The 58,452-nt window shown below is 37.2% G+C and overlaps 5 protein-coding genes across 8 annotated transcripts in view; 4 read left to right on the forward strand and 1 right to left on the reverse strand.

Moving 5' to 3' along the window:
* Window positions 1-92, reverse strand: part of tgfbr2l (transforming growth factor beta receptor-like) — an 11,805-nt gene extending 11,713 nt beyond the window's left edge. The window contains exon 1 of the mRNA XM_082175239.1: window positions 1-92. This exon is cut by the window's left edge and continues 117 nt beyond it. The gene's annotated coding sequence lies outside the window, so the exon portion shown is untranslated.
* Window positions 93-777: 685 nt separating this feature from the next.
* Window positions 778-16,885, forward strand: snx4 (sorting nexin 4). Its single transcript, XM_082175324.1, has 14 exons — window positions 778-903; window positions 1,843-1,967; window positions 7,740-7,878; window positions 7,963-8,112; window positions 8,689-8,736; window positions 9,178-9,233; window positions 9,343-9,415; window positions 9,821-9,882; window positions 10,415-10,480; window positions 11,679-11,768; window positions 13,957-14,056; window positions 14,651-14,796; window positions 15,329-15,443; window positions 15,584-16,885. The coding sequence occupies exons 1-14, from the start codon at window positions 817-819 to the stop codon at window positions 15,629-15,631; spliced, it is 1,305 nt and encodes a 434-aa protein (XP_082031450.1). The 5' UTR covers window positions 778-816; the 3' UTR covers window positions 15,632-16,885.
* Window positions 16,886-18,125: 1,240 nt separating this feature from the next.
* znf148 (zinc finger protein 148) lies at window positions 18,126-27,134 on the forward strand. 2 transcript variants are annotated; one of them, XM_082174557.1, is made up of 7 exons: window positions 18,126-18,284; window positions 19,418-19,885; window positions 20,116-20,241; window positions 20,480-20,603; window positions 20,690-20,773; window positions 21,053-21,171; window positions 21,272-27,134. In XM_082174557.1, the coding sequence occupies exons 2-7, from the start codon at window positions 19,532-19,534 to the stop codon at window positions 22,880-22,882; spliced, it is 2,418 nt and encodes an 805-aa protein (XP_082030683.1). In that variant the 5' UTR covers window positions 18,126-18,284; window positions 19,418-19,531; the 3' UTR covers window positions 22,883-27,134. The 2 variants fall into 2 exon arrangements, with proteins under 2 accessions (XP_082030683.1, XP_082030682.1); XM_082174556.1 differs by having other exon boundaries at window positions 18,148-18,284; window positions 19,510-19,885.
* Window positions 27,135-27,261: 127 nt separating this feature from the next.
* Window positions 27,262-44,382, forward strand: slc12a8 (solute carrier family 12 member 8). Of its 2 annotated transcripts, none has more exons than XM_082174561.1 (14): window positions 27,262-28,248; window positions 28,648-28,736; window positions 28,891-29,037; window positions 29,204-29,395; window positions 29,493-29,724; window positions 37,206-37,319; window positions 38,479-38,566; window positions 39,105-39,192; window positions 39,921-40,067; window positions 41,403-42,048; window positions 42,133-42,224; window positions 42,322-42,439; window positions 42,861-42,921; window positions 43,734-44,382. In XM_082174561.1, the coding sequence occupies exons 3-14, from the start codon at window positions 28,987-28,989 to the stop codon at window positions 43,903-43,905; spliced, it is 2,001 nt and encodes a 666-aa protein (XP_082030687.1). In that variant the 5' UTR covers window positions 27,262-28,248; window positions 28,648-28,736; window positions 28,891-28,986; the 3' UTR covers window positions 43,906-44,382. The 2 variants fall into 2 exon arrangements, with proteins under 2 accessions (XP_082030687.1, XP_082030686.1); XM_082174560.1 differs by having other exon boundaries at window positions 28,648-28,722.
* An 18-nt stretch (window positions 44,383-44,400) lies between these two features.
* heg1 (heart development protein with EGF-like domains 1) lies at window positions 44,401-56,620 on the forward strand. Of its 2 annotated transcripts, XM_082174554.1 has the most exons (14): window positions 44,401-44,956; window positions 47,150-47,358; window positions 47,392-48,685; window positions 50,105-50,218; window positions 51,085-51,207; window positions 51,310-51,401; window positions 51,590-51,645; window positions 52,570-52,730; window positions 52,944-53,075; window positions 53,206-53,248; window positions 53,695-53,732; window positions 54,479-54,566; window positions 54,683-54,860; window positions 55,109-56,620. In XM_082174554.1, exons 1-14 carry the CDS (start codon window positions 44,683-44,685, stop codon window positions 55,250-55,252), a joined length of 2,946 nt encoding a protein of 981 aa, XP_082030680.1. In that variant the 5' UTR covers window positions 44,401-44,682; the 3' UTR covers window positions 55,253-56,620. The 2 variants fall into 2 exon arrangements, with proteins under 2 accessions (XP_082030680.1, XP_082030679.1); XM_082174553.1 differs by having other exon boundaries at window positions 47,150-48,685.
* The last annotated feature ends 1,832 nt before the right edge of the window (window positions 56,621-58,452 follow it).

The following is a 58,452-nucleotide window of genomic DNA, read 5'->3' on the forward strand; positions in this document are numbered from 1 at the left end:
GCTCGTGTCAAAGACACAGATAAGCTCATCTGTAAGAGAGTTCAGGACTGTGTGTGTGTGTGTGTGTGTGTGTGTGTGTGTGACTGAGTTCCGTGTAGGCGGATCCAGATGTTTTTAATCCAGATGTGAGTGAGAGCGGATCCGCCCAGGAACTCACATTTATCAATGCACGATTCACAATATACAGAGGGAACAATGAACTACAGTCCAGCTTGTAGTGAGAAACACTACAATTTAAGTTCTTTCTTTCTTTCTTTCTTTCTTTCTTTCTTTCTTTCTTTCTTTCTTTCTTTCTTTCTTTCTTTCTTTCTTTCTTTCTTTCTTTCTTTCTTTCTTTCTTTCTTCCTTTCCTTCCTTTTTTCTAATAATAATAATAATGATAATAATAGGTCTATGTAAAGCCTATAAGTTTTTTTGTTTTGTTTTTTTCACAAAAGTTAAGCCATACAAAACTGACAGATTCCGCACTTTTGTCGTGACGCTGCAACAAAATGTAAATAGCTATATTCAAATAATTTCGTGATAATGACAGACTTTTGAACACAGTTGGGAAATGCTTATTGAACTGTTTTCTCAGGTAAAGTAGGACAAATAATCCGCTTAAATCATCTTAATAAAGTTAAAGAGACATATTACCCGTACACCATTTAATCAGTTTTTTTTATTATTAATATTAATCATTTCAACAAAAGAATGAATTTTTTAGAACATTCGTGCTATTTTATGAGTATCTGTATGTCACGCGCGCGTGCACGCGCACATACTTGCTGTGAAACAGTGAAAGTGGCCAACGCGCAAGCGCGAGACGGGCAAACCATGGCGGATTCAGGAAGCGAAGAAATAGCGGTGATTGGAAACACAGATCTGACTCCTTCGGAGTCGGAAAACAACTTAAAAAACACGGTAAAGTCCGTTACAGAATCTTTTTATGCGGGGTGGCCGGTAATGTGTGCTGATTTGTAGATGTCGCGCGTGCGAGCGCGTGATATATGCGGGACGGCAGTGTTTTGCTTTGGCTCATGAATGGCGATATATCAATATTGCTAAAATATCACGAGGTTCTGCGAACACATTACATGAGCTAGATGTATGTTGTGGCACTTTTTTTATTACAGTGTATGAATTATGTAAACAATAATTATATAAAGCCACACAAGTAGCTTTACCTTGTTGTCAATGAAGAGCTTTTGCCACGTAGTTTGTAAACACCCAGTATATCATAGTCATCTGATGTGTTAGTCCGCATCCTTGATTCATTTTCAAGTCAGTAGATTTCATACTCGAATTTCTTAATGGGTTGATGCTTGAAATAAGGGACAAAATATGTCCAATATCTTTTATCTTTTTTTTTTTTTGAATAGCATCATTTTAGACTTTAGAATAAGAAATTAATCAAATTATTACTACAGTGTTCTTAACACAAATGTACCTTTTAATTTGGTTTTCTTTTTATGAAACTAAACCTTAGTCTGTCATGGTGCTGAAAGTCAGTTTGAAACCATCCTGTGTAATCCAATCATTCATAAATTCATTGTCTATATTAATAATACTTTATTTTCTTTATTTACTTTATAAATCTGATGGGGATTACCCATACTGAGCAAAACTATAAGTTGAAAAAAGCAGGAGATTTAACCTAAAGATTGTGCATACTGCTGAACAGATTTTTTGAAAAAGGATGAGTGCATTGATGTGTCCAAACTTGTAAAAATATGTAAAAAACATGAGAGAAATCAGCTCATAGAAATACCTGTGCTTTTTTGCATTGAAAATATCATAAGGATTCTGTAGTGGTGTAACATGCATATTAAACATTGTGCTTTTCTGGATCAAATTTTACAGATGGTTGAAAAAGGGACAAGTCTTCTGAAGAAGATGGAGATCAGTGTGGCTGAAGCAGAGAAGAGGACCGGCAAGAATGCTGTCAACATGCAAGAGACTTATACAGTGTATCTTATAGAGACACGGTAAGACACTTCCCTTTCACAGTGCTACGACTCCTCATTAAATCTATTGTCTAAAATTCAGGTTATAGATCTTATTGTGAACGATTAATTTGTGCATGTTTTATTATTTACATTTTATTATTTATTTATTTTGCTCCCGTAATTTTTTATCTCAATGTCATAACTTGATCTTCCAGTGAAATTATAGACTTTATCTCTGGTGACTTATGCCAGACTTCTCCAATCATTTTTTCTGCATAAACTCTGCCCCTTTCTTTCAATCGATTGCAAGCATGCATTAAGATCTGCCTCAATCCAATCATCAACTGATGAATTATAACATGTATATGAAGTTTCTATTGACATATACCATTTATTCTGTGGTTAAGCCAAAACTATAAAAAGTATTAACTAAATACGTGTTCTTTAAAGGAGGCTAGAAGCCATGTAAACCCTACAAGTATTGCATGTATTCCTTTCTTGACATGATAATGAAGATCAGGGGTTTGGATGAAGTTAGTTCAGAGATATGTAAACAAAGTGCCTGTAATGACAGCTGAAAGTATGGAGCTAATGAAACTAATGTTTTTTACCCATTGTGAATATGAATAACCAGCTTGTAGATAAGGTAAGTTTACACATTGACTTTCTGACTGAACTATGCTCACGCTGTACTAGCATGGCGAACTGCAAAACATCAAAGAGTCACAGCACACTATACCAGCTCAGAAACTGTGGAAGCCGGACTGGTGGAGACCATTCGGATTTCCTCTCTTTACTGAAATGTTTACACTAGACCTCTTCTTCCTGTGCCTGGGTCTGTCACTTTAACATGTTCTTTCTACATCAAATAAAACAAAACAGAAGTATCCCACTGGACAGGAAGTGATATGCAGCAACTTTCACCTCTCACTCTGACCCCGTCACCCCGCCAAGCTTTGTGTTGGAAAGAGGGACTTGTCATTTTGGAGAGGGTGATGAGTCAGCGCTTCAGGCAGATGTGCTTTGTCTGTGTTTCCAGCAGGGCCAAACACGCATGCTGGCCAGAGTGCAATAACATATTATCACATGATTCGAAAACAATACTTAGTGGTAAAAATCATAAAATCACTGCCTGCAACCAAGACTTTTTCAAACATGTTTTTTGGTACGTCTAAAAAAAATGGAAAAGCACCCAGAACTAGATTTTTTAGTTTATTTAAATGAGAATGGAGCTTGTTCATGCAAAAAGTTGCTGTTGTGGATGGTTGCCATGGATTTGCTATGCTGTTTCTTAAGCCCCAAATCAGCATATTAGAATGATTTCTGAAGGATCATGTGACACTGAAAGGGTTAGTTCACCCAAAAATGAAAATTCTGTCAGTAATCACTCACCCTCATGTTGTTCCAACCCCGTAAGTCTTTTGTTCATCTTCGGAACACAAATTAAGATATTTTTGATGAAATCTGAGAGCTGTCTCACTCCTTCATAGGCTGCTAGGTAATTGATATCTGCCATCCCAGAAATGTTAGTAAAGATATCGTTAAAATAGTCCAAGTGACTACAGTGGCTCAACCAAAGTTTATCAAGTGACGAGAATACTTTTTGTGCGCAAACCCTCCCCAAAAATAACGACTTTATTCAACCATCTCTTCCCTTCCATCAGTTCCATGTCATTCTCCTGAGCTGTTGGCGTTGTTTAACAGCGCAGCGCTTCTGGGTTGTACGTCAGAATGTAGGCTCACTATTGGCCGACGCTGGTCATGTGTGTGATGCTGGCCAATAGTGAGCCTACGTTCTGACGTACAACCCAGAAGCGCTGCGCTGTTACACTACGCGTGAACTCACTCAGAGGCCCACACAGAAGAAAATTAATAGTTGAATAACTTTTAATGCATTTTTTGCGCACAAAAAGTACTCTCGTCGCTTGATAATCTTAAGGTTGAGCCACTGTAGTCACTTGGACTATTTTAACGATGTCTTTACTAACTTTTCTGGGCTGGCAGATATCAGTTACCTAGCAGCCTATGAAGGAGTGAGACAGCTCTCAGATTTCATCAAAAATATCTTAATTGTGTTCCGAATTTGTGTTTCATTTTTGGGTGAACTAAAAAATTCAGCTTTGCCATCATAGGAATAAATTGCTTTTTAAAATATATGAAAGCAGAAAACAAGTTTCACAATATTACTGTTTTTACTGTGTTTATGTTTGCTCAAATAAATACAGCTTTGGTGTCCATAAGGTGCTCTGAATAGTTTTTACATTTAAATGTATACAGATAAAAATTTGGCAGACGCTTTAATTCATAGTGACTTACAATGCATTGAAGGTTTTTTACAATTGACCAGTATGCATCCTCTGGGAATCGATCCCATGACCTTTGTGTTTCTAGCACCATGCTACAGTTTGTGCTACAGTTTTTAGCATGTTGCTTGTTATGTGTTTGTTTGGGTTTTCTAGGTCGTTGCAAAGATATGACTCAAGTCCCTCCTTCAGGGTTTATTCGACTATTTGACTGTCCCACAAGGAAAATTACAAGTTTGATTGCTTGTAAATGTAAAAGCATACCTCTGCTCAACAGGCTGCATGATTTGAGATATCATTCATATCTGTTGCACAAACGGTACGTGACGAGTTACATGCTCAGGGTTAAAGGGTTTGTTCAAATCCCTAACCTTAACAGTATATAAAGAGTAGTAATCGTGATGCTAACATTAGCATAACATTTTTGGCTTTATTGATTCTTTATACATGGAGATAACTTAACAGTGCTGTACTGTTGCTCGTTTCCATAAAAGGAAGCATGTGTTTTTGTAAGCACCATGTGGAAGGCATACTGCACACACACAGTGGGCTTTAGAGAGCAGTTTGGTGCCACTGATCTTGGAGAAAGTTGTACAGTCTGAGTGGAGAATGCCTGTCAGCCAATCCGCACCTTCCTTGTGCTTTGATTTCATCATGGATTATTAGTGTGGAGCACATTTTGTGCTCCCCTTTCTTCCCTGGAGCCCTTGGGAAGTTAGGATCTTATTTCAAAGTCTACCCTTTTTTCTTCAGCGCCCCCCCCCCCCCCCCCCCATGTATATTTCCTTCTCTGCGTCTCTTAATTTTTTGCATTTTTCTATTTGTATTAGTGAGGGCTCCAACAATCAGAAAAAAATTCTGAAAATATCAGGGAATTTAATTGTTTACACTGTAAATAATGTGTAAAACAGGTGTTTAAGTTGAGCATTTGTGTTCACTATAGTTAAAAAGATTGGGTCAGTATGATTCATGTTTTTGAAAGAAGTCTCTTATCCTCAACAAGGTTTCATTTATTTGATCAAAAATACAGTAAAAACAGTAATATTGTGAAGTATTATTACAATTTTAAATAACTAATATGTTTTACAATGTATTTATTTTCCTGTGAAGGCAAAACTGAATTTTCAGCATTATTACTCCAGTCTTTAGTGTCACATGATTCTTAAAGGGGTGGTATAATGCCCTCTTCACAAGATGTAAAATAAGTCTTTGATGTCCCCAAAGTGTGTATGTGAAGTTTTAGCTCAAAATACCCCACAGATATTTTTATTTAGCATGTTAATATTGTCACTTTTTGAGGTTGAGCAAAAACGCACAGATTTTCTGTCTGTCCCTTTAAATGCAAATGAGCTGCTGCTCCCAGGACAGGGGGCGGAGCTTCGTGTCCTTTTACCTCACGCAGACATGCACTGAAAATTTCAAAAACCTTTAGCCTTTTATGTTCAAACCGGAGTCAGACAAAGATGGAGAGATTCAAGAAGAAATGACAACATGTAGAATGCAACAGGACATTTCTGAATGGTTAGTTGATGAATTTATACAGCTTATGTGTAGTTATCTTCTAGTCATTGATTAGCATATTCTGTCATGATAATCTATAAATCACGTTCCCGGGGGCGGTGTTTATGTAAATTATTGGGTTCATGATGTCACAAACCCGGGAGGAATGTCCCTACCAGCCATTTGTTGTAGTCCTTAAACTATTTCTTTAAAAGCAAATATCTTCCTTTGCTTTGAACTTTGAGCGTTGTAACATTGAAGATGTTGTTTATGCTCAAACAGCAACATCACACACTAACTAAAGTTAGAAAAGTGACATCATAATCAACCACCCCTTTAAGAAATCATTCTAATATGCTGATTTGCTGCTCAAGAAATATTTCTTACTGTTATCAAGGCTGAAAACAGTGGTGCTGCTTAATGTTTTTGTGGAAATTGATGATAAAAATTCAGAGTAGATTAATAGAAAGTTCAAAAGAACAGCATTTATTTGAAATACAAATATTTTGTAACATTATGTCTTTACTGTCACTTGATCAATTAAATGCATCCTTGCTGAATATAAGTATTCATTTCTTAGAACTTAGGCTATATTATATGTATATTTTGACATTATATCGGCTAACCTTTTTATTTTATTTGTCGTCCAATAAAAGAGAACGACTGGAAAAGTCATTGAAATTCATTGATCAAAAAGTAGTGGCATGCCTATATGAACTGCAGTACTGACACTGCAGAGATGTTTAATTAAATTAGGAGAGTTCATAATATAGATGCTCCTACACAGCAGTGTGATTTTAGTGGAGTTCTGCTCCTATATTAACAGCACTCGAGTCATGGATTCATGCACTGGGAACTCTGCAAGTGTACACAGCACTGTTAAACCTTTGGCATGTGTTTGAAAAGGCCCTTAAAATGACTGCTTTCATAAACTAGAACCACAACTTGAAACCTCATAGATCTCTAGTGTGTTTATTGCAGATTAATTTTATTTAGAAATTAGCTTAAACTGTTAACCAACCTCACATTTCATGACAGAAGTGTTTTTAATATTTTTGAAGAGATGTACACCACCGGTCAAAAGTTTGGAGACATTATTATTTGTAATGTTTTTGAAAGAAGTGCTCATCAAGCCTGCATTTATTTGATCAAAAATACAGAAAAAGCAGTAATATTGTGAAATATTATTACAGTTTAAATTAATGCTTTTCTATTTTAATATACTTTAAAATATAATTTATTTCTGTGATGGAAAGCTGAATTTTCATTCGCCATTACTCCAGTCTTCAGTGTCACATGATCCTCCAGAAATCAATGATGGAAACAGTTTTGCTGCTTAGTATTTTTTTTATAACCTGTGATACTTTTTTCAGGATTCTCTGATGAATAAAAAGTTAAAAAAGAACAGCATTTATTTAAAATATAAATATTTTGTAAAAATGAACACTACCATTCAAAAGTTTGGGGTCAGTAATTTTTTTTCTTTCTTTTTTTTTTTTAAAGAAATGAATACTTTTAATTCAGCAAGGATGTATTAAATTGATCAAAAGTGATAGTAAAGACTTCTATTGTTAGAGAAGATTTCGGATTAGAATAAATGCTGTTTCCTACATTGAAAATAACTATCAAATCAGAATAGAATGATTTCTGAAGGATCATGTGACACTGAAGACTAGAGTAATGATACTGAAAATTCAGCTTTGCCATCACAGAAATAAATTATATTTTAAAGTGAAAAACATAATTTTTTAACATTGAATCTTAATAATATTTCACAATATTACTGTTTTTACTGTATTTTTGATCAAATAAATGCAGGTTTGATGAGCATAAAGAGACTTCTTTCAAAAACATTAAAAACAGTAATGTTTCCAAACTTTTGACCGTTACTGTATATATCAAGGTTTATACCAAACCTAACAAATTTTTTATTGAAAGGCTATTTAAAATGAGCATTTCTTTAAGTTTCATTCCACTTCTGACAGTCATTTTTATTCTGTGTTTTTAGGCCTGTGGATGCTGCATCAGAAGGGACCAATCCTGTCCCAGATTCTCTTTGGAGGCGTTATAGCGAATTTGAGCTCCTTCGAAACTATTTGTTAGTTGCCTATCCATTTGTGGTGGTTCCGCCGTTGCCTGAAAAACGGGTATGCAAACAAGATGCTTTGGTTTCTGCTGCTTGTAAATGCAATTTGCCTCCATACACTGTAACTTCATGCTTTGTACAACAGGCTGAATTTGTCTGGCACAAGCTGACAGCAGACAACATGGACCCTGATTTCGTGGAGAGGCGCAGGGTTGGACTAGAGAACTTCCTGCTTCGAGTGGCCTCGCACCCAGTCTTGTCCAATGACAAGATCTTCTATTCATTCCTCACCGAGGTAGAGAGTCTGGACAATAAAGTTCTTCTGATATTTGTCATTAATACATAATGTCTAATTAAATGTTACAGTTAATTAATTTGTAATTAAATGTTTTATTTATTTATTTGTAATCAGTTCATTTCTATTTCTACTAGGCTGTCAAATGTTTTTTTTTTAAGTTAAAATTGATTGACAGCCTAGTAGAAATTGAAATTAATTAATTACATGGTAGCCACATGTACAATACCAATGAAAAATGTTTCAAATGAAGTTTTGTCATTATAAGAAGTGGCTTTAAAAGTCTCTCTATCTATCTCTATCTCTATCTCTATCTCTATCTCTCTCTCTTATCTCTCTATCTATTATTGAACACACACTAACAGAGCGTATTTGAGCATTGAGTACCCTGGCTTACCATCCACAACATTCCATTAGTATTTGTGAATTTTAATAATTGAACTAAATTAATTTGTTATATTGACAGCCCTTTTTTCCGTTGTAAAAAAAAAAAAAAAAAAAATGTTTTAACTGACATTTATTGCTGATAATGCCATTTGTCAGTGTCAGAAATTGCATCCTTTCTCTGCCCCACAGGAAAATGGTTGGAAGGAAACCGTGTTTGAGACAGGATTTCAGGCGAAGGTATATCAGCACTTTCCAGTTCATTAGGTTCTTTCTCTCTTTAACCCTCTAGCCATGACTCTTGTTTATATACAGTATATCGCTTCTCACCATAGGTCACTATTCATATGTTGATATGAAGCTGACTAAATATGTGTTGATATCAAATAAAAATTGTGTGAAGTGACTGAATTGCTACTGCGGTGAGGAATCTGTTATCAGTACGCTGTAGTTTATGTAAACAGGCACAGGAAGTCTGTTGGACCGTTCTGGATCAAACACGAAAGAGCAGCAGTATTTTATGTTAGTGTATATTATTGCCATATTGCAGTGTTTATCTGATCTCAGTCGTTTAAAAAATTGTTGTAAGGAGTGGCTGTAATTCTGCTTTACACCATCTGAACAAACAAAAACCCAAACATCAATCTGTCTGTCAACATTTGGCCTGTGTCCTCCTTACAGGCCGATTCAAGATTAAAGGCTCTAAATGCCACATTCAGAGTGAAGAACCCAGACAAGTAAGTTATTTTTGCAAACCGTGTTACACATCGTCACAAAATGCATGAAGATATGACCGTGCTGTTTGTTAACCCTGAAACTTGACCTGTGTGTGTGTGTGTTTCACAGGAGATTTGCAGAAATGAAACACTACGGTGATGAGCTGCAGTCTGTTATTTCACAGCTGCTGAGAGTTCGGGCGGTGAGTGTCAACACAGCCGAACATGCTGCTCAGTCTATTAGAAAAAGTCCTTTCAGTCCAACAAACATATATATTAGTTTTTAATAGGGATGAGAATTGTAAGGAAAGCGATACTGATGATTTCATTAACAATTCTTTTAGTACATTTTAGAAAGCACCCTTTTTTACTAAAGAAAAACATTAGTATTTTAGGCAATTTTTTAAAAAATGTCCCCAAATGATCTAAAGTATAAATCTTAAATAAATATGTGGTTGCATTTGAATCATAGAATGAATCTAAAGATGAAATTAGCTGTTTTGTTGATTGTTATTATAACTTTTTTTTAAATGTTTCTTAAAATCAGATTCAATTACTAACAGAGTTCAACAATTTTTTTGCTTTCTTTGTTTTTTTTGTTTTTTTAGAGAGCAGCTGATCGCCTATATGGAGTCTACAAAGTGCATGGAAATTATGGAAGAGTCTTTAGGTAATATTTTCTTTTAAAGGAAATAGTTCACTTTTATATTTTACTTTTATGTCAAAACCCATATGGCTTACATTTTTACAACACATAAAGAGTTGTTCTGCAGAATGTACAGGCTCCTTTTTTCCATATAATGACCATGTTTACATGCGTGTCATTATCCGAGGTCCCATAAAAAGACGGTTTAGGTTCCTGACAGCTATTGAAACAGTCCTGTGTACACTACCATTTTTTACTTTTAAAGAAAAAATTTATTAAGCAAGGATTAATTTGATCAACGGTGAAAGTAAAAGCGTTTGTGTTTTTTCATATCTTCTCTATACAGTCATTCTGTGTGATGAATAGACCAGTTTTTATCTCACAATGTTACAATCACAATAATGTACCCTCAATTTGAAAGAGCCAGGCATGTTTTATAATGTGCCTGTGAACTGTTTTTGTGAGAAGCATTTTTGGGGTAAATCTTTTGGGTTGCGATTGTGTAGCTGTGGTCAGCTGCAGTGGTTTAATGTGAGTCTTTGTTTGTTTTGGACAGCGAGTGGAGTGCCATTGAGAAAGAGATGGGAGATGGGCTGCAGAGTGCCGGCCATCACATGGACGCGTAAGTTCACAGCGCACGCAACACAGATGAAGGCTGCTTTATGAGCCATTCTCATGTATCTTTATAGGATTAGTGCAAGATTTTATTGCAGCTGGTTTTGATTGTATTTCTCCTACCTGGGACGATCCCGTTACCCTCCAAGAGCTCATTGAGGGAAGTGCTGTATGATACACCCCAGGACTTTCCTGTGATTCTACATGTGTGTGCTTCTGCTACTGAGCTGTAAAACACATTTGCCAGATTGATCTGAATCCTCTCATATTTCCATTCACGACCCCCCCCCCCCCATAACAAGTAGCCAGAAAGATGAGCCCTTGGGAGGCTCGGGTTTTGATTTTGCTGGCAGACCGTGCTGTGAATCTCTGGGAGCCATGGCCAAAATATTTAGCTGTATAATTATTTTTTCAACGTTATGATGAGGATGTTGTAAAAGGGACTCTTTTGCAGTAATGTCCTCAGTGAGTCTTTAACCAGTCCCTTTCGTTTCTATACTGGTTTTGTATTGCTGCATGTTCTGATGGATTCCAGATTGCTATACTTAGCAGAAAGGTCAAAGGTCAGAGCCCAATGCGCTGCTTGTCTGTCTCAGCATTGAAAGAAACAACCTGTCCATCATCAGCCCACATTTGGCAGCTGCCAGACTGTTTTATGGATCATGTCGCTCACCTATTCCTAAAAATTCCTCTAAATACCCCAAACTGGCTCTGCTGCGGGTTTGGCATTAGTTCCACAGGCTCTACGTCTGATTTAGAGAGGATAATACATGTAGTTTTACCAGAATGCCAGTTTGTGATGTTAGGTTGTGGGCAGTATGACCAAAATATTATATCATGGTCACAGTATATATAAAACATATAGTTATTTTTCCTGGAAACTCAACGGAAAGTGGTTTATTAAATAAGACCCAGTAATACCTATTTCGGGTAATTCCGTTATTTTAAATGAAAAGTACATCATTTTATTTGATTTATTTGATCTTTTTAGTTGGAATTTAAGGGAAAAAAAAAACTAAAAACAAGATTATTTATAACAAAAGATCAAGCCTGGCATCAGTGCAAAACACACAATACCAGCAACAAAAAACTTGAGCCCATTCGTTTGAATGGTAGTGTACACACATCTGTGACATTATGATGTCAAGTTGATGGACATGTTATATGCCAACTACCCTTTTATCGGGCACTTTTGTTTGTTACAGGTATGCTGCTTCTGTAGATGATATTCTAGAGGAAGAGGAGCATTACGCTGACCAGCTGAAGGAGTACCTTTTCTATGCAGACGCAGTAAGGTACAGTATTAATTTTGTGTTGCCTGAATGTCCTTATCTTCACCCAAAATGAGAATTGTAAACATTTAATGCCAACTTCAAAATCAAGCATAATTGGTCTTATTTAAAGTTTTTGGAGTCTACTAGAATAGGTTTTCATGTTTGAATGTAAAAAAAAAAAAAAACTAAACAAAAGTTTGCCCCAAACAGCAATAAAAATAATTATTTGACACATATTTTACATTGTTGTAGCACCTCTCTTGCCAGACTGTCAGTAACTCCTTGAAGCCCCTCCTCCTTCACAATGAGCTCTGATTTGGTTGGCTGGAACAGTGTGTTGTGGTCAGTCGCTTTGACCATGTTTTGGAAATGAGACACTACTAATAACACACTACTAATGCAACTCAACCAGGCCTCTGCCCTTTTTATTGTGTATGCCTTGGGCGGGAAATATTTAAATGAGATATACTGTGACTTGAACGTTCCTGGAAGAAAACTCAAGACTACAATCGAATCGAGGAATTTCAGGGAATTCAGAAACAGTGCTTACTGATAACTCACTTTGGAGGGAACTTTGGGCTTTGTAACTTTGCAGAACTTTTTCATGCTCAGACAGCAACATTACACACCAAAAAAAGCATTGTAGGACCCCTTTAAACGTGAACTGAAGTATACTAAACAAAAGCTGTTATAACATTGAGGTTGATTAGAAATGTGCATTTTGTTCAAACTGCACCAGTTCCCAGAACTCCTTGGAGCCGATAGCCTCCACTGGCTGATAAAGTTACACATATGCAACTTTCTTACACTATTTACACAATCCCCCATCAGTGCCCGGTTTTTCTGAAAGCGATCAGGCTGCCGGTCAGCTAGGCTTTCAGTTTAACAATTTCCATAAGAAACAAGTAGATTGTCTGCTTTTATGGTTCATTTTGGGGGTGGTGGTGACGCAATTGATAAGACACATGCCTTTGGTGTGAGAGACCCGGGTTCGAATCCACTGTGAGACACCAATGTGTCCCTGAGCAAGACACTTAACCCCTAGTTGATCCAGAGGCGTGCGACCTCTGACATATATAGCAATTGTAAGTCGCTTTGGATAAAAGCGTCAGCTAAATGAATAAATGTAAATTTTGTATATCAGGGTATATTCAGAAATTCTTAAGCTGAATTTAATACCTTCACAATATTTTTTTGAAGCAGTGTAAAGTGAAAAGTAAAGGGTTTTTTGTTGTTTTTTTAAGCTGTGATTTTACCACTTGATTTCATAGCTTTGTAAGATAAAATCCTTCTTTGCTAGACCTGATAATTATTTTGGTCTATAATCATATCAATATCAAAAAGTAGAATAAAGTAGCATTAAAAAGTTTATTTTAACTAATAGTCTAATTAATAGTCTTACCCATCATCCCTCACCGGTTTTCCCTCAAAACTTTTTTTTATTTTTTATATTACTCCAAGAAATGTATACTGTACACTAACGTTCAAAAGTTTGGGGTCAGTTGGATTTTTAAAGGTTTTTGAAATAAGTCTCTTATGCTCACCCAGCCTGCATTTATTTGATCAAAAATACAGTATAAACAACAGTATTGTGATATATTATTACAATTTTAAATAACAGTTTCTATTTGGACATATATTAAAAGTTTTTTTTTTTTTTTTCTGTGATGCAAAGATACATTTTCAGCATCATTACTCCAGTCTTGGATGCTGACTTGCTGCTCAAGAAACAATAATAATTATTATTATTATTATCAATGTTGAAATCAGTTGTGCTGCTTAATATTTTTGGGGAAACTGTGATAATTTTTTTAAGGATTCTTTGAACAGAAAGTTCATATTCATATAGATTTTTTTAAATAGAATTTTTTTGTAACAATGTTAAAGTCTTTACTGTCAATTTTGATAAATGTAATGCTTCCTTGTTGAATGAAAGTATTAATTTGTTTTGAAAAACTGACCCCATACTTTTGAATGGTACTTTGTTTCATTACTTCATTTACACTACATTTATTCATTTAACATACACTTTATTGACTTAGAAATTAAGAAAATGACAGGCAATTTATGTTATATGAATTTATGTTTCAATATGTGGTATCGTCAGGTTTTTATACCTCAAATTAAAACCCAGTGATGTCCGCAGATCTAATGGTAACAAAATAAAAACGAAACTAAGATATGTTGTGGTTAATGTGTGTTTTCACAGGGCAGTGTGTAGGAAGCATGAACTGACACAGTTTGAACTGGAGATGGCCGCCCAGGATCTGATCTCTAAGAAACAGCAGCGGGAGGAACTCGCCACTGGGGTCAGTGTCCATTCAATCACATGACAGCTCTCAAATACAGAACTCCACATCATCCTTCTTGCGTCTGGAATGAGGGACTTTCCAGCAAGTCTTAATGGTTTTATTCCAACTCAGGCCCATGTCATGTCACAAGAGGAAGGGAAAAAATAGAGACCATTATAAAACGCATTTGGTTTATTTTCTGCTTTGAAATGTATAGGATAAAACAAATCTAAATTTAGATTAGTTAGTTAGTTAGTTAGATTTCTGGCCCTTTGTAGTACAAAGTTTGGCCACCTCTGCTTTAGAAGGATTCGGGTTTACTAGTGAGGGTTTTTAACAGTTTTATGCAATAAAAATTGTGCGCCTTGCCGTTTGGGCTAAGAATTACCTCAATGGCACATTTAACATGTAAACATTTGAGCTGCGCAAAAAGCCAACGACATGCATAACACATTCTGACCTGATTGGCTGTTATGGATAATTACCAAGCCCACTTGGCTAAAAAAAAAAGTGAGGAAACAATCCATATTTCAGCTTTCTGCAAAAAACATGGGAGGAAGAGTGTGGCTTACTGCGGGCCAATAGGTGTCATTGACTTCTTTTCCTGTGTAGACGGTACGGACCTTCTCTCTGAAGGGGATGACCAGTAAACTCTTTGGACAAGAGACCCCAGAGCAGAGAGAGGCCAAGCTGAAAATGCTGGAGACACAGATTGAAGAAGGAGAGGAACTGGTCAAAGAAAGAAAAACAGAATGCGAGTAAGCAGTGCTCTATTACCACACGACTGAATTAAACCCTCTGATCATGGCACAACACCGATTCAGGGTTTTCTGTTGCTGTCTTCAGGTCACGTCAGAATTATTGTACTTTCGAGATCACCCTTGAGAAACTTGACTTTATGCTCTTCAGTTTCAGAATATTGCAGATAATTGATACTAATCATAAGTTTTTAAATGTGCTTGATTACTGTACAGTTCACTTTATATGCATTTTATGTTCTTTTGATGACAAAAAGCTATAAATGTTGTCAGAAAATATGATTATTATACTTAAATTCAGGGTTTATGAGGCTGTCTTTTCATTCTGTGGCAGCACAAAAATTATGAAATGGACAGATATGTTCCAAATGCACATACTTTGCTCATATTGTTGCAGCCTCTGTGAATGAGAGGTGAACCCAAAGCCAGCCTAATTATACAACTGAGTTGATCTGAGGATATAACCACTCATGTCAAGCTTCATTCCATTTCATGGCAAGAATGTTTCAAAATAGCTTTGTCTTTTTTGTAGCGAATATGTGAAAAGTGCATGGGTGGACATTGAAAGGTTCAAAGAGCAGAAAGACCATGATCTCAGAGAGGCTCTCATCAGCTATGCCATCATGCAGATCAGCATGTGCAAGAAGGTTAGTATGGTCCGTGCCAAAAAAATAAATAAATAATTGTTTTTGCAAAACAAGCAAAACCCCTGTCTCTATACTCATCAGACTATTTATTAGGCAGAAGTAGAATAGTTGCATTAAACACAAGCATGTTTTGTTTTAAGGGAATACAAGTGTGGAACAACGCTAAAGAGTGCTTCAGTAAGATGTGAGGGTTCCAGCCATGACAACCAGAACACCAGGAGGCCTTGGAGATGTCAATCCAGAGAAGCACACACTCCTAGAGACTGACCTTGGGGACTAAAGTCTTCCTCTCAATCCTAAACTTTTGTCAACCTCTTGCACCAGATGCTCTGGTGTAAAAAGGTATTGAATAATATTGACATACACTAGTTTCAGTTTCAGTCCAAATAATGAATGAATGTGGTGCTGTTTTATTTATTTCCATGTTCATCAGCCAGATTTTAGATCTGGTTACTTTTGTGACTGCACTATTTTGACCTACACAAGAGTTTGTGAAGGTTGCATACAATTAATGACTTAACACTTCAGACAGAAACAGAAGAACAACTTACTTAATTAAGATCGATTCATCTTGAACTATGGAATGATTTCTTAATAATTTGTCTTTTTATTTTATTTCTTCTTATCTTTATGCTTTTTGATGCCAATATGTTTGCTAAAATCATTCCTTTTTTCTTTTCCATTATCTTTTTACTTCTTTAGTTAACCATAAAACACAAAAGCACAGATTAAAATTGTCAAGGCAAAATATGAGGGTGGGTTTTGGGAGGAAAAAAAAATCTCAGCGAATCCAGCAGTTCCATTTTTATCATAGCCCACACCCCTCCCCATAATGGTGGTCTCCCACATCTGGAACATGTCCAGTTTCTGTGGAACAAGCGAAATGATCTTTATCACCTGGCGCGGAGGACACCAAGAGTCAAATTTCCTACGAAAATAAAAGTAACTGGTCTTATTCACATGCAAACTAAATTTACCCTAACGCCCATACAGCAAACAAAGTCCCATAAATTCATCATAATATGCTGGTCTGTAACTTTCTGCACATTCTGCCATAAAAACTAAGCTGTTTATAACCACTGACCCCCTCCCTTTATATGGTTCAGTTCATCTGAGAAATATTAATATGCTGTTTATGCCTTATTCAAAACTTAACTCTGCATATTTTCTTTGTCCACTATGAATGCCATATTTGTCATCTGTTATGATGAGTGGGTGGGTCTATGTTTTGATAGAAATCTGGCTAAAGGAATATGAAGGTCACAGGAAAGGCTGGATATAATAATTTCCCCTTTTTTAGAGTTGCATGTGTAACTCAGCCTTACCCCTGGTCATTTGGTTCATTTTTTGGTTTATGGGGTGTAGAGTTAACCATTTGTATATACTGTTAAAATCATTGATTGTGTAACACTAATGGTAATAATAAAAAATTCCCATTATCATTTGGCTTGTGTTTTCATATGTCTTGAGTGTCATATTTACTGTCTTGTCTTTTGTCCCCTTTAATTAAAATGTAAAATGTAACCATGTTATGCCTCAAACTCATAATTACTGCTTATTGATAGTTAGTAATGTAGTTAAGTTTAGGTATTGGGTAGGATTGTGGAATGTAGAATATGGTCATGCAGAATAAAGCATAAATATGTGCTTTATAAGTACTAATAAGCAGCCATTATCCTAGTAATATGCATGCTAATAGGCAACTAGTTAATAGTTAATAACTAAAGTGTTACCGTATTTAAAAAATAAGACAACACCTTTAACTTAAGATGTCAGCAGAGTGTACTGCTGAAAATGGTAAAAATAATCATTTAAACGGACAAAATTCCAGTAATGCTGCCTCAGCCATTTTCTCAGGAGGAATCTGCTTCTCTATTTGTTTCTGGGTTGTAATGCTTCCCTCTAGTGGTGTGTTATAGCCTAAAAACTTGACCTCACAGACCTATCTGAATACAAGTGACATGGTCAGACGCTTGGTTTTGTTTGAATTTGCAAGACATGACGGTTTGACACAAGCTAAACAAGTGAACACTATCTGTCTTCTGTCTTTATCAAGTGTCTTGTTTACAAATTGAGTCAATACCACAAATAAAAATTTTTTTACCTCTTCAAGATGATTTTAGGGCAATGGTTCCCATCTTTTTTCACTCAAAGGTCCCCCATTGTCCTTTACAATATTCATTTTTTCCCCCTATTATATGATATTTCCTATGGCATTTCTAATTATTACAGTACTGGCAGTTTTCAGACTTTGTAATAACAGAAACTGGGAGTGTTGATATTAAATTAAAAAAATTTTTTTATTTTTTTATTAAGGTTGAATAGTTCGTTAAAGTTTGTTTATGCTATAAAATGCGTTACATAGGCCTTAAATAAAGTGAATATGAAATTGAACAGATGTTACAAAATAAATAGAGGAATTAATTTTATGTCTGAACAGTTGAAAGTTCAGGAAGGTTTTTTTTCTTCTTCTCAATCTTACTCTAGTAGCTACAGTAGAGAGTTAATAACTTAGTTTTAGACACTAGGGCGAGAGAAATGTTGATGCGATTATAAATACATACATTTATATATTAACATAAACCTTTATTATTAGCTACATGTATTACATTGCGTTAAATATATTTCAAACAGTTTTGCTTACTGTAACAGTAAGCAAACCCGGACCCGTCAGTCTCATTAGAGCGGGTCCGCTGCTATCCCACAATGCACCGCTGCGCAGCTGCAGATGGAATGTAGCTCGCTAGCCTTTCATGCTAGCCGCAGCATCGCAGTAAAGTTTGACAAACACGTCATGAGCGTCTCGAACCCGCCGCCAGCGCTTCACTGACAACACATGCGGTACGTATACTCTTCATTCGCGAGGGTCTGCGTGACAATCAGCCGTGAAAATGTTTGCAGTCCGGTCTCTGTGTGCGTGATGAAATGGCAGCATAGAGATGGAGATAAGGCCGATTTTAAACGCTACATTAATATAATGAAATACATTAAGCCATTATTACAATTCAGTAGTCTTATTAACCTCATGCCAAATGAAATTCGGCTGTATCTGTGACATTGCCTGCCAACAGGCAACCCCGTGTTGTGCTTGAGTGTCACTGTAAACAGTCATACTTTCAGTTAATTTTGTAGTTTTTACATATCAGAATAAGTTTGTATGCACAAAGCTTAAACTCATTTTGGACCATTTAAATCATACGTTGATCCAGTTCCTATTTCTAATTTATTTAGTCTAGGTTGATGATTGACATGCCAGATGCATATTTAGCTACTATTCTGTTTTTTCCTTCTTCGCGTTAAACATCTAATAATAAACTTCAATTTCAGCTATAAAGCAGCTCTTCACTGCAGAAGAACATAGTGTCATTCATTATTCAGCTCAATTCAGTTCAATAACAGTGTCAATGTTGTAAAGTTCTTCAATTATTAAGAAACAACTTCAATTTATCTATAAAAGAGCTCTACAGAATAAGATTATTCAGCTACATTTAGTTCAAGTTTTTGTTTTCATCCGATAGTGTCAGTACAGTTAGATCGATAATATTTTCTGTTTCTTAATTGTTCTTAAATCAAAATGTGAATCTGACATAAAATGCAAGAATGCTTCCTATTAAATTAGTTTATGCTCCAGTGAAAATTCTGACAATGACTGTTCACGACATGTCAAGTCAGATTGGGTTTATTATCATTTCTTCTCTGCCTAGCAGGCGATAAAAATGTTTTTTGCTTGATTGTGCATACAAGTTAGACCAACATTGGGGACCAAAAGTTTAAGACCACATTAAAAAATATCCATTCTTTTTTTCACTTAAACCTGAAAAAAAAATATATATTTTGAAAAGGTCACATATTTCTATTTTCTCAAAACATGCTGGAGAACGTGGACCATCAGGTTTTGCTGCTGCTTGTCAACAGGGGGACATTTTTTGCAATTTTTTCCCCCCCTTAAAACTTAAGCTTGTTGTTTCTCTCAGTCCGGTCGACGGAGGGGAAGTGCTGTGAACACAACTGTGTTGACTGCTGATTGGAATCCCTATGTTGGTCCTGTCTCTTCCTGTTGCTTCAGCTCAACTGCTCAGCGTTCAGCGATGAACATTGATGACAAGCTGGAGGGGATGCTTATGAAATGTGGCCCTGTGGGACTTCACCACTCATCCAGAGGTTTGGGACCCTCAAGGGTGGATGGAAGCGGAAGAAGAGGCAGTTTGGATATGACACTTGGGGAACGGAGCTTGGCTAATCATCCCCTTTTGGCAGAGGATGATGACGACGACGATGATGATGATGATGAAGACCTGGCAGGTGGAGGCCTGACCTCACATGATCTGATATCCCATGATGACCTGATGGTGCATGAGGAGACAGTGAAAAATGATGGACAGGATGAACCAGCTTTCTCACAGCGAATCTCCCATAAACTACATTATACACTCAACATGCCAGTAAGTGTACAGCCGTTCAAGCTTTGTCTGTCTGTCTCTATCTATCTATCTATCTATCTATCTATCTATCTATCTATCTATCTATCTATCTATCTATCTATCTATCTATCTATCTATCTATCTATCTATCTATCTATCTATCTATCTATCTATCTAATTTTTTACTTTTATTTTTTTAAGAGCACTTAAATTAAATTAATGATTTTTGTTGTTGCTGCTTCTTTTGTTAGGTTAATATAAAGCAGGAGATGAAAGTACCTGACTCACTGATTCTGAATAAAAAGGAGAAGAAACCGGGGAGGGACCCATCCGACTGTCACAAAAAAAAGAAGAGAAAGCAGCGCTCGCCTGCAAAGGTTTAATATAATGCATCTGAGATGCAACTGATAAAGAAACAATATGCTATTAGTACTTTAAGTGTGGGATATGTTACAGTACAAAACAGTGGTGCAGAACTAATTTAAAGGCTAATGTTATTTTTTTTATGGTATTGGTTAGCCATACAGTGTAATGGACATATGAGGACACCTGATGCTCCAAAGGAGCACAGGCATGAAAGATAAAGTAGTTTTGAACTGTATTCCATCTTGATAGATTCTCACTATTAATGAAGATGGCTCCCTTGGGCACCAGAACCCAAAAACTCATGTCTGTGAGCACTGCAATGCTGTTTTTCGGACAAACTACCATTTACAAAGACATGTCTTCATTCACACTGGTAAGTGGTGTAATGTCTTGGTCCTGTGGGAATAATTGACATATAAAAGAACAAAACGGTGTACAAAAATATACTTTTTTTTGCAGGTGAAAAGCCTTTCCAGTGCAATCAATGTGACATGCGCTTTATTCAGAAGTACCTGCTTCAGAGACATGAGAAAATCCACACAGGTAAGCAGAAAGGGATTAAAAACATTACACCAGTGGCAAAAAAGAAATGCCATTTATATTTATCTCCAAGGTATTGTTAGACATGTAGAGTGAAATCTTCAGAGTCGATGATCTATTTATAAATGTGGTCCATTGCACATCCCTATTTTGTGGTACATCTTTATACACTGAGAAAACAAGTCTAGGCATACTTTGACAGGGGGAAAAATAGACCTACTTGACTTGCCTAAATTGTTCTTTTATATTGTGTATAAAAAGCCTGATATGTCTCCCCTTTAGGAGAAAAACCATTTCGCTGTGATGAGTGTGGAATGAAATTTATTCAGAAATACCACATGGAGAGACATAAGAGGACACACAGTGGGGAGAAACCTTACCAGTGTGACTACTGCCATCAGGTAAGGGCAGTCCAAGACAAATCAGATTCTATACTAGGCAATTAAAATGTTAGCATGCATTATACAGACTGAAAAATATGTTATATATTTTTCCTAACAGTTTTTCTCCAGAACTGACAGAGTACTGAAGCACAGACGAATGTGCCATGAGAATAAGGACAGGAAGGTGCAGAAAGCAGCTGCCAAAGATGGCCCTCTTCGCACCCCAGAGAGCTTGGGCTTCTCTTTTCCTGCCAAGGAATGTACCCTTCCCAAGAAGAAACGTCAGAAGACATCTGATAAAAGTCGGGTCTTGCTCACAAGTCCCACTATTGACAAAGGGGTTGAAGCTGATAACGAGGAGAAGACGGAAGACCAACTTGCCAAAAGTGAGTGTCTTCCTCTTTACGCTGTAGCCACCAAGGTGAAGGACGAGTATGTAGTTACAGATTATTCCGTTGAGCTCCCTGATTCCCCGCCTGGTAACAGGCATCTTGCAGGGGAGGAGTCTAATGATGAGATAATTAGTCCTCCGAAACTAGTGCTGAAGAAAATCGCCAGCAGGAGAGGTTTGAAACAACAGGCTCTAGAACCGTCCCAGAGTCTCTCTCCCTTGTCCTCATTCGAAGAGAGCAAAGTAACGAGATACACGTTTGAGATTGTGGACAACAAAGGCCTATTAGATGTCGAGACAAATCCTGACATGGAGTCGGTTGACACTCTACAAGGAGGACAGGCAAAACCAACCGGGAGCAGCACAAACTATGACGACGCCATGCAGTTTCTTAAGAAGAAACGATACCTCCAGGCGGCCATGGCCAACACTAGTCGAGACTATGCTCTTAACGTGAGCAGCATCGTGTCGCAGCCCTCCGTCACTCAGGCAGCTGCGAGCGTCGTTGATGAGACCGTACCCGCCACAATCCTCTCTGAGACTCAGACACTGAACGTGGAAATCAAGTCCAATAGCGAGAAGAATGTCCTTCCAGACGAGGTCCTGCAGACGCTTCTCGATCACTACTCCAATAAGGCCAATGGGCAAGCAGAGATTTCCTTCAGTGTGGCGGACACCGAGGTCACATCCAGCATCTCTATCAACTCTTCTGATGAAAGCAGTCCCAACGAGGCTTTGGGAACCAGCTCACAAGCGCCTCCGGCTGAGAAGGCCAGCCTTCTGCATGAGTATTCCAAGTTTCTCCAGCAAGCTCTGGAAAGGACCAGTCAGAATGACACATACCTGAACAACCAGAGTCTTACGTTTGTAAATGACAGTGCCAGTCTCGCTGGCCAGCCTTTGTTTTCCACAGAGAAGCAGTTCACTTCCCCATCCCGGTTCAGACCAAGCATGAACTCTCCATTGAGATCCACATTGGAGAAACCTAACTTTAGCCTTTTAGTAGATTCCCAACACTCCTTTTCCTTTTCAGGTGACGAGACAAACCCTTCCTCAGTTTCACCGACGGAGGACTTCCTCGACCAAGTAACCTCTCCCAAAAAGACAGACGCGCAAAGCATCAGTCAGACATTTCAAATTGCTACTTTCGACCAGAACTTTCGATCTCAATTCCCGAGCTCACGATCTGGAATATCCTCACAGTTTAGCATTGCAAGTGGACAAGTTAGCTTGAGAGGTCATGGAGGAACAGACTTTCCAGAGTTCTCTCTTGTTAATGAAACAAGAACTCAACTAACTTCATCTCCGGATGCTACAAGCAGCCAAACCTTTGGCTAAACGAGCTTTTAATGATTTGAAGCATTTTAAAGGCACTTTATAATTCTGTCAGTGAGGGCAATGTGATCTCTGTGCAAATACTTATGATTTTCCATCTTTAAGCAATCATGCATGTGTGAGAATTAAAGTAGTGATACACATGTTCGATTTCATTATCAGCACTTCTATTGGAGACTATGGAATACTTTTTTATGTGTCATTGCATTATTTGTGTATAACAGCCATGGTCAAACGAATTGGCAGTGACAAATCTCGTGTTTTGCAAAGTTTGCTGCTTCAGTATTTTGTAATAATTTTTTCACGTTTCTATGGTTTACTGGAAAAGCATTTCATAAGTTTTAAAGGCTTTAATTGGTAAAAACATTCAATATATGCAAAGAGTCATTATTTCCAGTGATGACCCTTCTTTATAACTTCTGGAATTCGCTCTGGCCAAATCCTGACTGATGGTTATCCATTCTTGCCTTATTAGTGCTCAGAGCTGATAACAATGTGGGCCTTTGCTTGTCCACTTGCCTTTTGAGGATTGACCACAGGTTCTCTATGGGATTAAGATCTGAGGAGTTGCCTGGCCACAGATCCAAAATTTCAATCTAATGATCTCTGAGCCACTTCATTATCACTCTTGCCTTGTGACATTGTGCTCCATCATACAAGAAAATGCACGGATCATCAACAAATAGCTCCTTGGTTGTTGGGAGTAGTTGCTCTTGCAGGATGTTTTAATACCGATGTTTATTCCTGGCAGTGTTTTTGGCCATAATTATGAGAGAGCCCACTCCCTTGGATGAAAAGCTACCCCACACATGGATGCTTCACTGTTGGCATGACACAGGACTCACAGTAGTGTTTACCTTTTCTTTTCCGAACAATCGATTTACAAAATGTCCCAAACAGTCGGAAGGGGGCTTCACCTGAGAAAACAACTTTGCACCAATCTTCTGCGGTCCAATCCTTGTACTGCCTGCAGAATTTCAGTCTGTCATTGATGGTTTTCGTGGAGAGAAGTGAATTCATTGCTGCCCTTCTTGACACCAGGCCTTTGTCCAAAAGTCTTCGCCTCACTGTGCATGCAGATTCACTCACACCCACTTGTTGCCAATACTGAGCAAGCTCTGCACTAGTAATGAGATGATTCGTAGCTGACACCTAAGGAGGAGACTGTCCTGACGCTTGCTGGACTCTCTGGGACATCCTGAAGCCTTCCTAACTGCAGTTGAACCTCTCTCCTTGAAGGTCTTGATGATCCGGTAAGTGGTTCTTTCTGGTGCAATGTTCTTTGCAGAAATGTAAGGCCATTTTGATGCAAAGCGATGATGGCGGCACGTCTTTCTTTGGAGGTAACTATTGCTAACACAAGAACACAATGATTTGATGCACTTTTATCCTCCTTTTATAACAATCAGTCTGCTCTTATAATCCAGTCAGAATGATAGAGCGATTTTACCTCACTAGTTTTTGTTCACACTTTCCCATGTGCTGATATGATTAGTGAAACAATGTTAGCTGGTCATTTTGTGCCAAGACCAAAAAAAAACAGTGAAGTTTGGCTTAAGGTTCTTATCCTTTGGCCAATAAAGCCTTTTGTAATAATTTTTAAATGCATCTGATCGCAATAATCTAGAAACAATGTGTATCAACACCACAACAACTGAAGCAGAAAACTTTGCGAAACACAACATTTATATCACTGACACAACTTTTGACCATGACTGTACAAATGTAGTGCTCGATAATGCACTTTGGCTTGCCAAATTAGTTAGCCTGTGCATTCTAAAATCAAGCATCCAAGTCCAAATTATTGGGTTAATGTGGCTTCCCCAAGAGAATATTTTACAAAAATCAATTCTGATTTGGCCTCTTGTTAGTGTTCAGCTGTTCTGCTGGAGCAACAGACTCAAAGGACTGACCTAATAATATAGGTCTATAGAAACTACCTTAACCTAGCATTACAATCAGTTTGTTTTGTTTTCAATTAGTTTTGTAACATGTTGCCTGGAGAGGTACTGAAAAGGACCTTACTTTGATGCCCTTGACTTGAGTAAGGCACTTACCTCTGGGTTGTTCCTCTTTGTGATTTAATGTACTATTACATTAATTACAAGTAACATTGCTTGCCCCTGTCGCTGTAAGCTAAATGTATTTAATCTTTTTGTACATTTAATTATGTTGAAATGTTTTTTTAAATATATATATATATATAATTTTTTTCGCATTCACTGCTCCCTGAAAGATTCTCTCCAAGACACAGTCTATTTTGTTTAGAGCAATCTGCAGGTATAGTCATATGGACCTAGCCCATATTTAATAAGATTATATAATCACGAAAAGAAAAAATGTTTGTGCACATTTCTCCTAAGGTTATTGGATCAAAACAATAGATTGAACCGTTAGAGACGGTCTTGCTAATCAGATTTGAGGTGGACATGGAGAACAAGGCATTTGTAGAGGTGTTTTCACATATCCCACATTTTGGGGATGCCGTTTTAGCAATTGTCCAGGGCAACAGCACTAACAGATATGCACTTTTTCATTTGTTATCATTGTGAATGATTTAGTTCTTGACTCAACGGTTAGTGCATTTCATCACTTTGATTTCATTTGTTCACAATCTGTTTTCTTGAGATTCTAGATTTACTCATGATCTGATAAATATTACCCATTAAATAGGATGTTGAGCTCATTGGCCGTTTTTTTTTATTGTTTTAAAGCACTTTTCAATTCCCACCTTCCCTCTTTATAATGTACAAATCTGATATAATCTATATCAGTCTTGAGTGAAATCAAGAAAGATGATTTAAGAATGTATGGCCTGAGATCATATTTCTATGCTTTTTCTTGGTCTCAAAACACCTATTCATTAGCAAATATGTCTTTGCATCACTCGCTGTTACTTATTAGAATAATATAGAACAAAAAATAAAGTGTAATGTTTGGTACAATTGAACTAATATGTATATGTACACATAACATTTGTTTATTGCACATATCTCTATGTTATCTTAACTAATCATGTAAATTAAAAGCTTTGTTTCTGTTTTCTCAGATTGTTTATGAAAATGTACCTGCTTTCCCCCATAACTGTATCTTGATTAATCTTAGGTTTATGATTTATAATAGTAGTATCATGCCAAGCTGTACACTCATTGGTTTTCTTTGTAAATCATTTAAAAACAAAAAACAAAAAAAACATTCTTATGTAAATTGTTGAATGGTTGTATGAACAATTTACACAGATTTGTTCTGCTCATGTTTTGTGAATGAGGCCCATTAAGAGTCCTGTGTGTTTTTTCATTGTCAGCATGTTCTGGGTGTCAAAGAGATTTTCTGTGCTTTTGATTAGTTTATTTTATGTGCCTAAACATTCCTGTAATGTTCCTTTGTTTTTACATGTTGTAAATAGTTTGTATATTTTAAGTTGTGCATTTTGCCGTGCACATTTCTTGGAGTGTAGTACGTATATAGAGAGAGTGCAACACGATTTAAGAATATTTGCTGCCATTTCGGTTTACTCATTCCTATGGTCCCTGATGACTATCAGCACAACTTTTGTGACAGAATCATGTTTGTGTTCTTGTTTGTAAAATTACAAATGTACTGTCCTTTCTATGAATTGCCTCTGAATGCAGTTTTAAAGATTACAAACTGATTAAAAGACCTTGTATGGATCTCATACTCCCTCAGAGGATTTTTAGGATGTTATTTATCATTCAAATATCACGTGATACCTGCATTATAAATATTTAATCAATAATTACTGCTCCAGAAATTGAAAAAAAAAAAGTGAAATGATAATTTGAGGGAAGAACTTAATGCTTTATTTTCTTTTAGTAAATTGTGTGATGTTTTCTGTAAGATTAATTGCTTTTGGTAAAAGATCATATCCATATCCTTACACATGACTGTTTTTCTTAATTGATTAGGTATTTTGAGCATCAAAGTCTGATGGTGTTACAGATGGTGGATGATTGTTTTCTTTCAAGTTTAATTCGACTGGAAAACTGAATGGTTTCATTTAGTAAGAGAGCTCTTCTAAATAGTTTAGACATTTAATTTTATTGGGGAGTGCATGTACTCTGACTGTCTTTGTACACTGGTTATATTTTTTATATGTATCCATTTTATTGTAGCCGAATTATTTCCATAGAATATACTTTAATGCAGTACTTTGCCTAAGACATGGAGAAAAAGTTCTGATTGGATGTTTTTGATTGCGTGCCTCTTGTTGTGTAATATTAAATTTCCAAATACATCAAGTTGTTGAGTGCTATTTCTTTGAGTGCGTCTTAATCCACATCGCATTGTGTCAGTTTCATGACTTTAAGCACATTTCCAAATGGAGGCTGGGTTTTAAAATGGTTTTAGCCAAATGATACATGGCTAAAATTAAGAGTAGGCTACCTTAAAGTGATTTTAATAGGCCGACTTGATATGTCTACTAGCTGGTTATAGAAATGTTCACAGAAAATGTCGATATGGAAATGCCTGCTCCATTAGAGCAGTCGAAAACACTGAGGTACACTGACAGCACACACCTGAGGTGGCGCTGATAGAACAGCATATTTGTTTAATGACGTTTATTGCACACGTAGCATTTTCCAATAATAACAGTGGCACACAGACAGCTGTTAGGTTACTCAACTTTACTGGCATAGGCCTATATTAAATAATTAGACATATCTGTTAAAGGAATAATTAATTAAATGATTTTAAATGCTAAAACACTGTCTGTGAAAAATACATTTAAACTCAATTTAAAGTAATTAACTTTAATCAATTTAAGAAACCTGTGATATCCCAGTATTCCTATAGGCTACTATCTGTATTCCCTCAACAGAACGGTGATATAGGCTACTTCTTCCCGACATCAAGTTACTCTAGTGTCTATATGTGTTAACGTATCGTTCTTTTGAGTAGGCTAGCGTGTGAACCACTTGAAACCACTGAAAAAAACTATTTTGAATTAATCTTTCAAGAATCTGACAGAAACGGTCCTAGTGGTGCTCAATTTTCGACTCGTTGTACCAAGAACCGATCTTTTGGTTCGAGTCGTAATGAGCCGACAGACGAGAAGAACCATGAATGAGCTGATACCAATGGACTAAACCGAGGTTTTAATTAATAGGGCAAAATTAAGTAAGTTACCTCAATAACCAAAAAGCAAAACTTTTCAAAATAAATCGTATTGGAAGTAAGGAAGTTTACGTAAAATAATAGTGGATCCACGCGAAACCGTCGTTCTAAATGAACTGTTCAAAAGAACCGATTCACGGAAATGAGTTGGACCACCCAACTGCTCAGGTGTGCTCGTGCCTCTCTCGCATTCTCCACCTGTTGTTGCATCCGGGAGCATTGCACCATTGCAGGTATGTGTGCGTTATTGTCTTTATCATTAACCAAGAAATTTACAATTCAACAATGTCACAAAACAGCGTATTATCCGTTTACTTAGGGCCGTTAGTCTCTGGCGTTTCTTGTAGACTTTATAAGAACTAACGTAAGGCCACATAAGTTTGTCACGGAAACTTCAGTGAACTTAACATACTTTGTTTGCCTTTTATTTTAATGTATTTTAATGTTGTTTAAATGCTGAATATGAATTGCCTGTCGATTATTTATAGTTCCCAAGGTGTCACTTATTAACAGACAGCTTTTGTTGGCTTAAATTTATCTAACCTACGTGGCCATCGCCTAGTTGGCAAATGTTGTTAAATTGCCTTTGTATTTACAGTACTAAAGTCTTTACTTTACTTCACTTTCTTCAGATCCAGCCACTCTAATCTTGCCAAAGAGGGACAATGAGTCCTCAAGTTCAAGAATTATTCCATGAAGACGTACAGGTAATGTCCAATCTGTAAGTTTTGCTTTAAAAAGTGATTAAATGGAAAAGTTTAGCTATAAATGGAAAGCCATATGTTTTGGGACCTACTATTTTTTTTTTTACACTGGGTGGTGGAATTGACATTAATGGTGACTTATTTAGATTTGAGTGACACTGGTTTGTGTAGGGTTCACAGAGTAATGCTCAACCTTGGTGGAAGGTGCAGCTCTTCGTCTGGGAACCTGTTCTTTTCGGCACCTGGGATGGAGTCTTCACTACCTGCATGATCAACATTTTTGGAGTGGTGCTCTTTTTACGGACTGGCTGGCTTGTGGTAAGTTATGTTTTATTACAGATTTTGGGATGATTGTTATGTGTGTTTTAGAGAATCTATTTTAAAGGATATTCCAGTCTTTTGGAACATATCTCATGTTTTTGCTGCTATTAAATTAGCATCCAATGGAAATTTTACTTGTCTTTTCCCATATGATCATATTTAGGGTAACACGGGTGTGTTGCTGGGCATGCTTCTGGTGTCCATGGTGGTATTGGTCGCTGTGGTTACGGTGATGTCAGGTATCGGGGTGTGTGACTGTTGCAGTGTGGGTAACGGTGGGGTCTACTCCATGATCTCCACTGTGCTAGGAGGGAGAGTTGGAGGAACTGTGGGACTCTTGTATGTGTTTGGGCAGGTGAGCAGCTCATGTCTACAATCATTATATTGCATATACAGTGCGTGATCAGTTTACTGTTTTTAGGTTTGGTGACAGTCATGTGTCTTGTTGGCAGTGTGTGGCTGGAGCGATGTACATCACTGGTTTTGCAGAGTCCATAGCGCAGGTGCTGAGCTTACATAGCGTGTGGGCAGTGAGGGGCATCTCTGTGGCCGTTCTGGTTGGCCTGCTTGGGATTAACCTGGCTGGGGTGAAATGGATAATACGCCTTCAATTGGTTCTGCTGGGGATATTAGCTATGTCCACTCTGGATTTTATCATCGGGACATTTAGTCATCTAGATCAAGGTAAGCTTTTGTGCAATGAGATAAACCAAGAGTATTGAGTTTAACACCTGCTAAATATCTTAAGGTATGGTTAGGTTTTGTGTTTAACCAACACCATAGATCCCCCATTGAGTCTAAGAAAATTAGTCACCAATAAAAAAAATTAAAAAAGAATCTGCTTATATTAAGCTAAATTAAATAATCTGCTTCTAGAACAGTTGTATAAGTTCATGTATATGTTAAAATGCTAAATAAAACCATAAATCTAATTTTAACAGGCATTTTGACTACCACAGGTTTCCATTTAATAAAGTAGTGCTTTAAGAAGAGATTCTTGCCCTGCAGTGTTTCTTTCACAGACCCTACTAAACAGTGCCCGCCTTTCTTATATTGACATTTCTTTCTTTTCGCATTTCCTGGCAAACCTGCCAGACGAGGATATACAACTTCAAGCCATTTCATGCTGGACCAAATCTGGAGTGTCCAAAATGCTTTTTTCTTTTACCAGCATACATTTATCTTATTTCTATTATTCTCTGTTAATAATACGTTCTTTATTTCTATCTTTTTATGTATGTTATATGCATTTATTGGGGTAGCTGAAAAGTAGTTGAATGTCAGCTCGCAAGTGACAGAATATATACACTACTGTTCAAAAGTTTGGGGTCAGTAAGATTTTTATTTTTATTTTTTTTAAAGAAACCAATACTTTTATTCAGCAATCTTTTAAACTGATCAAACGTGACTGAATAATTTTAGATTGTTTCTATACATTTCTGTTTTAAATAGAAACTTTTTCGGGATTTTTTTTTTTATCACAGTTTCATATTAAGCAGCACAACTGTTTTTAACATTTAGAATAAAAATAAATGGTTCTTGAGGACCAAATGAACATGATTAGAATGATTTCTGAAGGATCATGTGCCACTGAAGACTGGAGTAATGGCTCCTGAAAATTCAGCTTTGCCGTCACAGGAATAAATTACATTTTAAAATATATAAAATATTTTTATATTTAAATTTGTAATATTACACAATAATACTGTTTTACTGTATCTTTTTATGCAGCCTTGGTGCGCATAAGAGGCTTCTTAAAAAACATTTAAAATATCTTACCAAGCAAGCTTTTGAGCAATAGTGTATTTCTATTTAAATATTATATGTGACAGTAGATATTGCTCATATGTTCTCACCTCAAAGCTCTTTCTTATTCAAAATGGTAATTGGTAGTGATAGACTACCTCAGCCAGTATTTGGCCATTTTGAGATTAATACTTTAGCCGACTAAACGTGTGTACATCTTTAATTAAATTAAATTGTGTTAACCCAACAATATTTTTGTTCAATAATGCATATAATAATAATAATAACAATGCATATACTGTATATTATTGAGTTGATCATACAGAACTCAAATTATGAGTTCACATGTCCTTGCAACAACTGTCCAGTAGGTGTCAGGGTAACATAAATGTGGCCATTTGTCCCAAGACCCAAACAATGCTATAATGTGTTTAAAAAAAGCATTTGTATTATAATAATGGCAATATACATTTATTAATTATTTTTAGGTTAATAATTTCCATAAAACCAATTAGTCTTGACAAACAGTGCAAGATTGTTCATACCAGATGTGATCTGCCATTGCCAGTATACGCAGTAGGCCTAAGCTAGTTAGACCTCCAACAGCCCTGGATATTCTGGGAGGTGTACACAAGGCCACTATGGAGTGCAAGGTCTCTTCCTAAAATAAACACAATAATAGAACTCCAATACCAATCATAATATGGAAGTTTAAGGAACAAGAAAAGTAAAATGATTTGTTTTCCCATTATATACTGTCATCTAGTCATCTTTGACCTGGACCCCACAAGGCTAAAATATTTATATATGCTATAAAACTAAATGTGTGTGTGTAATATTTTAAGTAACATTGTTTTTTTATGTTTTCAACTAAAAGCATGTCTTTTAATGAAATGGAGAATGCTTATACTCTAACAAGAATTAGTTGTGTTAGATGTGTTGCCAAGTTCCCGTTTCTAAAGCTCTCCCAAGCTATAGTACAATCATAGAAATTCCAGCTCTCTCACACATTTCATATATGTAGGGCATTTAAATCTGCTTGTACTTAAAGTTTCATTGCATGAAGTGAGCACATATATGTAAATCGTAAGAGCGGTTAAAATCTCTTTTATAAGACAATCTTGGGGGTATACTTAGTTCAATTTAATATAGGTTTATAATAGCAACTCATCATCCTGCAACAATTTATGTAAGATATCTAATAGTCACTTGCTCTAAGGACAAGTGTGCAGGCATTCTTAGTCCATTGTCATTTTTTTTTTTTTTTTTGGCTGCCCACTTCAGACGAGGTCAGTATGTACTTTCACACTGAGTTTGCAGGAAATCCATCCCAACTCTTCCTGTTCTCCTGATTACTGACTTCCTGTCCAGAGAGGAGGCAAGACTCTCGGAAAGATGGTGTTCTCACTCTCTCTCTCTACAGAGAAAGTTAGACGTTGTGGTGTAATGGACTGAAATGAGGCATTACCCCTTAACTGCTGCTTCTGCGGCTGCCATCTTGCTCTGATCTCTTTTAGGAACTGGACTTGGGGTGCAGTGGGATAAGGAGGTGCTGGTTCCTCCATGTTTTTCCAATTAAGCTTTGTGGTTATAAAGTGACCTCACCGCTGGCACGACTCCAGGGGGTTGCACGGTTTAGGCCGGGCGCTGTATGGGCGGGTTACCTGCCATTGGCAGGCAAAAGAGCTGCTGTGCAGATGTGTTTACAGTTTGATAATGCTGTTAATCACGTAGTCAAGGCCAGGTGGTCAGCACAAGGAAAGCTTCATAACCGTGATGATAAAGAGATCCCAGCGCGTCCATATTTTTGGCATCCTATGACAACAAACAGATTTACTCATTCTACACAAAAATGAGAAAATAAGACAAATAAAATGAGAAAATATGACCCCCCCCAACTCTGCCTATGCAGGTAATCACTGCGATGAAAACTCAAGTTAAACTCAAGAACCAGATCAGTTGATTTGTGAATGAATCATTCAGATCAGTTTTGTGAACGTTATTAAATGATTCATTGAAAAGATCTGACTCTCTTTGTTCATGATTTTTCCATGAATAATGACATTTTTATTATTATTTAGGCCTATTTTTACTGACACAAATGTATTGTATGACTTCAGAGAACTCATAATGCACGAGTCATATGGACATCATTTATAATACATTTATGGTGCTTTTTGATGTTTAGGAGCCTGAAAGTCCCAATTCTCATGTGCTTTTGAAAAGAATGGCTAGGATATTTGAAGGATAAAGAAGGAGGTCACATAGTTTTTTTAGGTGGTGAACTATTCCTTTAAGGACTGAAAGGCTGAAGAAAGCTTAGGGGCTGAGCACATATCTTGGTTGTGAAATAATTCTTGGTCAAAGATATGTTTGAATTACACACCCAGTCTACCATTGGGCACCAGTGTGCCTTGGCTCATATAGCCAGAATGGGAGAAGAGTGATGATTTTTTAATACCGCTACCTACTCTTCAATGTTTTGTCAAATCATTTGAAAATGTTATTGCTGGAAAAGATGAAGAAAATGTGAGCACAATCCTCTAGAGTGTTCATACCATTGCGGTGAAAGCATTTGTGCTAGATTAAAAAAATGAGCACCTCCTAGTTCTGTCCCTCTCCTCCTGCCTGTTACCACACAAGAGGAGATTTCCTACCGAAGACTTGTAGACAGTGTTATTGTTGCAAATTCTGTTGGTGGGAAGATATTGCTGGAATATAACAATTATATTTCATATGAAAAAATGAAATCCTGCAAGAACTGAATCCTTTAACTTATTTATCTCTTTATGGTCATCAGAATTGGCTTGATTTTCACTCGCATAATTAGTTTTATGAAGATTTGATTTTTGTGTTTTGTAGGATTCGCTCTGTTTTCCTCAGCTCTAAACTCAAAGACACTCTATTTAAGCGCTCAGTGTTGGACAGGAAACTGACATGCGCTCATAGTTTTGGGTTAAGGGTGTTGACCGGGCTCACCCACATTTTTGGCCTGAGACAAAAGAGCAGGCAGGAAGCAGATCCGAGTTCTTCACTAGCAGCGTCCACATCATCACTTCCTCTTCCAAATCTTTAGATCAGAAGGACTCTCACTATAAATATCCAAACTGCAATCAAATTGCTTAGAAAGGTGGCAGGGAGGACAACAGTAACGCCCCTGCTCTTATCCCACTGCACGGCCTGTTCTTCATGCGTATATGAAGTAGTATGTTTTTATCTCTGGCTTTTATCTTTAGCATGCATGAGTCACAATATATGCGATTTCATTTTTTGGGGTGTTTGACACCACACTGTTACATGTACTACTGTTAAAAAATTGGGGGTTGTTTTTGAAAGTCTCATGGTCACCAAGGCTGCATTTATTTGATCAAAAATGCAGTAAAAAAAAGTCGTTACTCTCACTTTTGAACAATTTAGTGCAATATTGTTGAATAGTAGTATTCATTAAAAAATAACTTTTGAATGGTATTGTAACTGAAGGTTGTTTAGTTAAAGAGATTTGTTTAGTTAAACTACGTCAAAGCTTTTATTTTTGCACTTGCTATTCCAAAAACAGCTTAACAGCTTAGCAAAGTTCATAAATTAAGGTACTTATGTCAAGATAATTAATATGATGTGATTGTAAGTAGGATGTGTTGTTTTTTTCCTACTTGTATGTTATAATTGGGGTACTTTATGCCGCTGGTTTCACAGACGAGGCTTAAGACTAGTTCCAGAATAAAATGCATGTTTGAGCTGTTTTAACTGAAAGCAACTTGCACTGACATATCTTAAAATGTCAATGCCGTTGTTTTGTCTCAAGATGCACACCAGTAATGTTTTAAGGCATGTTTATAAAAGCTACTTGCATGTCCTAACTGTACCAATGCCTAATCCTGGCTTAACCTAAGCCCTGTCTGTGAAACCGGGCCTATATCTGTTATTTCTAAGGCTGCAATGCATATACCTAAACTTTCTTTATGCACTTATAGAGGCACAATAGAGATGATCAGGAGAAAGACCTCTTTCTCCTGATCATTTCTGTTGTGTCTTACTCTCTTTCTAGCTCCCTCTCTTTGTAGCCAAGAAACTGTGAAGAGTAGGAACAGGCAGGGCTTCTGAAAGGGTGGTGACTTCCTTTTGGATAAACATGTCATTAATCCAAGAGAACACATTCTTTCCCATCACAAGATAACCAAGAGGGAAATGGCTCATGCTCTTGCATAGCTAGGGCCCTGTAGATCTCTCTCTGGATCGGCCTTGTCTCCGCAGAGGTGACACCTGCCCCCTCCCCAACCCACCACCACCTTTCTTTCTCCTGTACTCTATTGTTAACTTTTGACTCTCTAATTGACAATGTTATAATCAGCTTCTAAGGCCAGATACACGGTTGCATTGTGTTTTGCCTTGTGCATCCCTGTTGATGTTTGTCCATAGGTCATCTATAATTATTTATTTTTTTTAAAATAAAGAGAGAGATTCAAGTGTAGGTCCGGCCCCCTGTTCCAAACGAATGACTTTCTTTCGTTACTTGAACACAAAAATAGATGTTTTGAAGAATGCATGAGCTGCTTTTTTACACACGAAAGTGGAAAGAGATTGTTGTTGTTGTTACTGGTACTGCCAAGCTCCAAAAAGGAATGCACCATAAAAGTATCCTAAAAGTAGTCCATGTTCACTATAATCAACATTTTCAAAAGCATTGGTTTTAAATCGGGGGTCTGAGGCCCACTAAGGGGCCTCAAGATTATTTAAAATAAGACAAACCTAGCATTAAAATAAGCCAAAAGGACTAAAAATCAAGATTTTTTTTTTCTTTTCACCTCATGAGCACAATTTTTATTTTATTTAGGAACCAAGGTTCACATGGACTAAGTGTGTTAATTTGTGTTGTAATAGTTAAAATATTTTATCTTTGTCATGTAAATAACTAACAACTGTTAAAAATAACATGGCCTTTGAATACTGTTGTGGGCAGTGGGGGGGGGCTTGGAGTCAAAAAGGTTGAGAACCATTGTTCTGAAGTCATATATTAGCTTTGTGTAAGGAACAGAAGACAACATTCTTTGCATTATTTGCTGAAAAAAAATACCCTCTGCTGTATCTTCGTTAAATATCCAGATGTGAGAGCTGGAGCAAAGGAAAAGATTATTAGTGTAAAATTACTTGTATTTTATCCTTACACAAAATATTGTATGACTCTAGTCATGGAATATATAGCCAATGAATCCTACGGACTGCGATTATGGTGCTGTTTTTGTCCTTTTTGGAGGACCTTTTTTAGGTGGAATACAGCAACTTGAACATTTAAACATCTACTTTTATCTTTTGAGTTCAATCAAAAAAGAAAGAGATAGTGATTTGGAATGACGTGAGGATGAGTAAATGGTGACAGGATTTTTTTTGGGGTGAACTAACCTATTAAGAGCCATCTACTGTATCTGTTATTTACTATATAGTATGTACTGTACGGTATGGAATGAAAGTTGAGTGTAGTTGTGTACAGTTACTTGCATTCCATACTTATATTTTGTATTACAAACCTTCTGAAATATACAGAGAATATACAGCGTCAGTGCTATCCAGACTTTAATAACTGAGTGAAAATCCCACTCTTGTGTGACGGTTCAGCAGAATAGTGATATCTCTCAGTACTGTTTACGTAAATGTTCTGCGGCGCCTGTTCTTGGATTGTTTTGTTTGCCTGTGAACACGCCCAGAGCTTAGTCCAGCATTCCCTCCATCATGTCCTCGGCGCAGAACTATTGAACTTGGCATGTATTCCCAAGAAAAAGGCCAACCCTAGGTTTGCACGCATCTTGGCGGGGCGTCTGTCCCCCCGGGTTGTTACATAAAGGGTGGTGACGGTCAGCCGCAGACACCTGGGGCTCTGCCTGAGCATGGCTGTGGAGTCTAAAACTGTAATATTTCAAACCAGATGTCTGTCCCACAGTACCCCATGGAACCACTCTCTTTGATTTCAGGGTGAAAAGGGTTATTGTATCGGTGTGCGATAAATCAATATTGTATGTCATGGATTGCAGTTTGCGGTCTTGCACAGGGGAATGTTTTCTTGTAAATGTCGTCACCACATGATTCAATCTTGTGTTTTAAGCAGATGCGGAAACAGGATGGTTGAGTTTTCTGAAATTGGTTTTAATGCTATGAAATATTTAGACTAGATCGGTCTGATTTTTCAAAAAGGCCAAAATATTTCTTTTTGGTTTTCAAAACAGATTCTAATTTACAGGAAAGCATTTGTGTGTAATGTCTGTTATGTATACTCAGTGGAGACTATGGCATTTCAGAGATGAATCTGATTCTTATCATTGTGTCATTGCAGACTTTTTCCATAAAGCCCTCAGTTATGCTTTAGGCAGACTGAAGGTCGTAATAAACAGTCTTTCCTAACATTGTTTTGTGCTGAATGTTTATTGCAGAGCATGGATTCATTGGTTATTCGGAGGAACTACTGCGTAAGAACACCTTTCCAGACTACACAGCTGGAGAGACTTTCTTCACCGTGTTTGGGGTTTTCTTTCCTGCGGCGACAGGTGACTTTACACACGTAAACAAGAAAAGCATAACTGTGATATAACAACCACTGATTAAACGATAATATGCTTATATGAGAATCTATTTTTGAAATTAGTGAAGTTTAAGCATGTATAAATTACTTGAGTAGCCTCAAATACTTGCAGCTGTACGTTAATGACTGTGGTTTGATTTAGGATGCAGACTTCCCAGAAATCTCTTTTTCATGTCAGAAAATTTCATAGTTAACACATTTTTGTTGCATTGCATAATGAGGTTTCAATCTGAGCCTGCATGGTGTCACTGGATGTTTTTTTTTTTTTTTGGGTGCCAGCAAGCCGCACCCAAAGTCTGCTTGAAAAGATAGTCTGGGACGGGATTTCAAACCCTCTTCCTAAAATATAAAGGCAGAATATATATTTTTCTAAAATATTTATATTTAAAAAAAATTTAAAACCCATTTATATTGTGTGAGAAATACGAAGCGTGATCATACAAAGACAACACGATTAAAAAATTGTTTACAAAATTTGATAATTGGCTTTTATTTAAACAAATTGCTAAAAAAAATCTAGAAAATATCAGGGTTTAAAACTATATGCAGATGTTATTTCCTACTGTTAATAGAATAAATAGAATAAAATAATTCCAATTATTATCTTGATTTCTGACCAAACTTTAGAAAGCAGAATAATATAGAAATAGTATCAAATGTGGTGAATGTTTAGCATAATAATTGTTTATCATTTACATAATTTGTTAATAAGTGCAAGTTGCATTGTCGTGATCCCAACCTACAGTAAAACACTTTCATGACACTTATGACTTTCCTATTTTCAGAGGCAAAAAAGACTGTAAATATAAACAGACAATTTAAAAATGGAAATGAGATAATGATCTTAAGAAATGCACGAAACCCATATTTCCCACTCCATTCATCTTGTTTTGCTTCACACAATGCAAACCTGCCTCATGCAAAAGACTGAAAGATTGATTAAGGCCTTGTGTTGCTCAAATGAATTGTTCATTCGTGATCAAAAGTTTCCTTTTCGCTCCTTTTAGAAGTCAGGAAGGTGTTTCAAGTGAGCTCTGATATGTACATCTATCTGCTGTTCAGGTTTTTAGCAGCCCCTTGTCTCCAGTCTTGTTTTCACAGTAACCCTCTGTGTGTGTGTGTAGGTGTGATGGCGGGATTCAACATGAGCTCAGATCTCCAGAGGCCCGAGCACAACATCCCCGTGGGAACTCTCGCCGCAGTCTGCATCTCGTATGTGTCCGTCAGCCACAGAAATAATCTTTAATTCTTCCTTTGTTTATCTTTAGCCTCGATAGTATTGACTGTACACATTAGAGCGGGCTCTAGAATGAAAATATGAGAAACAGAATCACAATGAGCCTTCTTCATGCACTGCATAAACAGTATGTGATCCTTTGATGTGATATATACTTTTGGGGTTGGTAAGATTAATGTTTTTTAAACGAAGTCTCTTATGCTCAAGGCTGCATTTAATTGATAAAAAATACAGTAAAAACAGTAATATTGTGAAACATTATTACAAATTTAAAAATGATGTTATTTAAATGTTATTTAATCCTGTGATTGCTAAGCTGAATTTTCTGCATCATTACTCCAGTCTTCAGTGTCACATGATCCTTCAGAAATCATTCTAATATGATGATTTGCTGCTTAAGAAATACTTATCAATGTTGAAAACAGTTGCGCTGCTTAATATTTTAGGTGTAAATAAATCTAGGTCTATAAATAGAATGCAACTCTGACTCTAGTGTATTGTGGGAATCTGCAGGTGGTTCCTGTATCTCGTCTTTGTGTTCTTACTGGGAGCCATTTGCACCAGAGAGGCGCTGCGCTATGATTTCTTAATAGCGGAAAAGGTAATCTGATGTTATTGCAGGCTTCAAAGGATGGCCATCTTCCATGGGTTTTTCCACTTATTTAGACTCATTGTCTCAGCTGAATGTGAGACTTGAGATTAACACATTAGTCACAGATAAAATGTTATATTTGCATTTATTGTCATGCTAATGTCATTCCTCTCATGTGCAGGCCCTCTTAACAGAGGCATTTGAGGTCATCCTAAATGCTACAGCTGGTGTAAATGTTTAAATGAGAATGAAGCCCAGTTGCGCACTGACCTTGCACATACCCTGTCGTTTGGCCTGATAGCCACACAGCTGCCAGTCAACATAGATTACAGTGGACTGCTGAGCTAAGCTACATAGTTTATGAATGTGTAAGCCTGAAGCCTGGTTGTGGCTGACCCACAGCTGTTCCTTAATTAGGGCTGTGGTGTGAGGGTTAACACTTTACCACAACTACTATCATTACATGCAATACAATGCATATTAAATCTTATATTAAATCTACAAAAAGGTGCATTCGTACAGTATAATATTGTGTTAGAGAGGCTGTGGTTTCATACACATAATCATACTGTATTATTGTAATTGCCCACTCTCTCATTATGGCTTCTGTCAGATTACACATGATTTCTTTGATTTACTTTCAACACATTATAAGCACTTTTCAGTCTGGCCAAGCGGAACAGAGCTGGGTGGAGCCCCCTTTACTCTCTTCCCCTCTGTGTTTGTTTTTTTCCCAGGTCTCCTTGGTTGGTTTCCTGTTTTTGCTGGGCCTCTACATCTCCTCACTCGCCTCCTGCATGGGCGGCCTGTACGGTGCACCCAGGATCCTCCAATGTATCGCTCAGGAGAGAGTCATCCCAGCTCTTGGATTTCTTGGAAAAGGGGTGGGTGCTTGTAAGGAGATAACCATATTAATGTGGTTATAATGTGCTTATTTTCAGCATGGGGAATGTGAATCAGTGTGGTTTTATGCTAAACAATGGTTCATTCTGTAGATTACTCTTATTTAAATGCTAATCAATCTGTTCTGTGAATATAAAAACAATTGAAAATCAGAGATGTTCATATAGTGAGTTCTTTCAGATACTAATAAATTATCAAAATGATTAACTATGCACTTTGGATAATGAGTGAAATTAAACATTTGTTTTTCATGCCACTTTAACGAATTGTTTACTTTTTTACGCTCAATGAGCAGCTTCACAGACAGGATAAGTTCCTAATTATAGTGTGCCCGAATACGCTCCAAAAATGCGAAGGAATCAATTGTAACAATTGTGGCTTTCAAAAGCACAGCACACCCTTTCCCTCACCTAAGCTCTGTCTGACCCCTCTCTATGGGCTACAAGTTTTTCCGAGACATCTAGCCCTGAATCAAAGTCCCAGAACAAACGCAGGAAGCACAGAGAAGACCAACCCTGGTGGATCTGGAGCTGTGCCAGCCAGTAGCAGTAGCACCCTGATCCCAGAGACTTATGGGATCTGGGTAATGACTGGTCTGAGGTGACATGAGAGATGTTGTCTTTTTTTGGGATGCTTCCACTCACTTATTACATAACCTGAAGAGTGTGAATGAAATGAGAGTAATGAAGCCAAACTAATAAAGCCCATAATGCACCCTTGCAATTTATTTATTAAAGCTTTAATTAAGAAAAAAACAAAACAATAATGTGAATTAGATGTGATGTTTTAATAGACGTGAACAAAATGTAATTTTTCAACAAAGGTCATTGACTCTATTTCCTCTATTACACTAAATAAAATACACTTTTTTAAAAATATATATCCACACTCTGTTCTGAAACCTAGTTATCAGATTGATACATTCTGTAGATTAATACTGCCTATGCAGATGGCATTTTAAGGTTATATAGAAATGCTGCTAACACAAAGGCTGTTGCATATGGTAGACTGCATGATTAGGCTCCCATCTAAGCCCATAATGCATTGCGATTAAAAATGGCGGACATACTTACAAATCATTCAATATAAAATTGATATTTTAACTCAAAATATTTTTTTATTTTGTTACAGTATTGCATTCTTAGCTTAGCAACATGTTAACACCAAAATCTATTGTAATCAATTGAGTTTCCTATGCTTTTCACATAGGGAGCTACCTTCTAACTTCCTATGTATGCTGTAGACATTTAACATAGCTCACTAGGTTTTGGAATAGCCATAGATTTACCTTTCTCCCATTTCTTTATGTATTACAGCGAGGGCCCAATAAGACACCTGTGGCTGCCATCTGTCTGACCAGTTTGATGTCCATGGCCTTCATCTTCATTGGCCAGGTCAATGAACTGGCTCCCATTGTCACCATCAACTTCATGCTAACCTACAGCATAATTGATTATTGCTATTTCTGTGTGGTGAAAACCTACGAGCTGCAGGTCCAGCAAAGGAAGACACTGATTAGGAGGTCGAGCTCCAGAAGATCACTTGTGTCCAGCACTCACCCCCATTATGGCAGCAGTGGAGCCATCAGTGACCCTGTGAACGGCACACTGCTGGAGTTTACCAAAGACATGGACCAAATATTTCCATTGCCCAGCACAGACACCACTGAAGAACAGAGAGTGTCTATTCCTGCCTCCAAGGCCCGGGGCAGGAAGTCAAAGATTCCAGCTAAAGAAACGCTGATGAACAGTTTTGGGTTGGACTTAAACAGCAATGGACCATTAGATAAAGGAAAAGATGAGAGGGAGCTGGAACAAGCTATTGGATTAGATGATGATGGCAGTAGCCAGATAGGACTTATGGACTCTGACCTTACAGCAGGAGCCAAGAGGAAACAGTCTTTGCCTAATTCTGGTCCAGTTGAACTTGAACAGCTCCCAAGAGAGCAGATAGAGAGGAATGGTAAGTAACTCTACAAAACCTTACATAACTCTTCAATATAGTGATCAAAATCTGTATTTCTCCTTAAGTACCTTTTATTCACAGGTTCAGAAACAATTCTTGAAGGATCAGAAATCAGATCAATCCAAGGTTCAGTCTATGCAAGATTTTGCAATCACTGGGTTGCATTAATTGGTGTAAGTTCGGCCAAAAATATCCAGTGCTTACTGAAAGCAGTTCTTTAAATATATAAATATTCAATTGTTTTTTAAAGATGTTTTTCTTTTTCTTTAGGCATTGTGCTCTTTTTTAATTATGTTTGTCATCCAGTGGATGTACGCCTTGATCAACATTACAGTCGCCCTTATCCTCTTTCTCTACATTGGGACTACAAGCCCAGGTTTGCCAACAGGTAACTGTACCTAACTTTTATTTGATTTGAGTAATCTTTGGAACATTTGAGAAGTAACCCTACTTTCTCATAATAAACTGCAAGTTGTCTAAACACTTTGGCTGCTACACATGGCTTATTTCAGCCAAATATGTGCATTTGGGTCTAAGAGTAAGAGCTTAAAAGGCATTTGTCCATTGGGAATTCATTGCATCGTTGTCATTTGCTATTGCTGCAATCTCATGTGAGTGACAGGTTGTCCCGCCCTCGCACCTGCAAACATCATCAGAGAAGAGAAATAATTTGATGACAGATTATGAGGGCACAAAAAAATGTGCATGGATGAATCATTTGTATTAAACACTGCAATATTTAGATTTTTTTGGTGACTTTAAATTATTTTTCTTGTCAGAAAATATAAAGTTACATTCTCTGCCTACAGGTGCAGCAGCTCGCTTCAGTTTCTTCAGGTGGCTCAAGACCTCACTACATAATTTGGGGAGGTATGATGTTACATACTCTTGTGTAGGAACATAGGAAGACTTAATTTTCAACTACGTGTGGTCCTTATTTCAGTTTTGTGTGACCAAGAACCACCCACTTAGACAGGAAAAGACAGTCTGATCGACATGTTTTTTCATAATGTTTAAGGTCAGGTTTACCGGATACCACAATAATGGCGTGGCATTTCCACTAATGGTTTTATAGAAAACGCTGAACACCAGGAAATAGAAAATGTGTATAGACTTTAAGATCAGAATTTCTGTCCATCCAAAAGAAATAAGTACTGATTATTTCAGACACCCCAGAACACCAATCAGAGTATACAGTTTTGCTTATGGATATCTTGTTAACTTGATACTAGGTGCCTTGAAAAAAATATTTCAAATATGTTACTATTTTAATGCCACTGTCCTGGAAAACTTTGGCAAATCCAGTGATTAATTCTTCCTTAAAAGTGCTCATGTGCATATTTCATATGGAATTGTAAAAAAAGCCCTGTGTCCCCTTACTTCCGGAAGTTGTGAGGAGCCAGCCACTCATTACTTTTGGGTTGTTTCTTTGTTTGCGATATGCATCATGTGGTCAGTGAATAAACTTTTTTTGCCGGTCCGTGGTTATGACATCTGAGGCTGACACTAAGAGTAGGTGTTACAACAAGATAAATTCAGAGCTATTGTGTTCTTGCTAAATAAATTACTGTTACGTGGGTATGTGGCAAGAATTCAGTGTGGATGATGCGATTAGAAGAACTATGGTTATATTATACACAAAACTGAACCTCACTTCACCAATCATTGTCTTCTCTTCTTAGGCGAGATGGGGCCCTTCAGGACCAGATTGTGATGACACCCTCTTTGTCAGCTGTTGGCATGGAGACCAGGCAGCTGACAGAGGAAAATGCAGACTTTGCCCTCCGTGATCGTTACCATCACTCCTCCTTTATCACCACCACAGACAAGATGGTCCATCCTCAGTCCAACTGAGCACGTAACAACTGTGCCCTGCTAACCAGCTGGACTGAAACAGTGGACACATGGGACTAAATAATCTTGACTGATCACTGAACTGGGCATCACTTGAAATACATATTTTCATTTACAGCATTTGTCAGATAGTACTTGGGTCAGATAGTACTTGGAAGACTTGGAAGTTTTATTTTCCTGGAATATCCGGAAGGAAGCTAATAATGTTTGTTTGAAAATTGGGAATGTGCAATCAAAGTTTAAGGTTTAATATGCACCATAGGCACTCAACTTCATTGAATTCATAAGAGAGTAGCAGATAGAAGCATCATGTCCTCCCAAACTGGAACGTGCACTCTCCAATTTTTGGGCCGTCCAAATTAATTTTGAATGCAACTTAAAATAAATAAAAAATAAAAATAAAACTTTGATAAAAGAAATGTAAAAATTTTATAGGTAAAAAAAGAAAAGAAAAAAGAAATCACCCATGTCGCCAGAAAATGCGGGGGGGGGGGGGGGGGAAGAAGAATCGCACCTGAATGTCTGAACCGAATCGAGCACACATTTGTGAGTGCGTTCATCCAGGAATGGGGTGGAAACCGCTCTAGCCTTCCCGGGGGGAGGAGTCACCCACTGCTCCGGTTTCCCACTCTCGCTGTCTGAAATAAAACCCTTCTAAACCTTCATCTCCAACTTTAAAACCAACATAAGGAATTTACTAATGGGAAACTGTTAAACGGACTCACTTTCCGATGGTGACCCGGACCACTTTGGCGTTTTATTTATTAGGAATTCTTTATGATGGAAACGTGTGTGGCGAGAAGCGCTCACCGTGTGGTTTTCACGGTCTTTATGCTTGTCCTAAATACTGTGATTGCCGAAACTTTCTCTACAGACGCGGACACCGATAACCCATTGAGTACCGAAACTTATTTTACCCGAACAACTGGTTCAAAACAAACGTCCCCCTGGCCGGGGAGAGAGGCCACTGCTACAGCTGTGGATCTACCGAGTGGACCGGGGGAGATGACGGACATTCCCGCCAGTGTGTCCATCACTGGGACGCGAGCGGGTGAGACTTCCACGCGCCTGTGGATGCCCAAAAGTGTTGTCTAGGCAGCTCACTAGTTTCTGCAACAGCCTCAGTCTACAGTCTGTGTAAAGTAGATATGACTAAGTTTGTTTTCAGGTGTAAAGCAGTATTGTGTTGAAACAACTTTTGCAGTTATAAGAAAGATTATAAAGATTCCACCTCCACTCAGACGTTGCTTATGTCATCAAGATTGAAATGTGTAAAACACAGGAAAACCAAATTATATTTTATATTTATACAATAAATGATTGTCTCAATGCAATGCATTATAATTATTATTATTGAAGTTGCAATAGCCCAGTAGTAAAAATAACGGTTTTTATTATGCAGCTGAAGCATCAGTATGAAGTAAAATGAATAAGATTACTTGCACTCTGTTTCCTCAGTTTTTGGAAGAGAATCTATTTTAATGAATGACCTCCTTGGCTCATGAACATCTTGGTTCATAAACTGTTCCACTTTCTTGAGCCAATGAATTCTATTCAGTCTGCAGTTGTTGTTTTTTTGGGTGATTTAATTTATAATATTTCTGTTCCATGTAATTTTGGCATCAAATGTGCAATTAAGTGAATTTAAATAAATGCATTGAATTGACTCAGATATAATCCACTCCACAAACATTTTGTATTGAATGTTGAGTAAATATGTTAAGATTGGTATTTAAAAAAGTTTTTGCTATCATTAGGGATTTGCATTATAGTGGCCGTCGGCCACACAGCTTTCTACAATAGGTATCAGTTTCAGAATTGCCCTTAAAAAACCCCATATGGATTTAACAGTACTTTCCAATGAGCTTTGTAGCCTCAGATCGCATTGAAGACATCAGAGGATTTGCTACCATTATTTCTGTTAATAATCATTCATGTGCGGCACATTATTCTAGCTTTATTTTCACATGCATAATTAGGACATGTTCTGTGAAAAATTTACCTCTTTTAAAACATCTTTAAAAAATAAAGGGAAGTATAAAATAGTGAGAGTTTGTATTTTGTTTAGCAAGCCAAAAATAACCAGACTTACAACTGTGATTGAGCCCAATCTTTCTTATTTTGCATCATTCTGCACTGGGTTTGACTAAAAATAACAACAACCTGTATTTCATGTCTTTTTTTGATCTCTTGCAATATTTAGGGCTGGGTTTCCCAAAAGCATCATGAAATTGATGGTAGAGACCATTGGTGGCAATTGTTCTACGCTCAACTTAGGCTTACGATGCTTTTGGGAAAGCAGATCATGTTAATCTACTTTCTGTAAAACAGCTTGTTCTTAGGCCTGTCTCCATCCCCATCAGTTAGAGTTGACTGGATGTCCCTGAACATAATGCAAGTTGAAAGATCTTATGTTGAAACATCTCTGTAATGCAAGGTGAAAGAAAAAATTTTCAGCAAGTGAGTACATTTTTAGAATGTGAAATGACCCAAAATCATGGCTTTCCACACTACAATCAACTTTGAATCTATCTCGGTCTTCAACAGAAGTATTAATTTCACAATAGCTCATTTAGATTCAAATGGATTTCAACAGACCAGAAGTATAATGATTTTATTTTGTAGCCATGTACGACAGAGCCATGATTCCATTACTAAGAAACAAAGCTACAAAAGTATGTCTTACTGTACTTAATTAAACTGATTTACATATTTTAAAAGATCAAATCTAAATGTAAGTGAAAATTTATATTAGAGTATCCAGGTCTGATTTGTTAACCATAAAGGTAATGCTAGGTTAAAAAGGTCACCCTTTTTAAATATGTGTTCATCGAAAAGCATCCTGCTCCAGTCAGCGGTTCACTTGATTATAGTTTTGCCTGTGTATGAACTCAGTACAGGCAGTGACAACGCTGTAATATGGACTTTGCTAGGTCAGCTGAAGGAAGGAAACAGTAGGTCCCAATGGGTCAGATCCCCTCCATTTTTAGGGCTCAATCTTTTGTTAGGTTAGACGAGCTTGGCTGCCAATTGTTCTCCACCCAAAATCATTACATCCGCAGTCACTTCTGAAAACATCTCACATAGTTCATAAAGTTTCCCAAGGCTCACACCACATGAAGCGCACCCTTGTGGCCATGCTTCTCAAATTTCCCCATCCTGAATTTCATTATTATTAAATGTTTTGATATTTTTAAATACATAGTTTCCCATATTTTATTGTTCTTTATTTTTTCCAAACTAGGACATTCAGAAAAACCTTTATTCATCTCTACCAATACAGCAGACTGGGCGACTAGTATGGTATCAGATGAGTCCACTGAACATCTGCGGTCTGACAAAGAGCTTACCCATAATGCCACAGCCCAATGGGAGGGTTCATCAGTAGCATCGCACAGCATCACCAGCCACCAGCCAGTGACAGAGACCCGAACAGTGCGAGACATTTCCGTGAGAGATGTGGACACCACCGACTCTTTCTCTCGCAGAGATGTGGACACCACCGACTCTTTCTCTCGCACTGATTTCACCTTCACTTCCACCACCAACCGAGTCGGAGAACGCACACTGCTTTCGGTGATCTCCAACAGCACCTCTGCGTACACGGAAGACTCCAACTCCTCTGTTACTGGGAGCTTGGAGCAGAGGACATCAGGAGTCACCCAAGAAAAGGAGGAAACAGAAGATGTATCTACAGTGTCTGATAAGACTGAGCCCACTTTTGAAGATCATAATGCCACCAGTGCAACTCAAGGCCACTCTTTGGAGACCGAACGGCCAACGTTGTCCCAAGGCACTGAGTCACAGACAGGACAGCCTAGTGTCACAGGACAGACCTTTGAGCAGGTGTCTGATAATGACAATCTAAATTCAACAACCCCTCTCACAGTGATCAATAGAGATGTAGAGGAAACGGATGTCACATCTGTAAGCAGTGGGACATCTTATACAGAAACCGGTGACTCTGTTTCATCTATCCCACCCTTTACCTCTGGCGAACACACCAATGCCACTAGCACATCCCAACAGAGCCGTGATTCCACAGTAACTTATTCAGTGGATACTGGTGCTTCCACTGAGTTTTCAACCAGATCTGTCAGCTCCACTGGCCGTGGGGAATCCGAAGGGTCTCCAACCCATACAGTGGAGGAGACGACCATTCAGGACCTGACTACTGCACCCCCAGCGCTTGACGATGTAGCCACCACAGTTGATGACTTGGATTTCAAGTTCCTTACTAGCCAACCGCCCTTCGTCTCCAAAACCGATGATCAGACAAACACGGAAGTCGTGCCAACATCTGCCACACCAGCAACTCAGAGGACACAGGTTACAGAGGAAGCCACTACAAAGGCATCTACCGTCTACAGTTCTACCAACGCATTCACTACCATGCCTCCTCTCGTCACCACCCGTCAGCTTCAACCAAGCACCACACAGCAAGCACAATCAGAACACTCTACCATAGTTACCACTGATATCGTTCAGGTGCTGCGGACGACACCCTCCACAACCCAGCGCCCGCCCACCTCCAGTACTGGTGTACCACAGGCACCCAGCACATCTGATTCTGCTGACGCCACCACCTTGCATATAGAAACTAGCACGGCCACGCCAGGGAACACTACTGCTCATGGTGGACGTGCAACAACCCCTTACAGCAAGAGCACCCCGACCAGGACCACTGTGGCGGTAACCACCAGGAATCACACAGACAGAAGCACCACAGAGATGGGAACCACAACCATGCAGATGCCTTTTAGGTCAACAGCGTCAACAGGTATGTTCGACTTTTGGTATTTACACAGTGATGTGCAACATTCAAATCACCATTTTTGTTGGTAATATCAATGGTGCTTATTGCACCGATGCACAGATATTAGAACTCTGTCCCATTACCGATAAATGTTCGATATAAAATGTATATACGGTACAATTCAAAGGTTTGGTGCTTTTTATATATATATATATATATATATATATATATATATATATATATATATATATATATATATATATATATATATATATATATATATATAATAAAGTGTTATAACATGCATTAAATTGATATAAAGTGTCAGCAAAGACATTTATAATGTTGCAAAAGATTTCTATCTCAAATAAATGTTGTTTTAAACTTTCTATTCATTAAAGAATCATGAAAAAATGTTTCATGATTTTCACAAAAATTATTAAGCAGCACACCATTTTCAACATTGATAAAAATGAGAAATGTTTCTTGAGCACCAAATCAGAATATTTGAATGATTTCTGAAGGATCATTTAATACTGAAGACTGGAGTTATGGCTAATAGAAAATAGTTATTTTAAACTGAAATAATATTTCATATTTATTACATTAATCATTTTGTTACTGTTTTTTTTTTACTGCTTTTTCAGCCTTGGCGAACATAAGATACTTCTTTTAAAAAACATAAAAAAATCTAACCGGCCCCAAAACTTTAACAGTTGTGTGCATTTGTCTAAATAAAAAAAATAAAAAACACTAAATGCTTCATTTGAATTTAGGCATTACATCATCACAATGTACTGTGTTGAGTAGTGACAGAGATTACATTTAAGTTTGAATAAATTATTAGTGTTTTTAAAAGATTCAGCGTCAGATAAATGAACGAAAAACAGGAATCTACAATACTGGCTGATATACATCCAAATATGCATAATTTATCACATATTGTTTGTGCAACGGACATTAATAATACCTTAAATCATGTTGCTTATCAAGGATAGCTGTGCTATAGATTTTTTCGAAATGATTAGATTTAAAGGTATAGTGCACCCAAAAATGAAACTTCTGTCTTCATTTGCTCATCCTCATGTCGTACCAATCCTGTATGACTTTCTGCTGTAAAAAAAAAGAAGATATTTAAAAGAACATTAGAGGCCAAAGACAAAAAAACTGCAACATTTCTCAAATGATCTTCTTTCATGTTCCACAGGTAAAGTAAATGATGACATAATTTTCACTTTTGTGTGGATTATCCCTAAAATCTTCACTTAACAGGCAATCAAATTGACAAAGTCCCATAGACTTACATTGAAAGAGAGAATTGGGTTGGCTCTTTTGACTCAGACTAGTAATTGTATATTAAGTGATAATATACAATGTTTGTGTCTTCACCTGTTCATTTGAATTACTTCAGAACAATTCTAACAATCTCTTTCTCCTCTGTAGGTCATGTGTGTGAGCCTAAAACCTGTGCAAATGGAGGCCACTGTGTTCGATCAGCCGAGGGAAGTTACCACTGTCAATGTCTCCCTGCGTGGACCGGACCCTTCTGCACTAAAGGTAAGAAGCCCACTTTAATGGACACTAACAACTAAATTGGGCCATTGTTGTCAAGCTACAAGTCTTAATGGTGTAACTTAAAGGAGCCGTATGTAAGATTGTGGCCAAAACTGGTACTGCAATCACTTTCAAATTACTATAGAGCGGTGTATCCCCTCCCCCTCCCCCTTGACTCGAGGTTGCCAGATAGGCTGCAGGATCCAGCAGGAACGTAGGCTGCTACGTAGCTGTGGTAACTAGAGCAGAGCTGGCAACCCGGATGCCGAAACACTACTGACTTCGTGATTGGTAGATAGGTGGAGGGTGGAGCTTCAGGCCAAAACACAAGATGACAACATCAACATCAGTTGAGGGCTGCAACTTCACTTTTTAAATGACAATATCCTGGTCGTACTACTGTTGCCAGTGATATAAGTATTTGAAATGAACATGATTTCTTAATGTCTAGTGACATATCAGGGCCATTTTATGATTAATTGAAATACATTTCTTACATACAGCTCCTTTAAGAGGGCAGTGACAAACAGGAACAGGAATTGACTTAGGGATCACTAATGCTGTAATATCAAATTAAAGGTTTTATTCATGCTAGTCCCAGGCACTTTTCAAATCACAGTTGAACTAGGTTTAGGATAGATAGAGGTTTTCTGACAAATATATATTAACACGGAATGTAGTACAATGTTACATTATAAATTACATTATTTTAGTTTTCTATGTAGTCAATATTTCCAATTTCTTATTTTTTTTAAACAAGTGACCACATGCCACAATATGTACAGTATATTAGTAATGTGATACATGTTACCATTAGAGTTGGTGACAAAAATGAACATTGATCGATTAGGTGTTATGTTTTTCTGTAGATGTGGATGAGTGTGTGAATAGTCCGTGCCCCCTGGGTTCAGTGTGTGTCAACACAAGTGGCTCTTTCAGCTGTAAATGTGCCCTGGGCTTTGACCTGGAGGATGGCCGCAGTTGTACGCAAGGTAGGTGGTCAGTTGTCCACACGAAAATAATATCCAGAATATATAAAGGCATTTCAGTGATAACTGAACCCTCACTTTATTTGCTTTGGCTTTACCCTGCAGTGAAGACATTTTTGGGCAACTTCACCGTCAACAACTCCATGCATCTCGGAAGTTCAGGTCTGCATGAGCTCCACAGAGAGATCCTACAACTGGTACGCAACAATATGCTGCATTTCACACCTGACCTCTCCTCCTTACAACCACACAGCCAAATCAATGCAGCTAATGTTATATAGCAACCATTATGGAAATAGAGAGGTAATTGGTTGAACATGATACACTGATGTATTGAACATGGAGTTGAGGTTTATTTGATACATTTGTGAATTGTTTTTTTCAGCTCAATGCCTCTCTCTCCACCTTCCATGGTTACAGACGCTCCACTTTGGGTAAAATGTGAGTTCCTACTAATCTTCCAGAGACCCAGCAGGAAAATTAGGCCATACGAGGCACACAAATCAATTTAGTTGGTCATATGCAACTACTGATGTGTCAATCCAGTGTCAATATCTTTTTTCTGTACCATTTATACAGCGGTAGATATATTTGTGCAGCCATCAGTAGGCAGGACTGTTTTATGTTATGTACATGTGAGGAGAAATAAACAATAAATAAAAATAGTGTTGGACGTGTCCCAAACAAGGAAAAACTTGGATTTAAGGGATGTAACAGAAAGCAGAGTTTGGTTGTTTACAGTTGCTGAACAGCATTCAGTGGATTCAATTAATTTGATACATTTTTAATGTTTTAAATATTACATTTTTTTTTTTCCAATTCAATGGATTTTCCAAAAAACGGCATTACTGCATTATTAAATACATTACTACATTGCTGTTCAAATGTATTTTTTAAAATGTTTTTGAAAGGTCTTATGCTCACCCAGTGGTTCATTTATTCGAACAAAAATACAATAAAATAGTAATTATAATTTAACTGATTTCGATTATAATATATTGCCTGTTACGGCAATTTTTTTGTAACATTACAAATGTCTTTACTGTCACGTTTGATCAATTTAATGCTGAAAAAATAAAATAAAATAATAATTTGTATTTTTAATAAACCATATGCGTTCACTCCTATAAATACTGTATATCCATTCTATAATTTATAAAGCATTTAATTTAACCTTTAACCGGCTAAAAATTATTATAGTGTGTGTGATACTGTTATGAATAGAGATTTTGGTCATACCAGTTGCAATGTTTCAGTAATTCATATTCCTATCATCTATAAATTCATAATTTCATTTCTGACATGAATTCAGGGTGTGATTTTTCTTTGTTCTCACATGTATGTGAATACATTTGCCCTGTGCAGAGATGGAGAAGGTGTGCAGATCTCAGTGGTGAGCATGTTTTCACTCTCCTCCAATGTGACCAGCGCGGATGTCAACAACAGCATCCAGATGTCCCTGAGCAACTGCAGCCGGACGTACTCGCACTGCACCATTAAGCTTCAGCACCAGCTCTCATATCACGGTACCATTCAGCATCATACTCTTATCTCAAATCCATTCCCTCTGTTCTTATCCTCCACTCTACTCCACCACTTCAGAGATATGATAATCACGCAATACACACAGATAACACAGTCTTGAGGGGGCTTTTTCATTTGGCCTCTACAATAATATTTTGGAAAGCTCTTTGTGGCACTGTTTATCTCTTTGTTCTGAAGCACTTCTTTCTGTTTAGTGGGGAGCCTGTGCTTGGCCCAGAAGAAGTGTGATTTGCAGTACTCCGTGTGCACAGACACTAGCGGGATCCCATTCTGTCAGTGCCACCCCGGGTACTTTAAGAAGAACCCAGGGGACATGACCTGCAGAGGTACAACATACTTTTGTCCCTTTTCAGTTCTTTGAAGAATTAAACTGTGGGATTTTGTGTAGTGCCACTGTACAAATGAATGTCAAGTTTCTCATTTTATATATCTTTAAATGTACATGTTTTCTTTTAGACTGTGGAGATGGACGCAAGCTGGTTAATGGCAGCTGTGTTGAGTAAGTATGTGGTTTATTAATGCGTTAAGCAAATATCACTGTAAACAATCAGTCAAAAGTTTGGACATACTAATTTGTTCTATATTATGGAAGTATGGGAATTATGTTAAAATTAGCTTCTTCATTATAGCCCTCTTTGGTTAGATTGCAGCTCTGAACACCCTGGGCATTCTCTAAACTTCATGAGGTGCCACCTGAGAAGCTTTTTAAACAGTTTTGAAGGAGTTCCCATTTATTCTTGGCATGCTTGTTACCTGTTGGCTGCTTTTCCTTCACTATCCGGTCCAACTCATCCATTTCCAATTTCAGATCAAGAGCTTTTTAAGATCATGGGAAACAAATTCAGCCAATAGAGTCCAAACTTTTCACTGGCAGTCTGAAAAGTTTGTTTTGTACATATGTATTTTTTTGTGTGCAAAAAATAAACTTATTTTTAACTTCTTCAGGTGCATGTTTGGATTTGGAGGTTTCAACTGCAATAATTGTAAGATCTTATTTTAATTTATATTATTTTTGTATTTATAAATGCTTTAAGAGTAAAAGATTTAAAAATAACTTGAAGGGTTAGTGAAAATTATCCCATAATTTACTCATCCTCAAGCCATCCTAGGTGTATATGACTTCCTTTTTTCAGCAAAACATAATCGGAGTTATATTAAAAACATATATCCTGGCTTTTCCAAGCTTTATAATGAGAGTGAATGGTAAAAAAAATGTGAAGCCCAAAAAAACATTTCTCTTTAAAAACTCTTGTTTTAGACCTCTAATTTGTGACCGGTATTTAGTTTTTTTCTATCCTCTGCTCTCCCGCGTTTGTCAAGACGTCATGCGTCAGATCAGAGGTCATTCTTCAGCCAGAACTCGACTCACGGCCGTTACCAAAAGCCAGTTATTATAGTTTATAAAGTTATAATAAATAGGTATATTTTTCTTTCAAAAACGCATCGCTTTTATCAACCCCCTGAAGCCGTATGGATTTCTTTTATGATGGATGAATGCGCTTTTTTGGGCTTCGAAAAAATAAAATGGCACCATTCATTCCCATTATAAAGCTTGGAAGAGCAAGGATATTTTTTAATATAACTCCGACTGTGTTTGGCTGAAAGAAGAATGTCATATACACCCAGGATGGCTTGAGGGTGAGTAAATTGTTTTAGTTCCAGACTTATGTGTTTCAGTGCCAATAAATATAATTTTTTTATGTCGCTAAAATAATCTTGTGTTTAACAGTCTATAAGCTGATAGCCTTGGTGGTCTCTCCTGCTGGAGGAGCTCTTCTATTGATTGTCGTCATTGCTCTTATAGTCACCTGCTGCAAGTAAGATCATAATAAAAAATGGCAATTTCCTCCTCAAGTTACACACAAATAGCTTTTTTTATATATTTTAAATGACAATAATGTCTAAAAAGTATTTTTTTACACTGCATCCTCAGAAAGGACAAAAATGACATCAACAAAATCATCTTCAAAAGTGGAGACCTTCAGATGTCGCCCTACGCAGAGTTCCCTAAGAGTAATCGTGTGTCAATGGAGTGGGGCAGAGAGACTATTGAGATGCAGGAGAACGGCAGTACTAAAAATCTCCTGCAAATGACAGACATTTATTACTCGGTATGTGTTCATATGCACTTATCTTTTTAACTTTTATGTTTGACCTCCAGAGATTTCATTGATCATTTATACTGTATTGTAAAACCAGAGCTGAGCCAAGGCACTGCGAGTTTGAGTCTGTCTCGTGATGTTTGGTTAAAAATAAATAAAACCAGGAAAGAAAAAACACTTCAGATGACCATGCACATCCTGAATTGGTGGATTTTCCACATGATTAACTAATTTATGACTGATATTATCTCTTTTAGCCTGCACTGAGGAATGCTGACCTGGAGCGTAATGGTCTGTATCCGTTCTCCGGCCTCCCCGGTTCAAGGCATTCCTGTATCTACCCAGCTCAGTGGAACCCTTCCTTCATAAGCGATGATTCACGGCGAAGGGACTACTTCTGACGGCCTTAGCCAGCAGGCGTTTCATTTTTAATGCTGCATATAAGCTCTCTTGCCGTGGTTGGACCTGTCGCAGATTCTGGAGCTGGATACTTACCACTAAAGGCCTTTGAATGTGAAAATGAGCTGGCAGGAAAAGACCATTATCTGTGAGACTGGAAGAGAGCCGCAGAGCCCTGTCAGGTCAATTTAGCATTTGAACACAGTGCCACAATAAGATTTTAGTTTCTGGTGTGGAGTTGATGAGCTGATGTTGTCAGCTCGCCACAGAGTGTTTATTCTTAAGTGGATTCAGTGAATTTAAACTAGACAAATGAAGAATAACACGTAAGATGCCTGAAGTACAGTAGAACTTTTATATCATAAAAGTTTGCACTATGAACTTGTCACACAGATATTATCTCAAATGGAAAAAGCCATAAATGTATCATATTTATACTTGGAATAATGTATCCAACTGGTTTGTACTGTGTTAAGTTTTGGTGAGTGATGGAGTATCTTGGAAGTCTGTTTGAGTATGTTCATCAAAAGTTAATGGGATAGTTCACCTCAAAATGAAAAATTCTGTCACCATTTTCTCACCCACAACACACTAAAGGAGTTATTTGTAACATAATTTCCAAACTGCTTTTGACTAAAAAATTATTTCAGATTCAGAAGACTTTGAATATAGTGCATGACTTATTGACAGTTATCATGAATTATGGTGCTTTTTTGGAGCTTGACAGCCCCTGGTCCACATTCACTTGAGATTGTATGGAATAGAGCTGTGAGAACACATTAGAAAGATAGTCATATGGGTTTGGAACAACATGAGGGTGAGTTTATGATGACATTATTACATCTTTTGGGTTAACAATCTCTTTAATGCTTTGTAGTGGTTTAGTTTTATAGAAACATTGTGAGATTTACGCTGGAGAATTAAACCTGTGCACATGCTGGTAGGATTTTGAAACAATATTACTGGATGCAGCATTTGTGTGAAATGTAGCAAATATTGCCACAAGGTATTACCGTTTGTTTGAACAACAGTAATAATCATAAAATGCTGTGCTGCCTTGTTTGTTTTCTAATTTATTTTATTTAAGTTTTCTGATTCAGATAAAGATACTGTAGTATTATCTGAGGACCTCCCATGTGTTTGTATGGATGCTTAGTGATGCATGAGAGGATGGACTTCACCTGGTGCCAGGTGTCCATTTTATTTGAACTAATGTGTGTTCTTGTGAGATGTGCTTTATTTGTAATCTTTAATATCAGAGACTGCTTTCCTAACTCATTAGTATTTTCCCCTCTGTGGATGGTCAAATTAATCTGGCGTTGTAGTCAGAATTGTATTGTAGAAAGGAGAAATAAAGTTCGATTTCTTGAGCTTGTTTTACCTGTTGAACTCTTTAATATTAAAGAATAGTTCACCCAAAAGTGATATTTGACCCTTCACTAAGCCTGACCTTAAAAACGGACCGATCCTACCGTAGGAACTGTGGTCATTTGCGTTTTCTTAGATAACTTTTTGCCCTTTTAAAATGTAAGAAGAAGGATCTTTAGATTTGGATAATTGTTTTAAGATTGTAAATTGTTCTCTTTTTTTTCCCTTCTGTAGAAATTCCAAAATGAACTGCAAACGACCAAAACGCCATTTGCCATTTTAATTACGGCCTTCCATAAAACGTAATCGTTCTCTCACGACTCGCCTCTCGTGACCAAACGTCTTTGACGTTTGAGAGCAGCAACGCACAAGTCTTGGAATAAACTGCACTAATATGTAGCCTAATATGGTCACTTTTATGTCACTTTCTTTTTTTATTTGTCCAGGAGTATGCTATAAAAATAAATAAATAAAGTCATACGTTTTTGAACGGCATGAGGGTGAGTAGGCCTACATGAAAATAACAATTCTGGCATTCTAGTTTTTGTACCAGTGTCCATAGTCATGTGGTGTCCTTTAATTTTTTGAAATACAAATAAAAGATGGATGAAGTAATGGCTCAAAAGACTTTCCACTGAGCTGTGGACGCAACAAGGAAGCATTAATATATTGACCACAATGAGTCATTCAAAAAGGTGGAAATGATTTAGATAAAAACTAATTTCCGTCTCAAATAAAGATATAATTTCTGTAGTTTTTTATTTTGTGCATTGAAATTACAGAAGTACTGAACTTTTACTGCTCCATAGTTTAAAGATATTTACGTATTTAAATTAGGGGTGGAACCTTTCTTCACTTCTTCCTCTTTGTGGCTAGTGGTAAAATGGTTTTGTTCATTGTTAACATGAACTTTTGTTTTTATTGCCGCTATTCTGATGTTATTTGTCTACTGTATGTTTTCTTCAAAGAAAGGACCAGTAAATCCACTGCTTATGACTGGGGTCATTAGAATGCAATCCTATTCTTAACATTTGTAATCTTTTTTTTTCTCTCTCTGACATTGTTTTTTTTTCAGAAACTGCTACAGTATACTCTTTGCAATAAGGACTGGATTGTTCCTGCCCAGCAGCCTATTTTGATATGGATGACGCACATTAGACTCTTTGTAGGCCTACTTGTTTTTTGACAGACTCTTCTTTCTATTTGAATCCATGTTATCTGGAAGTTGAGGTTTCTGCAATGAACTGAATTCAACCAGCATTTATCTGAACATCACCAGCAAAACAACAGTAGGATACTGCATTTTAACCAGACTTTTGGTTCAGGTGTTGCTTTGTCTTGGCAATATGCTGGCATCAAGCAGTGCAGCTGTTGTCCATTGCAACTGGCAAAAAACTATAAACCCTGAAATTTCCTCTTTCTTAATCAGTCAGTTTAGGTTATGTCACTTCTGGCAGCAGATACATTTATTGGCACAGTTTAATGGGGAAGCAATGTTGGGGCAGCTCCCAAAATAAATAAAAAATCTAAAAATGTTCTGAAATGTGGATGGATAAAATACAATAATTGTCAATGATATATGAATATATTTTGCAGAATGGTTGATTTGAATGGATCATTTTACCCTGAAATGAAATTATGTTGACATTTGTAAACCTCAAACTCCCATTTCCCTCCTTTTCCCTCCCTCTCACTTTCCCTGTATTTCAAAGGGGTTAAGTGATTTTTGCAAATCTTATAACACCAGTTTCTCCACTTTGACGTGTTGCAAGAGTGCATCATGTTTCCTTTCTTTCTGATTATTCAGAAATATACTATATAGACTCTACATAGT

The sequence above is a fragment of the Leuciscus leuciscus genome (assembly GCF_965113295.1).
Source record: "Leuciscus leuciscus genome assembly, chromosome: 7".
Classification (NCBI taxonomy): domain Eukaryota; kingdom Metazoa; phylum Chordata; class Actinopteri; order Cypriniformes; family Leuciscidae; genus Leuciscus; species Leuciscus leuciscus.

Coding starts and splice junctions, on each gene's coding strand:
- snx4 (XM_082175324.1), top strand. CDS start 817: ATGGCGGATTCAGGAAGCGAAGAAATAGCGGTGATTGGAAACACAGAT. Junction 8,737..9,177: donor AGACAGGATTTCAGGCGAAG/GTATATCAGCAC, acceptor TCCTCCTTACAG/GCCGATTCAAGATTAAAGGC. Junction 9,234..9,342: donor AGAGTGAAGAACCCAGACAA/GTAAGTTATTTT, acceptor TGTGTTTCACAG/GAGATTTGCAGAAATGAAAC.
- znf148 (XM_082174556.1), top strand. Junction 19,886..20,115: donor ATTATACACTCAACATGCCA/GTAAGTGTACAG, acceptor TTCTTTTGTTAG/GTTAATATAAAGCAGGAGAT. Junction 20,242..20,479: donor AGCAGCGCTCGCCTGCAAAG/GTTTAATATAAT, acceptor CCATCTTGATAG/ATTCTCACTATTAATGAAGA.
- slc12a8 (XM_082174560.1), top strand. CDS start 28,681: ATGAGTCCTCAAGTTCAAGAATTATTCCATGAAGACGTACAG. Junction 29,725..37,205: donor ATTTAGTCATCTAGATCAAG/GTAAGCTTTTGT, acceptor TGTTTATTGCAG/AGCATGGATTCATTGGTTAT. Junction 37,320..38,478: donor TTTCTTTCCTGCGGCGACAG/GTGACTTTACAC, acceptor GTGTGTGTGTAG/GTGTGATGGCGGGATTCAAC.
- heg1 (XM_082174553.1), top strand. CDS start 44,683: ATGATGGAAACGTGTGTGGCGAGAAGCGCTCACCGTGTGGTTTTCACG. Junction 51,208..51,309: donor TGGCCGCAGTTGTACGCAAG/GTAGGTGGTCAG, acceptor TTTACCCTGCAG/TGAAGACATTTTTGGGCAAC. Junction 54,861..55,108: donor TGACAGACATTTATTACTCG/GTATGTGTTCAT, acceptor TATCTCTTTTAG/CCTGCACTGAGGAATGCTGA.